Genomic DNA, 72,089 nt, shown 5'->3' on the forward strand with positions numbered 1-72,089 from the left:
TGAAATTTGGTGGTGAGGACAACTGGATAACAATGCTTTAAAGTGCTCATAATATATAAGGATTCCCCATACATTTGTCGACAACCACAAATATCCTTCCTGATGGAGGAAGTACGAGATGCTGGGAAATACTTTTCCAAAAACAACCTTTTCAGCTGGTCCCATGAAGTAATGAATCCAGGAGGTAAGCGAAGAAGCCAATTCTTTGCAGAACTTTCCAAAGAAAATGGGAAGGCACGCATCTTAATCTGATCCTCAGACACACCAGAAGGCTTCATAGCAGTACAGATCATATGAAAAGTCTTCAAGTGATTGTATAGATCCTCGCCTGCAAGACCATTAAATTTTGGAAGAAAGTGAATCAATCTAGACTTTAACTCAAAATCAGTGTCAATATCAGGATAATTAATGCACCAATTTTGAAAATGCAGATCAGGTGAAACCAATTCCTTGATAGTCCTAGCAGGATTAGCTATGCTACTGTCAGAATGAGAAGAGTCAGGAGAATTAGAGGAATCAGCAGTTAACTTAACAGAAGAATCACTTTCTATAAGATTGCTAGCTTGAGCCCTCCTTCTTTGATGAAAAGTCCTATCAATCTCAGGATCAAATTCAAACAATTCCTTGCTGGAGGATCTAGTCATGTACTAAGCAGTTATCACAAATCAAAGTAAAATGAAAAAAAAATTTGCACAAAAAATGCAGAGGAAATATGCAGAATCACCTAGAACTCAAACCTAAAGTCTAACCATTGCTCCTCGGCAACGGCGCCAAAATTGATGAAGCTTTTGTTGTTAAAGCACTCAATTAAATTAGGTCCCAATTAATTTGTAGTTCAAGATCGACCTAGGTCATTACTTCCGAGGAGCAATTTATGGGTTTCTTTAGGTAAAAATTCAGATGATAAAAAAAATGCAATAAATTGGACCTAAACTAAATTGCAAAATTCTAATTCTAAATGGAAAATGCAAATGTCCTAAAATCTATATGAAAATTAAATTAAACTAAATAAATGCAATGCAATTTTTGGGGGGTTTTTTTGAAGGAAAATAAAAATAATGAATAAAGAAAATTAATCAGGAAGCAGAGAGAATTAGCAAGTAAAAATTCAGAAATTTCTCTTCAGGTATAGTAGAGGGGACAACTTAGGATTTGCATGGATTTAACCTTCATAACCTTAATCAGTTAATTAGACCAAAGGGAAGTGATAAGAGAGTGGAATTAATAAACTTAATTACCTACTTGAAACAAAGGGAACCCTTAATTTCAAAAACCCTTAAACTATTAGAGAACTCATAACAGTATAAGGCTGGTTAATTAAGCTTATTAAAACCAATGAAAAATAACTCAATTAATTTTGGAAATTATGTTTGAAATTATCCAATTAAACAATTAGACAATTAACCAACTTAATCAAACAATTAAGAGGCAAAAGAACCCAAATTTTACAATTCAAACCACATTGATAATTAAACTCATAATGAAAACTCAATTATAAATTCAATTAACAATGCAAAGGTTCTAAACATAAATTCCAACAAGTGTCTCAACACAAATAAAATCCAAATATCAATCCAATCCAAGCATAAAGATGACAATCTAGAACTAAATTGTCTCAACAAAAATACAACTTAAAATTATTTAAAACTAAATAATCTCAAGTCCTTGAATTAAAAAGATAAATGGAACATCACTCCCTTGTGGTCTTCAAGTGCTAGCCCAAGGCTCTAGTCTTTTCCATGTTCCTCCCAAGTTGCCTCCCTAACAAGCTTAAGCCTCCATCAAATTGCCTTCTCCTCCAAAATTGTTTGATGCTACGGCCATAAATTGATGAAAGTTGATGATGATGTGGAGATGGAAATTGGATCAAGGAAGAGATGTGAATGATGATGATGAAAGTTGGGTGAGTCACAGAACGTGATGCCCCCCCTCTTTTGGTGACTATGGAATGAATGTAATGTATGGTATATGGCATGTCAGAATTCACGTTGAATCGTCCGCCTGGCCGAATGGAGAAGGATCGAAAAATATGCTCTCCCACGTGAATCCTTGCTCTCCAAATACGAGAAATAGCTTAATGAGGGAAAAGGAAATTTTTCTAGATCCAAAGCTCAAGCCCATTAGTAATTAATTGACCCACTTGATATTAGCCATTGGATTGTGCTTAGATTCCAAGAAACAATCTTGCACCATTGGATTTCCTATGTGCCCCTTTCTTGACCTACAAGAATTTGAGTGCATCCATTAATGTAGATTATATCCAAATATAATCAAAAATTAAATATTCAATCTGCACAAGAATTAGGCAAGAAAGTGCAAAACTTTCTAAAAATGATCTTTCTAAAAATATGAGACTTGTTTTCAAAGAAATAGGAAAAATTAATTCCAAGTCAAAATAGGAAATCACAAAATATCTCTATTTTAATCCTAAATCTCAATTTTTATACAAAATCCAAAAATCAACCAATTAATCCAATAATGCATAAAAAGTTCATTTAAGCTCAAAATTATCATTTAAATTCTGAATTAATGTGGGATAAAATATATAAAAACTGGGCTTTATTAGTAATCATAAGGGTTTCACCTTTATGTTGGAGTAAATAGCCAATAACTTGGTACTATTGATGCCTCAAATAAATTTCTAACTATGCTTTCAAAGCTCAAAATAATCTCGTTTCCTATTGTTTTACTCTATCGAGGACTCATTACTCCGTTAGCATATCAAAGCATAGGCTACTATTCCTCTTACCTGTTTCACTCTACTAATGCCATCTCTTTTTCAGGAAAATCTTTTGACTTTACTTATATCCTATTCAAGACTTTCAATTCAATCATTATTTTTCTAGGTGGAAGTTTCTCAAATCCTCTATTATTCCTTACTTCTTTTCTGTGTTTACTCCCCTGAAGTAGTCACCTTAACCTTTCAATCCTCATGGGACCCTATTCGGGCAATCCATCATTTTCAATTTCTACACTTTTCTTATAGTGCATCAACCAAATAGCCAAATATAAATCCAGTCACACAATACTCCATCATCAAACAGACACTATCTAATTCCCAAACCATAACAACAAACAATAACATTTGGTGCCATACAGCAATCAATATAGTGCAATTATGCAGAGCTATATTCGAGTTCATTTTTTGTCAATTGGAACCACGTTGGATGGCTTACAGTGCAAGAAAACAAATCCAAAATTTTTGCTTTCTCAGGTACTGTTCGTTTGGTAAATCTAGATCTTTCGGCCAACTTTAGAAATTCATAAGTAATTCTAAAAAATCAAAATGAGCCAATTCCAAGTCCTACTGAAAGCTTTCAAAGAGATCTACATGAGAAAAATACTTTCAGTGGCTAACTCACTGCGAAATAGTGCCAAAACTGTACAGAATTTACATTGTTCATATAGTTAAAACTGTTTTCTAGATTTAAAGCACTAGCTTTGAAAAATCACCATAATTTTCACACATCTCCAATTCTAGTAAATTATCTGTGGAATTAAAGGTCAAGATGTTTATTTTAAGCATACAAAATCTCATGGCTAAATTCATACAGAAACTACTTCAAAATGTTTATCAAAGTTTACAACTCCATAGGCAACAATTTCCAGCATCATTACATACATATATCAAGTTCATGCCATGGAATGTAAAACTATGAAGCTATTCTTCCATTATCCTCTTCCCTCTTTGAAGTGCCTCTGCCCCTACTTGAATCATGGTAAATTTGGAAGGAATGAGATTTCATAGAAATCCCAATAGCAAGATAAAATCAACTAAGCATTAACAAGCATCATTATCACACAACTTTACTAAAAGCCACTATTAGGGAACTAATACTAACTCATACCTTATAAAACTCTAACATGCAATAGCCAAGGCATAACATTGCAAGGAGCAACCACAAGTCATACGTAAACTTTCATATAGCTCAACCATCCAAAGGCAATAACATAAGTGTAACAACAATGCAACATTAACCACAAAGTTAATTAAATCTTGCTACCTCAAGTAGAGTAAGCCTTAACTCTCTTCTTGTTCTTGGCTCCTTCCTCCACAAATGTCAAAGCCTATCCAACAAGGGGCATAACCATTATATTCCATATCATAACAAAACTCAATGTTTAATTTGAGTAAAACCCTTAATCTCTTTCTCTTTAATTTTTGAGTTTTGTTTCCATCAATTTATAACTTATTCTCTTAGACTAATCCTACATAATTTTTTATGTAGAATCTAAATATGAGCTCAAAATTAGAAAATTCACCTTCCTTCCTCTTGAACCACTTAGGCCAAAACAGTTCCTCTTTTTCACCCAAATTTCCAACAACAACAATATCAACCATAATCACATAATACCACTTGATTCAAGTCATAAACAACCTCTTAAACTAATTCCCATCATCAAAAACATCCTCCACCAATCCTATATAATTTTGGCTAGCAAGAGGGGAAGGGAAAATCATGGATGTTCAACCATAAAACTCAAGATTTCTAAGCATCAAACCAACTAGGATTAATTACTAACCTTGGATCTAAGTTTGGTTGGTTGATTTCTTGCCTTGTTCTCCTCTTTAAGCTTCAAGTTCTCAATTCTCAAGAGTTTCCCCTATGAGAACCAAAATGTGAGGGAGGTGGGAGAGGAAGATGAGATTTTATAAAGGTCTTTGGACAATTTTGCCCTTAACCTTTTTCAAATTGCCAAAATTATGTGATTGGTTGATAATTGTTATATATGAGATCATAATTCCTAAGGGCTTACATCATGCACATCTAGAAACTTCTCTTTGCTTTTTTTATCTTCCAAGTGGCACCAAGAATAGCTTAGTCAAGAAGGAAGAAGATTTTTCACAATATATGCTATAACTTTCTACCAGCTTAAATAACTTTTGTACTGGCAGCACCATAATTGTCCTTGATATTTTTGACCACTTATCCTCCACTTTTACTATTTACTTTTGAGTCACCACCTTATACTTTTGAGTCATCACCCCTTATAATGGTTTTCAAAAGAATAGAAATCCTTAGTCAAAAATAGTGGCTAAAAGTATTACTTTTCTTTTCATAAATGCTTTCTAGAGTTCCAGGACTTAGAAAATTCCTCTATTAGTTTTAATATCTCTCTTTAATTCAAGGAAATTTCATGAATTTTTTGGAATTTAACTCCTCTCTAGATATTTCTTTTTGAATTTCCCAGATAAAAGCCCTAATTAGCTTAAATAAGCTTTAAATATTTTTAAAGCTAATCTGGGTGTAATTTGGGAATAAAATTGCCTCTACAATGTTCTAAAACTCTCAAAGTATTTTATCCATATTTTTCCCAATTTTTCTGAGGCCTTGGAGCACATGAAATAATTAAATTTGACTAATTTTTCTTAATTAGTCAAATACTACGAAAGTTACTAGAAAATTATCCAGCCATCACATAATACCTTCTTTTCCCATCTAACAATACACTTGTCTCCTCCATATTCCTTCATCATTATGGCATTAAAATAGGGAGGAAATTAATATAAAATTTATACAAAATACTACCCTTAGGCATTCCTCCACTTATCTTGCCATTCTGCACCGTATAGGGTACTTTTTGGGGTCCTGACCTGAGACCACTGGGACATATTATGGCAATATTTTCTCACCTCAAATAAATTCACATGGCATTATATAACATGCCCAAAGAGAGAGTGATGCTCTTTCCTTGTTCTTCCATTAAAATAATTAAAATAATTAATAATATTTATTTCGGAGTGATTTTGACTGAATTCTTTCTACCAGTCCATGACTCTAAGAATCTATCTCCGGGTACTAATACTATTTATTCATCACGGGGAATTCTTCTAATTTCTCTTAAGTCCAAAATCAACCTTTAGACCTTTGACTTTGACTTTTCTAGGATAGTGTATAAATAGACTTTAAATTTCATTAAAGCCAATCTCTTTGCTTTTTGGGGACGGAATTATTTTTAAAAATTGTAATAATTTGTTAAGTATTTTTTCCTGTTTTCTTCCAATTATATGAGGCCTTCCTATACTTTAATTAATTCATCTTTGAAAATATTCCAAATCAGTCAAAACTCTGAGAACTCCACAATTTCCTTCTAGGGGCATTTTCATCATTTTTAGCCTCATGCAGGCCTCTAAACCTTATTCCTATTTTTTTGGAATTTTTTTTTTGAAATGTTGAAGCCTTAACCTACCATTTTCTATTTTTTGGGATTTTCAGGCTTAATTTCCATTTTTGCCCTTACCAACCCAAAACTTTACAAAATTATGATTTTACCCCTGGTTTGGTTTAACCTCAAAATTCACCTCTTTGAGGCTTCCAACATAACTATCAGCCTACATTCATCTCTATTTCTCATTCCTGGACCCCGAGACTTCTTATAGGTCTCTAACTTCCTTTTTCCTCGGTCTCACAAAACTTTCTCTTTGCGATTTAGTCTCTAGGAATCCTGTTGTTCTTTCAAGGAATCTCTGGGACCTCTACTAAAAAGGGTCTGATAGCCTACCCATTTCAAACTAATTCCAGTGCTTCTAGGCCCAAAATTCGAGATGTGGCAAAACTAGAATTGAAATCATTATTAAAATTTTCCAAAACAAAAAATCCATCTAAAGTATAACTAAATCTAAAAAATTTGGTCCTATGTTTAATGTCAATAACATAATTATGAAAGTGAACACCAAAACAAAGCTTAATTAAAGACATGACAGACATAAGATTTTGCTGGATATCTAGAACGTAGAGCACATCCTTTAATACTAGGGTTCCTTCTCAGTGCAAAGTCAACTTGTCAGTGCCAATTGAAACATCCTTCTATTTTTCACCTTTAGTGTGTGTCATATCCCAAAAGTTGAACCCTTAAGGAAGTTGGACTAGTGATATTAGACTCTTAATGGTAAAACTGGAAATTTTACAAAAATTACTGTAAATTCCCCAAAAATGAGAAAAGGGCCAATTTAGAGGTTTTTTGAGGCATCTATGATGTTTTGGGAATGAAAATGGCCCAAAATAAATTGTGGTGAAATTTCCCAAAAATAATTATTTTTGGGGGAAATAGTGAAATTTGAGGAAATATAATTATTTTAATTGTGTAAGAGCCTCAATAATTCAAGAAAAAATATGGATAAATTCCTTAGGAATATATTTGAATTTATAAAATTATTTCCAAGCATAGGAAATGAAGGGAATAATTTATGGGGAATTTAATTCTGAAATTCTATTAGTAAAAGCCCAATTTCAGAGAAAAATGTGATATAAATAGTTAGAGGATGTGAAAAATCTCCAAAATTTCCAGATAATACTTCTAGAATAAATGAGGATTTATCATGAAAAGAAATGAATTTTTAGGAGCCCCGAGCTATTTTTCCTAATATAGGGCTATAAAGGGTAAGTTGGATGGAAGATTGTAATTGGATTTAAACCAAACCAACTCCATTACTTCCCAACTAAATTTGGGCATTTAGTTAGCCCATTTTGGTCAAAAAGGATGTGCTTCCTAAGGCCTAAAAGTCACATGTTGAATTGTTGGGACATTTTTTACCATTGGATTAAAGTTACTTGGTGGGCAAGTAATGATTATGTAGCCCTTATTTTTCTGCTAATTTGTTCAAAATTTTGAGAGTATTTTAGGCAGAAAAATAGCTAACCAAGGGCAAGTTTGGGTAGCTTATGGAGGTCTATATATACTGTAAGACCCTTAACCTCAAAACATTATAACCCGTCATAAACCCACTACTATGGTAGAAAAGGAAAGCTGTTAAAATGAGCTACCATAGTAGAAGGAAAATTTCATACTTTTAGAAATTGATTTTTAAACTCGGGTCAACCCGTAATCCATTGCATGCAACTGAAATCATTCATTTACATCTACTGGGCCTCTGAGCCTCCGGCCCGGGTAACAAAACACATCACATCAGCCCATCTAAAAGATTCCCAACAAAATAATCCAGAGTTTCATAAGACACTAACAATGGCCTTTGGCCAACCAAAATAAGGAGATACATTCTCTCTAGTTTACAACAAGGCCGTGTAATCAAATATTTCAAAAGCAATCCTAAATGTGGCAATATATACTAGCCATACATATATAAATGCTAAAGGCCTAAAGCTAACCAAGCTCAAGCCTCTGCGTCTCTTCCCGATGGCCCACGCCCGGAACCTTTACCTGAAAACATTGTAAACCACAGGGTGAGACAAAGTCCCAGTAACCAACCTTTCCAATACTAGGTACTACTAAATAGCTGCTCGTGAGGTGTCAAGTGGGGTAGTTCACAAATAATATATAATGATAGCCACAACAATTCATGCAAGTGCAATAATGCAATCCCATCAACCAAATGCCTCACTTTGGAGGATTTTCAGGAGCCGAAGCCGACCTATCCCTCACTATGGGGGACGTAAGGAGCCATAAAAGGCCTATCCCTCACTTTGGGGGACGTAGGGAGCTAAAAGGCCTATCCCTCACTATGGGGGACGTACTAAGCCAACCATCATGCATTAATAGAGGCCTTACCACGTGGTAGTAACTATCAAAAACTCTCACCAATTCCCAAATCATGCATCATGCTCAAATCATAATCAAATAGTAATTGAACATCTCATAAGTAACTTCATTCAGTGGCATATCCTTCACAATTTCAAGATTTCATTCATCATCAATCAAAACCCCACCAGACGGTTTTCCCTTTTTATATATAACATATAGTTTGAACACAATTACTACTTGGAGCAAAAAACACAAATCTACTCACAATACCACAGAAGCAAGTACTAAGGATTGGAAAGTGGTTACCTCTCGCCTGAGCAATGAACAACAAACCCACGGTGTGGCCCCGTGCACCACCAAGACTCACTACCGGTCTACACTAGCACACAAACACACAACCATCATATATTAGCTTTCAAACTAATAATGTGGCCAAAACAACACTTGGGGACACAAAATTCCTATCTCCCATCAAAACTCTACCCAACTCAAAGGGTATATCTATCAAGGCAACACTCTAAAGTCATACCAATCCATTAAAACCTTAATTCCTTTCTAAACATCAATTAAAATTTATAACCTCAAGGACCCACTATAGGAATTCTACACCCAAACATCTATTTTGAACAATTGAGGTTCTAACAACAATCTAAACCGATTAAACATCCAATTAAACCCTCCTTAACATAACCCAATTCACAAAACTCAAAATCAACCTCTACATTATCATCCTCAATCCCAAATCACCTATCTCCATAAACCCTAACTCCAAAAATTCAAGATTCTTTAAACCCAAGGAAACTACACCGATTAAATACTTAAACTAACCCAATGCAATCAATTAAACTCAAAACAATCGGTCAAAAACCTCAGCTCCATCACAACCTAGAAAATCCTAGGGTTCCACCAAAAATCTTCAGAAATTCCAAGAAAGAAAGTAGATTAGAGGTTAAAATCACTTACTTGAGGTAATGGATCCTTAGAAATGTCTTTCCCAAGCCAGAAATTCGAAACCCTAGCAGAGCTCCTCTCTCCTCCTTCAGATTTTCTAATTTTCGCACAACTAAACCCTCCAGCGACTATATAGATCGGCGAACTAATCCCAAGAGGGATTACTCGCCCGAAAACCCGAATTCACCGCGGCGAACTCCAATCTTCGCCGCAGCGAAAGCTTCCCGAGAGGAAACTCTCACTCGCCCAGAAAACTTCACCGCGGCATGCCCTTACCTTCGCCGCAGCGAAACCTTCCCGAAAGGGAAGTCTCGCTCACCTGAACAACTTTGCCACGGCGTCCCTAAGACTTTGCCGCAGCCAAGCCTACCTGGAACCCCCGGTGTTCTTTTCGCCGCGGCGAACATACCCTGAGAGGGGTACGTTCACCTATTCCTCCAACATACCTCAAATCCAACCCAAACACCAAGATCAAGATTAAATTGCTAATCTATCCTCAAAATCAACCGAAAGAGGCTATTAAAACCCGATAAGACTTAGGATGTTACATATACCCCCTCCATCACTTCACTTTTCAACCAAAATAGGGAGACCTTGGGGAAGTACTATCAAAATTTCTACTCACCTTTAATCACCTCCAAACCACTTCAAGCAAAAGCCAAGCTATCAAGTTTCCACCAAGGATTAATCAAGGTATGTGTAAGCTTGATTTTTATGCAATTGGAATGGTAAAATCATGTCTAATCCTAAGGGGAAACTATGTTGAAATTTTCGGCCAACATAAGGAAATGCTAGGGAAGAATAGGAACTTGGATTATAAGCTTGGGTTGGTATGTTTAGATGTTTTTGGATTGATTTATGGAAGAAAATCAAGCTAGGGATTATGATACTGAATTTGGCCAAGTCATATTCTTAGGGTTAAGAATTGTTTCAATGTGTTTTGATGATTCTAATGAGTTTAAAATGTGTTTTTGTGTAGGGAAACACCAAGGAAAAGTGTTTACAATCATTAGAATCAAAATGAGAATTTTGAAACACTAAACCCTATAATTCAGCCATAATGGGTTCTTAAACAAAGGATTAGATTTTGATGATTTTGATGCTTCCAATGAGTTCATATGATGATTTTGTGTAGGGTTATGTTGAGAGAATGAGGTTGGAAGCATTAGAATCAAAAATGAAATTTTGAACCCTAACCTATATACTATTCGGCCAACTCATGTTCATGGGGAAGAAATATGATTTTGTGAAATCTAATTGGATATTTGGATTCTACATGAAAAATCAAGTAGGAATAACCTAAGAGATTGATTAAAACAAAAGGGAAATAATTAGGTCAAAAATCCAAGGAAAAGAGGTTTAATGTTCAAGTATTATGTAATGTGTTTAAATGGTTGGTAAGTGATTGGCATTAATGCTGGTTTGCTAGATATTTTGTCAAGTCATCAAGGACACACCCTAAACCTCAAAAACAACAAGTCACTAAGTACATAAGGGGTAGCATTGAATTATGATTAAAGTGCTTTCTTGGTTACATTTATGTGTATATGTGTATGTGCTATGAATACGATGATGTGACTAAGGTGTGCTGCTGAATTATGATTGTAATATTTATATTAAGCATGCCTTGACATTATGTTATGTGAATATGTATGAACTGACTTATTTTTCATGGCATTTCATTATGCATGAACAGTAAAATTATGTGCACAAAGGCATATCACATTATTTTTGCATGATTGCATGATAATTATGATTCTTTGCTACTGGGATTTCTTTGAAATCTCATTCTCCTATGTTTAAACTAACCTTAGGAGGAGGATCAAGCAAGGGCAAGAACCAGGAAGTGGTGAATGAAGGCATGTAAATGCTTAGTGACAGTATTAAAGGATATTATGTTATGTTATGTAATATTTTGAATGTTTTGTGTTTGTTGGATAATAGCTCTTTTATGAAGATCAACATGTACGAATATGTCTAAGCATATTAGAATGTATGTACAAGCATTTCATAAGTCCTAAAAGGTTAAGGATGGAAGAAAAATAAAGAAAAGATAAAGTTAGACCTGATTAGGGGATAAAATGTCCCTAAAAATGGTCAACATTGGGACACATAAAATAATAAGCATTTCTTTGATTCTAAACCTAAAAATTGGCAAACTTATAGATCATATTGTTAGCTTTAAATCAGGTGGTAGAACATTGAAATCGGAGTTTTGTACAAGGAGTTATGCCCTTCCAAAATTAGGCTAAAATACTGGAAATTCAAACATTTTCCATATGAACAATGTAACTTGTTGAATTTTCTAGTGCTGTTTCAAATGGAATTAAGATCAATGGATATTTTTTCTTTAAGGAATTCATAGCAAGCTTCAAGTGAAAACTAGAACCACTCAATTTTGATTTTTCTACATTTAGTTATGAATTTTCAAATCTGACCCTAAATTCTGTGAATAGTGTACAGACTGTATCAAAATGAGAAATTTTGATCTTGAGTTTTCTCACTCTAAAGCTTTGAGAAATGCCTTGTAATGGTTCCAAATGGTCCTAAATGACATATAATAAGGTTTAAAAGGAAGGTGTGACATTTTTGGTATCAGAGCAAAGGTTCTAGCTCTATCTAAGTTGTATTTTATTAATTGAATTATGCTGGGATATATGGCTGGCTGTTGAATAATTGTTGTGAATTGTGACTCTTGATTGAATGGTATTGGGTGAGTTTATACTCTGTGGTGGATTGTGTATGTTATAAGTTAAGTATAGGAAAGGATATGGCCTGTTGTGAAAACAGTGGTTCCAGGGAAATAGTGAGCCAGAGGATGTTAGGGAGCTGTACCCGGAGTGATACCACCTACATATCTCTGACCCTAATGATCTTACTCTACCACCAAGGTACTATTAGTTCCTTAGGGAAGTAGAGAATATATGCTCAGAGTAAGGTTCCAATGATATCATGGAGCTGGTAGATGATGCACAAAGTGTAATGAGACCTATGCCCAACTTAGGGGAAGTGGGCCCTAGTATAAATCCAGGCAGTACCTATAAGCATGGTTAGGTCCAGTGAAATCAATGTCAAGGAATTCAAAGGATATGATGATATATAAAAAGAGTTGATGGATTTGAATAAAGATGTTGACCGGACACAGGATCAGTACTACTATACCTATTTGAACGAGGTTATTATATAAGTAAGTGATAAAAGAGGAACTGAATACAAATGAGGCCCTATGGAAGCAAGCATTATTAGATACACTCTCGAAGACTCGAGTGTAACAGGAGGAAGTACAAAGGATCCACAGCTGCTCCATAACTCATACCTTTTATCAGTTGTTGGAAGACTTAGAAGTTTTTATTGCTATCACTTTTCCTTTTTCTACTTCCATGGTGTGACCTTAGATTATTGTATAATATGTTTTATGGTTGTGATGGGTTGTATTAGGGTAAGGATAAATATGTTGCTAATGGTACCATAAGTACATCTATGAATAGAAAAGCAATATAAAGTATCATTTATATAAATAACGATTTTGTTCCTCTTGTAGTTAAGGAGAAACAATACAATGGTAAGGACAAGACAAAGAACAAAAGCAAGGGAACCACAAAGAAAAACTCCCATTGATTCAATTCAAGTAATTATGGATCAGTTAGAGGAGCAGTAGAAAATGATTCAAGAGACACAAGCGACACAAGCTTACGAAGAACAGGAGCATGATGCTGCTATAGCAGCCACAGTAACTGAAACAGTAGCACAGCTGCAGCAAACAGGGCCAAGGATAGCCGAGGCACCACAGACAACCCAATGTCAAAAGCTGGTAGCTAAGTAGGTACAATCGGCTGGGGATCTTGATTCACTAAGACAATAGATCATCTACTTTGGTAAGTAGAATCCCCCAACTTTTAAAGCGACACAAGATGTCTAAGTAGCCGAGGATTAGATTATCCGGCTGGAGAAAATCTTTAATATATTGGAGTGCTCCTTCGAGAGAAAGGCCTAGATGGCCATATACAAACTGGAAGGAGAGGCGGATTGTTGGTAGAGGAATACTGAAATCATCTTCCAGGTAAATGCAACCCCTATTAACTGGGAAATGTTCAAGGAACACTTCTACTTGAAGTATTTACCACAATCCGTGAGGGATGCAAAAGAAACGAAATTCCTAATGATTAAGTAGGGTCTGCAAGAATCATTTGATGAGTACCTAGATAGGTACATGAGACTGTCTCGCTACTCTAGCTATCTCTAATACCGTAATAATGAGCAGTGGAAGACGAAGAAGATAGTGAGGGGACTAGGGCAAGAGTTGAGGGAAAAAGTAGCTCCATAGCAGCTTGATAACTTCAACAAGGCAGTAGAAGTCTGCCCTATTACTAAGAGTAGCCTCAATCACCAGGAATTGGTCAAGGCAACTCCTAAGCAGGAAAGACCAGTAATAAGGGGTAGACCGGAAGGGACTTCTTATAACAGCAACAAAAAGAGACAAAAGCCTATGTTCTCTAAGAAGTCCAAGCGAGAGGAGGAATGAGGTGAGAAGGAAATAGTAATGCCTGTCAGGGCTGAGAATGTGAGGTCTGTGGAAAGAACCACAGAGACAGACCATGTCTGATGGGTCAAAATGTATGCTTCAGGTGTGGCAAGTTGGGACATTATGTACAGGAGTTCTTGATAGCTATTGACAGCTTGAGACTATAGGCTCAAGGAAGGGTGTTTACCCTTACAAGGGAAAGGGCAAGTAAGTCGCCTAAGATTATCCAAGGTACAATCTAAGTTAACGACTACTTTGTGCATGTTTTAATCGACTAGGGTACTAGCCACTTCTTTGTTTCGTATGAATGCACGACGTGCATAGGTCTCACTATTAATACATTGTTATGTGATTTATATGTTTCCACTCCCACTGGCATTAGAGTTTTCACGCCTGATGTTGGCCTGAACTGTATTGTCTGGTATGCATACTGTTGTACTACATTGACCTGATATGCATGCCTTTCTATGATCTTAATGTGGTACTTGGTCTAAACTTGTTATCCTTGCAAAACAAACTCCTCAACTCTAAGAATAAGAAATTAATCCTCCCTCCTCGAGAGCTAGCCCCTTGCACCAAAGTGAAGCTGAGTTTGGTCACGAAAGCTCAAGTAGGTGAACATAGCTGTCAAGAAATATATGGTACTCCTCTCTATGAAAGTAGAGATGGAAAAAGGAAGTAGAATGGCAATTGAATGATGCCAAGATAGGGAGTTATAGACTCTTATTGTATGAGCCCAATGCAATAATTGAGGGTGTAGTAGGCCCGACGAAGGTAGGAGCCTATACCCTAGTAGGGAAGTAAAATGATGATTTAACCCCAAGTAATCAATTTAACCTTGAAAGAGGCAAGGTAACAGGACAGAATGTTGAGGTTTATTAAATCCCTAAGTAGTGGTAGAGGAATTCCTAAGGGATAGAAAACCAAAATGGATAGAGAAACTAGATGTTATTGAATGAAGGACTAACGATGAGTTAGATGCCTGACTTAAACACAACACAGCTTGGTGATTAAATGTTAGTTGTGTGATATGATCAGGATATGGTAATCCGTCTCTAACCATAAGGATATGGCTCTCTACTACTAGGATTTCTTTGAAATTTCATTCCCCTATGTTTAAACTAACCTTAGGAGGAGGATCAAATAAGGGCAAGAACCAGGATGTGGTGAATGAAGGCATGTAAATGCTCAGTGATAGTATTAAAGGATATTATGTTATGTTATGTAATATTTTGAATGTTTTGTGTTTGTTGGATAATAGCTCTTTTATGAAGATCAACATGTACAAATATGTCTAAGCATATTAGAATGTATGTACAAGCATTTCATAAGTCCCAAAAGGTTAAGGATGGAAGAAAAATAAAGAAAAGATAAAGTTAGACCTGATTAGGGGATAAAATGTCCCTAAAAATGGTCAAAATTAGGACACATAAAATAATAAGCATTTCTTTGATTCTGAGCCTGAAACTTGGCATACTTATAGATCATATTTTTAGCTTTAAATCAAGTTGTACAACATTGAAATCGGATTTTTGTGCAAGGAGTTATGCCCTTCCAAAATTAGGCTAAAATACTGAAAATTAAAAAATTTTCCATATGAATAGTGCAACTTGTTGAATTTTCTGGTGCTGTTTCTGATGGAATTAAGGTCAGTGGATATTTTTTCTTTAAGGAATTCATAGCAAGCTTTAAGTGAAAACTAGAACCACTAGATTTTTATTTTTTTTACATTTAGTTATGAATTTTCAAATTTGACCCTAAATTTTATGAATAGTGTATAGACTATAGCAAAATGAGAAATTTTGATCTTGAATTTTCTCACTCTGAAGCTTTGAGGAATGCCTTGTAATGGTTCCAAATGGTCCTAAATGACACATATAATGAGGTTTAAATGAAAGGTGTGACAGAACCTATAATCTGAAATTTCTGCATGAACAGTACCTGAAGACGTTAATGAAAACTTCTAAAATTTTTGGGCTTACGTAATGATACTGTATATTCATTTCGCTTCTGAATGTGTACTATGAGAAGTAAAAGTAAGGACGTTTCATTTTCTCATCTTCTCACGATTAATTTGTTTGAACTATCCTCTTGTTTAGGCATTTGGATTTGAAAATCTGAAAGTTGCTCCCACTCAATTAAAACAATTAAAAGACAAAATATTATTGATCAAATAATTACAGTGAGGTTTACATTTTTAAAAGGTCTATTCAAAACATAACAACTCTCAACAACAACAAAAAAAACATTTAACAAGCACAATCATGATTTAGAGCTGGAAAGTAAGATTAACAAAAGTCTCTCTATATTCCACAGGAATGTTTTCTAGATGCATGCCAATGACAACCGATTTAAAAACTTGTGGTAAAATTACTGCCTTGTACGATCAGCGCCTTATGATATTAGATTATCATATCCACAAATAACATAGTATCACTATGGTTTGTGATACTTGGGGTATATCAGCATAGGGCATCATGCAGATTTTTCATATATTCGTAGTCATAAGCGTCCCTTTTTGGCTACTTTCTTGATCAACTCTTTGTCAGTTTCTCTGTCCACCTCTTCGTTGATAGCCTTGATGGACAAGGGTTCCTTCTCATCACCTTCTATATCCTTAGGAATATTGCAGCCTTGAGTGGATAAAGGCTTCTCCTTTTTGTCGGTACTCCATGGTTCTTTACTTTTAATGTTGTCAATCTTGTTCTCAAACAGCAAAGAATAAGAGAGGAAAGTTTAGGAGTCATGACTTGCCATGCCCTAATAGAACCTCCCATGCCCCCTCATGCGTCCCTATAAGTTCTAGGATTCAAAATTCTTGAAAAATAGAAAACCACGATAAAGCCCACTCTTAGAGAGAGGCACTTGACGTCCATGCACCATCTTCCAGGCTCATTCTGCCTCTGTGCAGCATCCTATTAGACTTCACATGCCATCACGAGTACAGTGGTGTTTTTGTTTTGACCGGCCAATGTGCTACCTAAGCGTGTAAACCCTTCTCCCTTTCTTCTTAAATTTTTTTATGTGATGGATGGTTAAACTAGGCTAGCCCAACTTGATTGGCTAGGTACAGGATGCTAGTTTCACTAAGTGAAATGTAGCACCCCAAGGGTAGGTTAAAAAGGTGTAGTTTTGGCCCCTCAAAGTCTTCTTCTACTTGGAGGTCTGCAAGTCATGACTCTCATCTGTTTCTTTCTCATCTAATGTTAGTTTGATGTGTTCTTGGTGTCATTAGAATTGTCTTTTTCACGAGCTACACGTTTAAACATTTTGTTCACACAAAGAGACTCAGTTTTGAAGACCTAAGATCTCACCTCCATGGATAACACACCATTGACTCAAATATGTAAGGGGCAATATTTGCTTACTTTGAAAAACATTATAAAAGGTTAACTCTTTTAGGTTTGAAAAAAAGCTTTATCCTCTTCTTTTGGGGGAAAAAAGCTCATTAAAGCTTTAACCTTGTATATGAAAACATTTGCATTTTGAAACAATACAAAGTCAAAGAAATAAAACTTTAGAAAGCATTATGCAAGCTTCAAAAACTTCTCCTTTTAAATTACTAACGAAGCCAAATGGGGGGGAAAATACAAGAACAAGCATAAGCACAAACACATGTTTGAGAAGAGGAAGGAAACTAGAGACAAAGCCCTCAGTCAAACTAACAAAGTGTTCAATTTTGGGGGGCGGAGAAGCATATGTGTAAAAAGAAAACCTTTTACTTTTAGAGGCAGTATGCATGGTGAAGAAAAAAATGCATATATATATATCACACATATAAATATGCATAGACAGTAGGAAAAAATAGATCATTGCAAAAGAATTACAGTCACAGGTACAAGCAGGCTCTAATGCCAATAAAGGAAATAATAAAAATAATTAGAGAGAGGAAAGAGAAGCATACTATGTGTAACACCTTATGTTTATACCAAATAACTTATCTTGCGGAAGCATTTGGAATCACTTTTGAAGGCTACAAATGATGAAAAATCAAGTTTGAAAATTTTCATTTACGGGTTACTATTCATTGTCACCTTAAAATGTGACAAACTTCGAAAATTCATAACTAATTGTAGAAAAATTAAAATTGAGTGATTCCAAGTTCTCCGGAAAATTCTTTGGATAAAATTTTGAGGAAAAATATTTTCTAGACTGATTTCCTTGGAGTTTGAGCCCAATTTTCTTTGAAAAAGTTACTGTTCATTTGGTCATTTACGGATTTTACTTGATTTTTGCCTAACTTTGGAAAGGCAAAACTTTCTGCTCGGTTATCGGAATCAGGCGAACTACCCCTCATTTTAAAGAGAAAAATAAGATCTCTTTGCTCACCAAATTTCAAAACCTAACTCACTCATTTACTCAAATGGTCATTGGTCAAATTTTAATCCCTTTTAGTTGACTTTTTACCCCCTTTGGAAGGGTAACTTAATTGACCACTTAACATCATAGCATACTCTCCTTAGCTATATTAGCTATTTCTAATTATGCTTGGACTATTCTACTCATGCTTGTATACCTCTAACCTTAATCATACTACTGGAAACAAAAAGCATGCTTCATATTACATTCCTCCAAAATAGAAAGGTTCAAAGCCATATAAAGTTACTATGGCTTACTACCTCTTCAAGTAAGAGCCAACTCCTTTCCTTTGCCCTTGGATGTTGAAGGCCCTAGGGTTTGTTTAAATATTGAGGTAAGATTCTTGGAGAATCTTAGTAGCAGTTGCATACATTATCAAGGTCACACAATACATTGTAAATCAAGCTACATGCATGCATACTTTAACTTTATGTTCATGCTATGGCAAGGACATATCATCATAAACATTCATGGTACTCAACATAGCATAAGCCAAGGCATAATTTGCATAGAGGCAACATCATATAACATAACATTCTCATCCACCTCATAGCATAACAGGTTAGCAAAACACATAGCCATAATCATACAAGGTAAGGTGACACTCTAATATAATGAATTGCAAAACTACTTGATTGCTTTCCTTCCTCTTGAATTCTTTCCTCTTGATTAGATCCTTGTCCCTTTGTTGTGTATAGCCTATTAGGCAACCAATGACACAACATTAAGTATTATTATAACTTCAGAACTCAACATAACCCCTTAAACCCCTTTTTCTTGATTTTTAGGGTTTATTTTTCTAGCTTTGATTCTTGAACTTTCTTGGGCTTTGCCTATATAATTTTTCATGTAGAATCCATTTATCATATTAGTTTTATGAAAATCCAATCCCTTCCCATTGACTTAGCTTGGCCGAACCATATATATATTTGTAGGGAAAAGGATTTTCAACCAAACTAACATGTAACCACTTAATCTTTAACCTTTAACCATGCTTAATCTTTATCTAAACCATTCCTTATCATTTTGATAAAATTTGGGCAGCACTTCCCCTTAGAAAAATGACTTTCTATCATCATTAAAATAGCCTAAAACTAACATACGATCATTATAACTTGAAATGGAAGAGTTTTAGAAGCTTACCTTGCTTCCAAATGACTTTCTCTCACTAGAATTCTTCTCTTTCTCTCGCTACATGAAAATTTGCAAGAGGTTTCCTACTTGAAAGGTCTTGCATGAAATGAACATGTGAGGGGGTATTTATAGGCTTCATATTTCACTAATTCCACGTAAGCCCTTCTTGCATAAGACTTAATCTTAGCCCTCCAATTTTTACCTCTTTCCACATGTACAAATCTTAGGCTATGTAGCTTAGTATGTTGACACTTGGATGATGAGTCATTAGGGCTTATGTCATCTCTTCTTATCCATTAAGATTAATTAGGCTCTAATCAAGGTTTACTCTCTTAATCCCTTGATTAACTTGGCTAATCACCCTTCTAGAAACTTTTGACTTTTTAAAAGTAGATGGTTGAATCCTAGCCATCCAATGAACCATGTTTGCCACATGTCACAATCCTACGGAAGATGACTTAACCCTAATCATCTTACTTAAACCTAATTAGGTTTTAACCTATCTTGATTTATTATTTTCTTTTTCTTTTTCTTTTTATTTTCTTTTTTCTTTTCTTGGCCAATTTAGGCGTGACATATGTCCTTGTCCATCTGTAGGAAATTTTATCACCCATGTTGTCCAGACAGTCCACTGAGTCTTAATATAGTACTGGTTTATTTTATCTAATAGCCGAAAAATTCTAGTATCTCAAAATTCTTATATTAGCTCACCATTAATTATGTCTCAGTAAAGGGGTATTTCCTGATTAATTTCATAATTTTTCTCCCTCTATAACTCCTTAAATTGTCATTTCTCTAAAAACAGAAAATCTACCAATATTAATTTAGCTTTAAATTCAATTAAAGCTAACCTCCTCATCATTTAGGGTTGGAAATAATTTTATAAATTTCCATAATTCCTAAATGAATTTCCTTTAATTTTTCATAATTTTTTGAGATGTCTAAGTATTTTTAAGAATTAATATTGGATAATTTTTTCTTAATTTAGCCAATATTAATAATTAAAATAATTTTTAATAAATTATTTTCAACCTGTATTTACTTTCTAGACCTCAAATACCATTCTACGGCATTAATTCTATTTTCCATGATTTACTAGAAATTTTTAGGATTTCCAAACACTAATTACAATAATGCCCTTTGTAGACCAATCATTTTAAAAATGACAATTTGGTCCTTTTTCAGTTCTCACTTCAATTGTTGTGCTGTTTATCTATCTTTTATCTCACCTAGCCTTGGTCAGCCCTAAATCTTTCATTAATCATACTAAAGATATCAGGGTATGACATATTTCCCTATTTCTAGGTTAGAAATTTTGGGATGTTACACTATGTCATAATACGGGTTGCTCATGCAGCACTTCGACTACTAGAGCATTGGTAAGAATGGTACAGTAGATGCACTAAAGAGAGGAGAAGAGATAATAAAAAAGCTCAACGGTTAGGGTGAAGAGAAATGACATGAGGCACCTCCTATTTATAGTGTAACATCTTAACTTTAAACAATATACGGAGCCAAAAACAAGTCAATTAGAACCACTTTGCATGGCATTAAGTTTGGGAAACCACATTTTGAAAAATCACTTTGTTGAGTTACTATTTATTTGGTAACCCTAAAAATACTGCTAACTTTGAAAATTCATAATTAGTTCTAAAAATATTGAAATCATGCTTCTAAGTTTTATTTGAAACTATTTCATTTCTCTATAGAGGAAAAATACTTATTGGTTAATTACTCCATCCATTCGGGCTCCATTTCATTCCCAAAAATTACTATTCATTTGGTCAATTTTTATTTTCCAACTTTTTGCCTTAATTTCAAAAATCTATATCTTTTCATACAAAACTCCAATTTAGGTGACCTACCACTTCATTTGAAGCTTAAATGTCAACTCTACATCTACCAAGTTTCATAGCTAGATTCCATCATTTGGTCAAAAAATACATGCCTCAAAGTTAGGGTTTTGTAAGCAATTTTATCTCATTTAGTTGTCCTAAGTTGTGAAATTTGATTCTTAACTCCCATTTTTACTAAAAACTATTCATATCATCATGGATAATATATTACAATACCTCCCCAGAAATCGGAGCAACCATCTATGCAATCATTTGACATAATATACACACATTAAATAATCTATTTAACTTATTATACAAAACACATTGAATTGCATAACAAGTTATGCAAATTCCTTCTCAAGCTTCCATATTCTTTCTTTTCTCCCTTGATAAGCCATCTCCTAGTAGTGTCAATTGTATACAAAAAGGGGTGAGATTTCAAATAAAACTCAGTAGTAAAGAACAACAATTATAATATTAACATTGCAAGGTTTATTCATGCCATATATAATCAATTTTTCTCACACATATTAACATTTTCATGCGATGGAAAGGGAGCATATAATCATCTCATTAACAACTCAACTGTACATATTGCCAAGACATAAATATAAGGAGTTATAATGCATTCCATGATACATAACTTAATCACATCATGGCATAACATACATAGCAAAAACAACCAATGCAATTTAATACTAAAATTGTAAGTTTTTGCTACCTCTTATCAAGCTTGGCCCTTCAATTTCCTTTGCTTTTTCTTGAGCCTTCTTTTACTCAAAACCAATGCCCATCAATCATACAACAATGGTATTCTACATTACTCAATCATTATCATACACTTAACTTAAAATCCCAACCCTTAATTCTTGATTTTAGAGTTTTTGCATCATCTTTCTAATATAATTCTCTTAGGCTTTTCATACATGATTTTTTTATGTAGAATCCATATTTAAATTTATTTTTGTCAAAATCCAATTCCTTCCCATCAAACTTCACTTGGGTGAAACATAGGTTAGAATTCCAAAAATTTCATTTTCAATTTTAATGCTTCCAAACACATTTTCTCCATATAGCCCTGCACAATTTCACCTTTTAAACTTGTTAGAAGCATCAAATTCTCAATAATCAAACTATAACCCCATAATCCTAGCTTGGCCGAGTGATATACAATAATGTCACAAGTTGGAATTCTTCCATAAACAAAGTTAAAACACCAATTTCAAACCATTTTCTATCTAGATCCATGTACCATTCTTGAATCATTCATATCTCATTAGGTAACATTTTGGGCAGCAAGTTTTTCCAAGGATTTTAGCCATTTTTCATCATCAAAATCAATTCCAAATCATGCACTAATCAAGGTAATTAAACCCTTAATGAATACTTTATTTACTTTAGATGATTGCTTGATGATAACTTAATCCTCTTATTCTCATTTTCCTCTTCCTTTTCAAAGTTCCAAGAATAAAATCTCCTCTCCCAAGCTTTCTAATTTTTTTGAATTAAATGAATCGAGGGAGTATTTATAGACAAATTTTTTACTTGGATTTTCATTTTTGCCCTTAGAGAAACCCTAGAATTCTATGGTTACTTGGCCTATGATCTAACCATTTATCACAAGACCATGCCATATGTCCCTCCAAGTTGCCAAGTGTCCTTCCACCTATTAACCATGTGATTTATAAAACAATATTTTATTAAATGTTGGATTTTTTGGGCTTGGATCTGCCCTTGATGGGTCGGACTATTTGACTGGATATTAAGAGAATATACCGATCAAATATCCAAGCAAGATTATGATACGTTTGACTTGGTCAAACATCCTGAATCAAATCCAATCGGTTACAATATAAATTTAATTGATTTATATTTTATATAAATTTAATTAATTTATATTGTATAGATTAAATATATATTAAGTATATATATTTAGAATTAATTGTGATTGATTCTGGATTTGAATTCAAATATCATGATATTATGAGATAAGGATATATTTATATATCCTAAATCAGATTTAACCTAATAGGTTCAGTAGATATTTTGGCTTCCCAAAATACCCCTGACAAAAGCTATAAATAGAGGCTTCTACCCATCAGTCCAACTCACTCCAGTAGTTGAGCTCCCCTACTATCTCTCTCTCTCTCTTATTCTTTCTTGCAAAGAGGTACTCTGCTGTGCATTCAAAGCTTAGACTTTTATAGACTTGCTTATAGCGTGAGCTCAGTAGATCTGACCGATCCGACCCGATACGTCCCCCGATCCGTTATCTATTTTTTTTCTATCATTGGTATCAGAGCTATACTGATCTTGAGGCTTTATATATGTGTGTGTGTGTATTGTACGGACTACCTTTTTTTTTGAATTCTTCCGCTACGCTGACCGTGCATTTTTTTTTTTTGCATTAATCAAATGCTTGAGTATTGAATTCCCAAACTCACTCTGATTTTATAAATGAAGCTCGAAAATACTATCTGTAGTGCTGTGAGGTTCAAAAACGCGATCAGAATCCATTTTCCATAAGCTTTAACGTCGGCTATACGAACCAATTTTTAGGTCTTTAAAAACTAGGTTTTTTAAAGAAAATGAACCCATGGAGTTGTAAAGCACAAAAATATGAGTTCATAGACACCTAAAACCCGTAAAACAGAGCTCGGAGGTAGAAGTTATGGAGGTTGGAAGTTGGCGGGTCACGACACCTAAACCCTGAACTTGGCTGGAGGTCAGGGATGACCTCCACAGCACAAAGCGATGTTGTTTTGGGTTGCCGTGAAACGCAGCGTTTCGGGTCAACTCGACCTGGATCCTTCATGGAGTCGGGTTAGTGCACTGACCCGACCCAAAAAAAATTTTTTAAAATTTTTTTAAATAAATATTCTCTTAAAAAAATATTTTTCTAAAAACACACCATGTGGGCATGTAGGGTCCACCCAGGGCCTCTTAAGTCACAAAAAGCACATAGTTAGACCCCTTAATATGTGAGGAATCAAAAGAAGTGGGTTTGGTGATAGAATAACACCGTTAAGACGGCACGTGAACGACACACGCTGAGCCCGAGAGTGAGCGATCCTCTCCCCCTAAAAAAATTTTTTTAGAAGCCTTCTTGGGGCATGTAAGGGCGCATGGAGGCTTATTTTTGGACCTTGTTTGGCCTAAAATATTCCTAAAATCATGGGCTATAAATTGATATATTATGTGCTTATTTTTCATGACTTTTTGGGTATGAAAAATAGTAAATAAATGTTTTATTTTTATTTTTCCCCTCTTAACTTAAACTTTATTTTTCTTTAGGTTTAGGAAATGGCAATCTCAAATTCTAACCACTCTTTTGAAATATATCCAAGTTATTCTCCTCTTTCTGATGCTCCAAAGTCTTCAAATAATTATGCTAACGAAAGTACAAATAAAAAAAAACGCCTCAATCACGAGTGAGTTCTAATGTACCTGAGGGGAGCAGTGGTAAAAGGAAATGTGTTTCTGACCAACAAGAGGAAGAAGTTTGCAGACCTAAGGACATAAATTTAATTAAACAAATAGCAAAAAAGCATGTTGGTCAATACAAGCATCAAATATGTCTATTTTCAAAACTGAGCTATTATGCTAAACAAATTATCAATGAGCAAGACACACTCTTTTTCTCAACCATTGTAATCCAATATAGAGAGGAATTGGCAAGGAGGGAACACATATTTAGTGAAGGATTTTTTAAACAAAGTCTTTGTAGATGCTGGAAAGACATTAAAGAGAGATTGAGAGAACCCATGATAAAATACATCATGAACGAATGAGTTTTTGTTCGTGTTTATTTTTCCTTTTTCATTTTATGTTTACTCTTTGAGACTTTATTTTTGGATTATCCAAATCTTTGTAAGCATTTATGCTTTGTTAATAAAAAATTTTTATTATTATAAATGCTTTATTTGAGTGGGAGTTTCATGAGGAAAACTCAAATTGGAGATATGTTAAGGAAAGTTAGAGATAAGAAAGGTAAGAGGCTAACCGGGAGTAATGGGATGGGAGCTAACCTAGTTGTCTCCTGATAATGAAAATGGCAAGACTCTCACCCAGACGATCTATGACCTACTTGAATAATGTGTATGTTGCATACCATACTAAAATGCATTGTTGTAGCGAAAGGTAACAACTTTGATGTATATTAATTCTTCTGTACATTGCTGAATCAATCGAACAAGTATATATACAAGGAGAGGGTGATCAGCCGATTATGATGGCTTGATTCTGTGCGATCATGTCACGTTCAAATCAGAAAATAAAATCAAATAAAATCTCCCTAAAAACTCTCAATCATATCTCATAATTTGATTTACAATTAATTTCCCCAAAATCTTATCTTATCTTATATTCTACACTCCCCCTCAAGTTAGAGCATAGATGTTAATCATACCCAACTTGCCTATGAGATACTTGAACTTATCACTAGTAAGACCCTTTGTGAGGGTGTCAACTGTCTGCTCTCTTAATGGTATGAACCTGAGATCAATTATACCATCATCAATCTTTTCCCTTATAAAAGGCCTGTCTATTTCTACATGCTTCATTTGATTATGTTAGACTGGATTATGAGAGATGTTGATTGCTACCATATTATCTAAGTAGAGTCTAATAGGAAGCTTTATCATCATTTTTAGCTCCTCTAATACTCACTTTACCCATATGCCTTCACAAATTCCAAGAGCGATAGCTCTAAATTCGGCTTCGGCACTGCTTCTTGCTACCACATTCTGCTTCTTACTATGTCAAGTGACCAAGTTACCCCAAACAAAGGTAAAGTATCCAGATGTGGACTTCTTATCATCTTAATCACCTGCCCAGTCAGCATCAGTAAAAATCTTAACATTTCTTCGGTCAGATTTCTTGAATAGGAGCCCTTGTCCTGGTGAACCTTTCAGGTACCTCAAAATCCTGTAAACTTCATTTAGATGCTTCTATTTTGGATCATAAGAGTGTTGGCTCACGACGCTTAGAGCAAAGGCAATGTAGGGTCTGGTGTGAGACAAGTATGTCAGTTTTCCCACCATTCGTTGATACCTTCCCATGTCAACAACCTATCCCAGGTCTTCATCATCCCTAATTTTATCAACCCGTATGGGAGTATCAATTGGTCTACAACCAAGCATTCCAGTTTCCTTTAGGAGGTCCAATATGTACTTTCTTTGTGAGATATAGATCCCTCTTTTTGACCTGGCCACCTCCATTCCTAGGAAATACTTCATTTCTCCAAGATCATTGACCTAGAATTCCTCGTTTAGGGCTCCTTTGATTCGTTCTATTTCAGTTAGGTCATCACTCGTGGGCACAATATCGTCTACGTATATAGCAAGAACTATGGTTTTCCCATTCATGTGTTTAAAGAACATAGTATGATCGCTTTGCCTCTGTATGTATCCTCGTCCCTTCAGAGCACGAGTGAACCTTTCAAACCATGCTCTGGGAGACTGCTTCAGCCCATACAATGGCTTTCTTAGCTTGCAAACTTGGTTTTTGCTACCCGGAAAAACCTGGGGTTAGCTTCATATATACTTCTTCTTTCAACTCACTATTCAGGAAGGCATTTTTTACATCCATCTAATATAGTGGCCAATCTAAGTTTACAGCTAAGGATAGAAGGATTCTGATGGTGTTCAGTTTCGCCACTAGACCAAAAGTCTCTGTGTAATCCATGCCATATACTTGAGAGAAACCCTAGGTCACGAGTCTTGCCTTGTACTTTTCAAGAGTGCCATCTGTATTGTATTTTAGGGTAAAAACCCACTTACATCCCATTGCCTTCTTTTCTTTAGGCAAGTCAACCACATCCTAAGTGTCATTGCCCTTTAGAGCTTTTATTTCTTCCATAAAAACTTGTCTCCAATCGGGGTGAGCTAATGCTTTATCTATGTTGTTTGGGATTCTGACATCATCTAGATGAGAGACAAATGTAGCATATTTAGATGTGAGGCCCTGATAGGAAATAAACCTTTCTATGGGATGCCTTGTACATGTTCTGGGAGGTTTTCTGATGGCGATTAGTAAGTCAAGTTCGTTTTGTATCTCCTTTGGAACTGCTTCCGGTTTTGATTCATGGCATTCTTCAGATGTTTGAGGAACATTACCTGTCTCGTGTCTCTATGTGTAGAATTGTATGTTCTTAAGAGTGTCTCCCCCTGAATTAGTGTTTTCCTCATTATCTTTAGGCACTTCCATCGGCACTTCCTCACTGGTGGGTTCCTCAAGGATTGGGGTTAGATCAAGTTCTGGGTCAGGTAAGAGTTTAGGTTCTGTTGAGATTTCTAGATTGGTGTCAGTCTGAGATTTACTCTAAGTCTCCCCCTGAATCAAGGACTGGGAATAAAAGGGAATGTTTTCATGGAAGGTGACATCGCAAGTGACATAGAGGTGTTTAAAAGTAGGGTCATAGCACTATACCCCTTTTGTGTGCCAAAATATCCCAAGAAGATGCAACAAACAGCTTTAGGATCAAGCTTGTGAGTATGGTATAGGTGGACATAGGTGGTGCAACCAAACACTCGTAGGGCTAGGGTATTTTCTAAATAGGGAATGTTGTAATGAGCATGAAGGATTTGCAATGGTGTTTTATAGGACAAGGGTTTGCTGGGCATACGATTGATGAGGAAAGTAGTGGTGAGAACAGCATCATCCCAATGATACTTCGGTACATTGCTGCTAAACATGAGTGCTCTAGCTGTGTCTAGAATGTGTCTATTTTTTCTTTCAGCGATACCGTTCTATTGAGGACTGTTGGGACAAGTACTCTTGTGTAGGATGCCATGTTCTTTGAGAAAAGTGGAAAGGTGCTGATTGAAGTATTCAGTGCCATTATCGGTATGTAAAATCTGAATGTGCGTTTCAAACTAAGTATGAATCATGTGATAAAAATCAATGAATGTTTGGTAAACATCTGTTTTTTCTTTTAGTAAAACACCCAGCTCACTTGTGTGTGATCGTCAATAAAGCTTATGAACCATTTTGAGTGTGTGCGATTTGAAACCCTTGTAAGGCCCCACAAGTTACTATGAATTGTTGTGAATGGTTTCGAAGCATGATAAGGAACACAAGGAAAAGAAGTACGATGGTGTTTTACACGTTCACAAGCATCATAAAAAAAAATCAGAGCAATCTTTATTTGAGCAAATAGATGGAAACAATTGAGTCATATAATGGAAATTAGGATGTCCTAACCATCTGTGCCATAACTCCAAGTCACTAGTCCTAGGGAGAGACACTGTATTACAAGAAATAGTACGGTGATCAACATAATCATCCAGGTAGTAGAGACCATCAAACTCTTTAGCAACGCCAATTGTCGTCCCTATCAACAGATCTTGAAAGACATAATGAGTAGCAAAGAAATCAGCATGGCATCGTTCTTCCTAAGCAAGTTGACTTACAAATAATAGATTATATCTCAAATTTGGAACATGAAGGACAGTATGTAAAGTAACCGTGGTGGATACTTTAATGCTCCCTATACTAGCAACCTGGGAGTCAGAGGCATCAACAATCTTAACAGGTGGCAAATTGGTAGTAGAGGTATATGAGGAGAATAGAGTAATATCATCAGTCATATGGTCAGATGCACTGGAATCAACAATCCAATATTTTCCAGAACTCATACCTTTGATAGTTCCCAATGCTTTGAAAAAATTACCTCGTTTAACCACAGTGGTTGTGGGTTACTTCTGAGACTGTTGACTGCTTTCTAATACAGCAAGTCGTTCAAGAATTTTGCTTAGTTGATCTTCCTGGTGTCCAGGATTCGAGGAGCCTATATACTCAACACATGCAACTTCTGCCGCATAACTATAGCCGCACCCCTTTTTTGGTTTCCAATCTGCAAGTTTCCCATGGAGGTCATAGCAGGTGTCCTTAGTGTGACCCTATTTGTGACAATGTTCACATTGGGGTTTGGGTCTTGTGTTACAAGGGCGCTGGTCATGGAACAAATAGCGAGTGCTGATGGCTCAACAGTGGGGGGCTGTGGTGCTTGGTCACCTTTTAACATGACCTTCTTCCTTGAGTCCTCACTACGAAGCATGGCAAAGGCACCACGAACAGTAGGAAAGGGTTCTTGACTCAAATTCCTGCCCTGAACATCATCAAATAAAGGATTGAGTCCTGCTAGAAGCTCAAACAGACGTTCTTTTTCAATCTTCTTTTATTGTTGGCCGTATGAGAGGCACAACACGAGCTATCATCACTGATAAGATCCAATTCTTGCTAAAGTGTTGTTTTGGCAAGGTAATAGTCACCTAAGGAGAGAGAGCCTTGTTTCAGGTCCCATAACTTAGTCTTGAGATCAAATACTTGAGATACATTTTCTCCATCGCCGTAAGCCTCCCGGATAGCGTCCCACATTTCACATGCTGGAGACAGGAACATGAAGCAGCGCTTGAGAGAGGGAGCCATCACGTTGGCGAGCTACTAGCAGACCATCGCATCTTCAGCCTTCCAAAGCTTCACGGCCTTAGCGTCAGACGATGATGGGGGCAGTGTATCACTGGTAACATGGCCTAGCTTGCCACGGCCTTCAAGGGCAAGTCTGATTGATTGAGCCCATTCCCGATAGTTCTCGCCAGAGAGCTTCTCAGGGACAATGAGGACGGCTAAAGTCTTGAGTGTGGTGGACAGAGGACGCGACGCGCCACTAACAGAGGAGCCACCAGTCACTCCCGACATCATGTGCGACTTAGGCAGGGAGGTTGACTCCTTCTCAGTACCAGAAGATTAGGTCATCATTGCTGTCACCGTTCGCTTATCATTGCTTTGATACCATGTAGCGAAAGGTAATAGCTTTGATGCATATTAATTCTTCTGTACATTGCTAAATCAATCAAACAAGTATATATACAAGGAGAGGGTAATCGGCCGATTATGATGGCCTAATTCTGTGCGATCACGATCACGTTCAAACTAAAAAATAAAATCAAATAAAATCTCATTAAAAACTCTCAATCATATCTCATAATCTGATTTATAATTAATTTCCCCAAAATCTTATCTTATCTTATATTCTACAATTGTTGTCTATGTGATAGCATGTTGTCTCAAAGAGGAATCAAGTCCATCGTAGCTGACCTTGTAGGAGGTGACAAGCTAGAAGTGAGGGGTAAAAAGTGTATCTTCATAAGATACTCTGAGAACTCTAAGGGGTATGTCTTCATTGGTGAAAATGATGACGGCTCAGTGATTGAGATAGAGTCAAGGGACGCAACATTCATAGAAATCGAATTTCCTAGCAAAGGGAGTATTGATCGAACAAGCTATCTTTATGCAGATGATAGCAATGAGGTACAACAAAGTGTTCCTCAATCTATTGATCCGAGTGGGAGGGTTGAACCATTTTCACAACAAGGTCTAACCCAGCCACAGGAAGAAAGTCCTTCAGCAACCCCGCTTAGGAGAAGTAACAAAGACAAAACTCCTAGGAGACGCTTCTCAATTGAAGGAGCAACCTTTATTGTTAGTCTAGAAAATGATGAAGAAGACCTCGTAAGTGTTAAAGAAGCACTAACAGGGCCTGCTAAGGAAAAATGGCAAAAGGCCTTATAAGAGGAAATAGATTCTATGAAGTCCAACCAAGTAAGGGAATTAGTTGATCTACCACCTGGCTGAAAGGCAATTAGGAGCAAGTGGGGTTCTCAAGTACAAATGTAAGGCTGATGGATCAATTGATAAACCCAAAGCAAGGTAGTTGCCAAAGGGTATACACAACGGGAAGGAGTGGATTATGGAGACACTTTTACATTTCAACTCGATACGACTGATACTGGCTCTAGTAGCAAGTTTAGACTCAGAGTTACATCAAATGGATGTAAAAACCGCTTTCCTAAATAGAGAACTAGATGAAGAAATCTATATGGAACAGCCTGAGAGCTTCATACAGAAAGGGAACAAATAAAAGGTTTGTAAATTCTTGAGATCCATTTATGGACTCAAGCAATCATCTAGGCAGTGGTACTTAAGGTTTCACAAAGATATAAACTCCTATGACTTCGAAATGATCAAAGAAGATCACTATGTTTATATCAAGCGGTTTGGAGACAACTTTGTCTCTATCCCTCTATGTCAATGACATATTCTTAGCTGGTACCAATCTTAAACTAATAAAGATGATCAAAGAGTGGTCATCCTTGAACTTCGAGATGAAAGACATGGGTAAAACAAAATATATCTTAGGCGTTAAGATAAGAAGAGATCATTCTAGAAAATTACTGTCATTGTCACAAAAGGCATACATAGCAAAGATTCTTGAGCATTTCAATATGAGAGACTGTAAGCCTATGGATACCTGTGTGGTTAAGGGACATAACCTAAGCAAGGAAATATGCCCTATAAAACAATACGATATAGAACACATGAAGAGAGTCCCATACTCGAGTGCTGTTGGCAGCCTAATGTACACTATGCTGTGTACTAGGCTAGACATATGCTTCACAGTTGGACTTGTGAGCCGATTCCAATCCAATCCAGAAGTAAAACACTGGGAAACTGTAAAGAGGATTGTGAGATATTTAAAAGGAACCATGGACTATAAGTTGTGCTATCAAGGAAACGGACTTTGTGCGGAGGGTTATTCTGATGCTGATTGGGTAGGAGACCTGGACGAGCGACACTTGACGTCAGGCTATGCTTTCCTACTGAACAACGGAGCAATCTCTTGGAGCAGCAAGAAACAAACGTGTGTGTCTTTTTCATATATGGAAGCAGAATATGTAGCATGTTCTGCAGTTGTCTAAGAAGCTGTATGGCTCAAAAGATTCTTAGTACAATTGGGAATCCATGGTGGCAGTGAGGGACCAACTATAATTCACTGCGATAGTCAAGCAGCGATAGCCTATATAAAGGACCCTAAGTACCACAATTGTACTAAGCATATAGACATAAAATATCACTTTGTAAGGGATATGATCGCTAAGAAACAAGTGATAATATAATACTTGTCCACTCATAAGATGTTGGTAGATTCCCTAACCAAGCCTATAGCTAGAGATCTTTTTGTCAAGCATGTAAAGGCCTTGGGTATGTGTAGAGCATGATGTATTGAACTCATTTTTCTTTTTTATCATTTTTCTTGTTCAATTACGTAGGCACAAGGCATGTTGTATTGACCTTTTCCGTTTCCTCTTACTTAGTAATTCAATGCATTTTATCTAGTTCAAAGAAATTTTCTTGTATATACATTTGTATATTTATACATACATAGGCACGAGGTGTGCAACACCAATATGTCGTACAGGTCACAAGGTTGGCTCACTCACATGAGCAACCGCCTCGCTGTGTTCTCATGGGACACAGAAGGTTTGATAGCAGATGATCACCATGAGATGGTAGAGAAGAATCACTACACAAATGTCACCTCAGCTGGACTGAGATGAGACCCATAAAGTCTGAGCCGAATCATGGATAATGTGTAATCCATGAGACCTGTAGCTAGATGAGGAACTCTTCACTTGTAAGACATCATATATAGTTGTGATAAAAGAGCTCCTGGTTCAAATGTTGGAGTGCATTTGAAACTTAAGTCTATACAGTACTACTAAAACCAAAAGCGACATACTCCACTTAGTGGATTGATCACCGTAGCATGCAATTCATACTGCATGAACTCACTCAAATCCTTAACATGGGGCGTAGATGGAAGATCCCTGATCCATTACGGTGTAAGTCCCAGAAAGGAAATAAACCTTTCATAATGCCCTTAAGACTTAGACAGCATCATAAGGATTTGGTTTAGTGACAGCTACTCTAGCCTAAACCCCATAATCAAGAATGATGCGATCTAACGGGTCAAGACTGGAAAAGCGACTATGCCAAGTCTAAATGATGAATAGTCGAAGGAAGATTTATCCTGAAGTACACATCTACGTTGGTGTCTGTGACATGTCCCTTGCAGGTTGAACAGAACAACTAAGCAAGTATGGATTCCATATGTATAGGAAGGCAATCTGAGTAAACAAAATAACTCGAGAGGGATTAGATATGTCACAAGTAAAGTGTATGGATAAAACTAGGGCATTTGAGGCAACAAGCATACAATTTGTAGGTACACCAAGGGTGTTCTTATGTTCTGGTCCTGTATAAAGGAATCCTAGTGCACAAGCACCCGAATCGATGATGTCATAACCACGCGGTCACGGCAGACACCTAGTATGAAGCAATAAAAGATTTAGCTATCACACGATGGACAGCCCATCAAGTATGAGTGGAAGATGTTGGATTTTTTGGGCTTGGATCTGCCCTTGATGGGCCGGACTATTTGACTGGATATTAAGAGAATATACCGGTCAAATATCCAAGCAAGATTATGATATGTTTGACTCAGTCAAACATCCTGAATCAAATCCAATCGGTTAGGATATAAATTTAATTGATTTATATTATATATAAATTTAATTAATTTATATTGTATAGATTAAATATATATTAAGTATATATATTTATAATTAATTGTGATTGATTCTGGATTTGAATTCAAATATCATGATATTATGAGATAAGGATATATTTATATATCCTAACTCAGATCAACCTAATGGGCTCAGTGGATGTTTTGGCTTCCCAAAATACCCCTGATAAAAGCTATAAATAGAGGCCTCTACCTATCAGTCCAACTCACTCCAGGAGTTGAGCTTTCCTACTATCTCTCTCTCTCTTATTCATTCTTGCAAAGAGGTGTTCTGCTGTGCACTCAAAGCTTAGACTTTTATAGTCTAGCTTATAGCGTGAGCTCAGTAGATCTGACCCGAGATTTGACCCGGTAAGTTCCCCGACCCATTATCTTTTTTTTTCCTATCATTAAATAATTTCATTCTTCCAAGCTTACCCATTAACAAATTGTCTTATTCCATCAATGTCCTCTCCCTCCATTTTGGTGCCAAACCATGCCAAAAAATTGGAAAAAATTTTGATCCACTAACCTTTAAATTATTCACTATATAATTTTTTAATATCGATTAAATTTTTCCTGGATCCAGTCTAATCCAATACTTCTAAAAATTTATTTATCTATACCAATAAATTCCTTTGATCAGGTTCTCCTATTTTTATCAGGTCAAAATTTGACATGTAACTCCTTCCATTTGATTTTTTCCAAAATCGGTCTTTTACCTGCATAATTTGGCTTTAAATATTTTAAAGCTAGCCTCTACACTGTTAGAGGGTAGGAAAACTTTTAAAATTTATAATAACCTCTCAAATAATTTTTTTTTCATTTTTATGTGAATTATTGAGACTTCTATATATTTAAAATAATTCATTTTGTCCAATTTCACCTTAATTAGCCAAAAATACTAATAATTACAGAAAATTCTAAAATAAATTATTTTTACTCTGTCATCTTTTAGACCTCAAATGCTATTCTAAACCCTTTATTATATTTTTCATGAATCTTTAGAAATTTTTAGGAATTTCAGGCATAATTTTTAGTTTTATCCATCCTTAACCGGAACTTTTGAAAATAACAGTCTAGTCCTTCCTTAGGTTTCACTACAAAAATTATTCTGTCTTTGTTTTTACTACACTACCTGGCCTTTGGTCAGTCCTAAGTCCCTTACCTTCTAGATGATAATTATGAAGATATGACTAATAGGGTCAGGACAACTCTTGTTTCAGAAAAGTGCAATCTCCCTCATTTATTGTGAGATAATATTCTTATTTCTCAATCAATAATTAATGTCTGATTGATTTTTTTCCAATCAGTTAAGTTCTTAATACTTGATTGAACATTTCCCAATCAGTTAATTGTTGCCTCTAATTTGTTACTGATTTACATGATCAAAGAGATTCTCCTATCTTGGATCAAACAGTCTAGTCCATCAAGGATTGACTTCGGCCCAATGTTTACCATCTAGATATATCTTATGTGTAATAATGCAAATTCCCATGGAAATGATGGCTAAAAAAAAAAAATTTCCCGTGGACATAAGATTTTGTCATTCTGCACCTGCGACAAACAAATGATTGTTTTGTTAATCTAAACTTTGAGGGTGTCAAGTTATGAAACACTGTCTCGGTGAAAATAATTCTAAAATTTTTTGGCAAAAATCCACAATTTAAAAACTATTAATATTGTTTAAATAAGAAATATTTGTTCCATGTGATATGTTTTGAATAAATTTATCATTAATTTCATAAAATTAAATTGATAGCAAATCACTATATAAACAATGCAATTTATTTGAAAAAATGAAAATCTTATACGTCTGAGACCAAGTGTTAGAAGAATGGAAAGTGAACACTGTTGTTAGAAAGAAAACTTGAATATATTAATTTTAGATTAGGATTGAAATCTGAAAAACAAAGCCTCCGACATTGTGTACAACGAGGACTTTTCTAATTTAAATAGTTTCATGTTAATGACAATTAATTTTGCTATCTTAAGTTATTATTGTAAATATGATTGATTTGTCTTAAAGCAATTAGTCGCACCACCCATTGTTAACTTCTTATTTTAGACTACTTTTGTCAGGGGTAATATGATCTTTAATCTTTTAAATTTGTTCTTATTTTGATTTTGATCCCTCAAATTTCAAATCATAAGTTCTAAGTCTCTCCAGGAGCAAAAGAATTCATGTATTTATTGAATTATAGAGACTAATACTTTAAATAAAAAAACAAGAGCAATCAAAACTTATAGTTTAAAATTTGAGGAACCAAAATCAAAATGAGGGCAAATTTAAAGAACTAAAAATTGTATTAACCCATTTTGTTAATATATATTGCATAAAATATAATAATATGTACAGCCCCCCAGTAACTTTAAGATATAAACACTAAGAAATACAAATTAATTGTTTAAAATAAGAAATACTTACGGGATATGGTAATTTCTAAATAAATATATTACTTATTTTATAAATAAATATAAAAATAAAATCAAAATAATACAATGTATAAAATCGCATGGGTCAACAATAGGCATGAAAAAAAATATGTTTACTTTCCTGTATATAAAAAAATTACTAAATTTTTTAAGTGCAGGGCCATAATTAAAAACTCTTAAAATTCTTAAAATAAGATATATTTACTATGTATGATATGTTCTGATTAAATTCATGATCAATTTCACCTCAATCTGAAAATAAAAATAGCAAACCAATATATATATATATATATATATATAATTTATTTAAAATAATTAAAATTGCATAAACTTAAAAACATGCACCACAACCAGACACGTGTTCACTTTTTCAATTAGTAAAATTAATTCTTAAAAAACTCTAAATATTCTCTATATGATGTTAAATTCGTTATAATTTCGTACTTAAAAATAAAAACTAAATCAATAGTAAGTCAATATATTAATAATACAATTTATTAAAAAATTGAAAATTGGAGGAGACTATAGTATACATAAAAAAGAGACATATATTCATTTTCACACTTATTGAAAAAATCCCTAAACTTTTTAAGCCTAGAGTCATAATAAAAAAATCTTAAAATTCTTAAAATAAGAAATAGTTGCTATGTACGATGTTTTGTGAATAAATTTATCATTATTTCATACATCAATATAAGAAAAACAATAGCATCACAAGATATAAATGAGGCAATTTATCTAATAAAGTGAAAATCTCACACGTCTAGAAGCAAGCACCACAACGGACACATGTTCTCTTTCCTACTTAGCGAAAAACAATTCCAAACTTAAAAAATTCTATGCTTTATTAAAATAAGAAATATTTGTTATATATGATATGTTTTGAATAGATTCATTATTCATTCATACCAAGGAATAAAAATGATATCAATAGCAAATAAATATATAAATAATACAATTTATTTATAAAAGTGAAAATCGCACAGTCGACAGCAAGCATAAAAAAGGACAAATATTTACTTTCTATTTTTGTAAAAACAATTCTTAAACTTTTCAAATGCAAACCCATAATTAAATTTTTTTTTAAATTCTTCAAATAAGAAGTAGTTGTCATATATAATATGTTCTAAATAAATTCATCTTTAATTTCATACATCCATATAAAAAATACAATCAATAGCAAGACAAAATATAAATGATGCAATTTATTTAAAAAAAGTAAAAATCGCATGGGTCTAAAAGTAAATATTATACTTAGTGAAAATAATTACAAAATTTTAAAGCGCAGACCTATAATTCAAAAAAAAAAAAAACTAAGTATTCATAAAATAAGAAATATTTGCTAAATTAGTGAAAATCGAGGGGTCGAAAACAAGCATAAAATGGGGCATATGTTTGGTTTCTTACATTATAAAAATAATTTCTAAACTTTTCAACTGCAGGCCTATAATTAAAAAAACCTTTAAAATTCTTAAAATAAGAAATATTTACCGTATATGATATGTTCTAAATAATTTCATCATTATTCATTAATTTTATACATTAGTATAAAAAAAAATCAAGAACAAATCAAAATAAGAAAACGTAATTTAAGTAAAAACATGAAAATCGCAAAAGAGACACATGTTTAGTTTCCCACTTCGTAAAAATAATACCTAAACTATTCGCACCCACATCTATACTTTCTTTATTTCATATATAAAAATAAAAATAAAATCAAAAGAAAGTCAACATAGAAATAATATAATCTAGAGTAAAATACTCCGACCATCCTTCTAGTTTGCATCAATTACATTGACCTCCTTTTTATTTTAAAAACATACAGTTTAGTCCAATAAGTTAACATTGTTAAGAATATTCTAAAAGATTCTAAAAAAGTATTATTTAACTGAAATTTATATTAAAATAAATTTTATTTACTATTTTACCTTTCATTCTAATAAATCCCTAAATTATATTTTTACAATAGCACAAATTTTATTTAGTTAAGGCAAACATAAAAGACTTGATTAAAAAGTTAACTAATTTTTCCAATAAATATATATAACTAACTAAATATGTTTATAAATTTTTATAACAAAGATGTGTTTAAAAGTTTTGAATCATAAATTTAAATAATTTATAAAATCTTTTAAACTTATGTCATTTAAACTTTATGATAAACAAAAACTATGTATTTGAAATATGTTTTTACAATATAAAAGAAATCAAAGTAAATAATTCTTAATGAATGTGATAAAACAATTAAAATGATGAGACTTTATTATTTAAATGAAATTAATAAATTCTATAACATATTATAAATTTTAAAAATATATGTATTAGAATTTTTTTTATTTTATAAAAAATATTTTTTGAAAAATATAAGTGTATAAACTTTACTGTCAACTAACAGTTTGAATGGATGGAAATGGAACCTTAAACATAGGAAGGAGGTTTTATAACATACATTTTAATTTTAAGGGAGGTTTGTATATGTTTTTAAAATAGAAGGGAGGTTTTTGTAATTGAGATAAACTAGAAAGGCGATTGATGTATTTTACTGTACAATCTATTAAATAGAGTAAATATCGCACTAGTCAACCGCAAGCATAAAAATTGGGCATATGTTCACTTTCTCATTTGGTAAAAACAAATCTTAAACTTGTCATGCGTAGACTCATAATTAAGAAAACTTTCAAAATTTCTAAAATAAAAAATATTAGCTATATACGATATGTTCTAAATAAATTCATCATTATTTTCATAAAACAATGTAAAAAATAAAATAAAATAACAAACCAAAATACAAATAATGCAGTTTATTTACAAAGGTGGTCCATAGCAGGCATAAAAGCATATATATGTTTACTTTTTCACTTCGTAAAAATAATTCCCAAATTTTTGAAGCGCAGACTCATGATTTAAAAAAGGCTTAAAATTATCAAAACAAGAAATATGCGCTATATTTAATAAGTTATGAACAAATTCATTTCAATACACTTTTCAAAGAACTTTTCTATCATACATGTATTAGATGATTTGCTCAGCAAAAACCTATGTTTAATTGTACTGCTTCTCTTGAACTTCCTTGTCTATATATGCTATGTACTTCGGCAACAATTTTCCAACATCTGCATTTCAGAGGAACAACCGGCGCATACTAGCTAAGAATAAAGAATACAATCAGTGCATATGATCGCTGTAATCCAACTTACACAGAACAAACAGTCTGAAAGATATGGTGACTCCAAACGTATGTTGCTTTTAATTTTCTTCACAATCAAATTCAGCAAACTGCCTTTCAAAATCCAAGAAGGCTATCATTTAATAAACATAGATAGACAATATCCCATCGTCTCAAGTGTCATGCATCCCCACAAAACTGAGATCCTTTCCAAGTATAAAGACCGCATAGACTGGGCCCAACTTGATGACTAGGTGAAGAATACCAAAATAAAAAGGAAAATGAACAGGGCCACCAAAGCCAGTATCATCATGATCTGGCCCTTCGCGCCAGCCTTCTTCATCACCATCGCTACTTTTTTCTGCAAGAATAATAAATAAAATGATTTCACTTCTTCGTAGTTCTCACATTCGTATCAAAATTTATACTTCAAGCGAGTTTCAAGTTTTCACGACAGCACTGTATAGTCAATATTTTCTACCACAGACGCGTAAACGTTTTTATCCAAGAATGAAAATAAAAGCAGAAACTCACCTGGACAAAGTCTAGACGATTTGACGTACTGTCCATTTCAGCACCCAGTTCATCCACAATCTTTTCCTGAAACACCACGATTGACGTTTTACCATGAGCGCATGAGGAACTTGTTACAGAAACAAAGCTAGCCTAAAACCAAAGCAGGGTAAAACCCAACAACCTGACTTTTTCATGAAGACGCTTGGAGCAAAGCAGGGTAAGAACCAATGTCATATTTCAAAGTCATTACCTGTGCAAGGAGTTCTTCATGTATTGTGAGCCCAACACCTCCAATTCTTTGTACACTGGCACTAAGCTCATCCAACTCCTCATCCTGTTGCCTATAAGAACCAGTGGATAGAATATCAAATCAAAAATAAAATAGCAATAGGTGGTAGGCTTTATTTTCCCACAAAAGATATGCATGCCGCATATATTTCATAAACTCTTGAGCACTTATTTTTTGTTTCCTCCCATGTCAAGATCACCTGCCAATGTCTATCGGAAAAAATTTTATAATGTCTTGAACTCTTTGTTTTCCTTTTCATCCACACAAAAGAAAACTTTCCAGCGGCAATTATTTAAAAACCTTGTCCAGACTGAAACAGTATATTGAAATAACAAAAAAAATAATAATAGAAATTTACAGGTAATTGATAGTGTTATATATAATGGGTTGGATCTACATCAATTTTGTTTTTGAATTCCAAATCAGGATAATTCAATGACAATAGCTGCACACGAAATGAGTGAACGTGCGTAATGGGCATAAGTTCATGCAGGTAATATGTAGCTCACTAGCGTCTTTGTAGAGCACACAGGGGATGAATGGTCATTAAGAGGAAAAGTAAACAAGGAAGATTTCTATAACTGGTGAAGGGGGAAATCAATTCAACTATCAATCAAGCTTGGTCTGATATTTGCTGGATAAGCATAGAAGTCAGCTAAAATATGAAGATAGTAAGCAAGGTTAGAGCACAGATAAATTTCTAATTCAACCTGTAAGCATACAAGAGCAAGAGAGGAATGAAGTACTTTATTAGAAGCAGCTGTCTATCTGATTCAGATGATATGAAATCGTCATTATCATGGGCAGCATACTGGTTAGATGTATCAACTTGATGGGAATTGGGGAGCCTCATCAATTCTCGATGCATTTCCACATTATCACGGGTCACCATATTTGATCCCTTTCCAGCCTCAACCGTTTCCTTTACTTTGCCCACCTAACAATATATTATAATCATTCAGCCAATCCCCACATATCAAGAAATACATGATGCATGCAAGAAAAAAGAAAAGAAAACAGATGTCTGCACTACAAAGTTGATAATGACACTCAATTAATCTTCCTCAATTGCATCTGGGGGGAAAATCTTCAATGCAAATGATGCTTCTAGACAGCAGATTGCTAACCCCCAAAGGCCAATGCCCCTACAATTTTTGTTGTATATCTCTTTGTTTAGCCCAAAAAAAAGTAGTAAAAATGTGAAGTTGGGTTAACCAGTACGACACAGCTTGCTGTACACAAAATTAACTAGATCTTACTTCCTCTTACCAAAAGCTAGGAATATACTTCATGTACCTTACTCCGAGCACTGCTGGTCCATCTTCTCCGATTTTCAAGCTCTGGTTCATCAATGCCATACCAAGATGGATCTCTAGCTGCCACAGCAATTGCTTTCTCCAATTCATCTACCTTTCTATCAAAATAACGGCCTTGAGCAATTGTTGGATAGGTTAGATTGTAGAGGAACAACCAAAAAAGGACAAAGAGAATAATAGGGGAAAAAGTTATGAGAGGTCAGAGGTCCTAAAGTGACTGATAATTCCAAAAAGAAGAAACTGACGAGCGAATGCATGAGAATGATCCTGATACAGGCTAGAATGCCATTGTTAACATTCATTTTATCACAATGAATTAAGTTAAATCATCTAGCCACAGACTCCGCATGTCAATGAATCTACCTGCCACTCAATGCTTTCACAACTGGCAAGCAGTTCCTTTGAAAGATTCAGTCGCTCGCCAGCACCAGAAGGAGCACTTTGCCATTGGTGAAAAGCAGATTGCAACTTATCAATCTACGGGGAAAATGAAACAAGCCACAAATTATTCAACGTAACTTCAATACCATCCAAAATACACCAACAAATCCCAATACCTAATATATTCCATTCAAGTCAGTGATTTCTGTTCCAACCCTCTCAAAATCGTTATAAATGCAGCAAAAATATACAGATAGGCTGTGGCATCTCTTAAATCTCCAAATTAACATTAAGAATAACATAACCAAATCGTGGCGCAAAAAAAAAAAGACTTAAACAAATCCATCACCCCGGAGCTTCAGATAGAAACTCCCGATGGTCAATAAAAACATCAAAAACAGATTCAATAATTAACATCGACGCATATTTATTATTGCCCAATGAAGCAATTAGGTTTCGGACACTCAATCGTGTCAACTAACTGATCTCAAGAAATTGGTTTCAACTTTCGACCTAATTTTAGACGAATATTCGCAACTAACTTTCCCAAATAAACATAGAGGAGAAGAGGCAATCTTTGGAGAATTGAGAAAGACACTTACAGATTCTTGAATCTCTTCCTTCACAACGTAGAATGGATCTTGGGCTAAGGGCATCTTCTAGACGAGACACGAAGCTAATCTAATGGAATTGAAAACCAAGGAATTCTTCAGAAATAAATTGGGAGGGAGACAAACCCAGAGAAATGACTGCAAGCTAATGAGCCGGACATGCTAGTAGTACGACCTCTCGATTCGATTTCCACAAATTCGCAAGGGCAATCACACTTATACCTGGCAATTTAACTGCGTCTAGCGATTAGGAGTTTATGCCCGGGGACTCCTAATTGTTAAAATTACATGTAAGGGTGGGCAAAAAAAAAGTTAAAATTACATATAAAGGACTGTAACTTTTCCAACAAAAATTATATAAAATACAATACTAACTCTCGTCCTTAATATAAGGAGTTATTTGAATTTTAATTTGGTGCTAAATATAAAATCTCAATCCACTTTGTTTTTTTATTTATTTATTTTTTCTAAAATAGTCTTTATAGTAGTTCACATATTTAAATGGTAATTCTAACTAATATACATGATGAGTAAGGGTATTCTAGGAAAAACAACACATATTCATAACAAATAATTAATTTAACTAATTTTTTTAATCTTTTCAAATTAGTCAATTAGGTCTTATATTAAAGATTAGAGGTAACACTTTATCATAAAATGTTTAATAAATTTCAAAGGGTAAAAGTGCATTTAACACTTAAACTATTTTTTAAAATGCATCCAACGTTATAAAATTTTTAGTGGTAAAATTTTATCTTTAATTAAGTATATTAAAGTAGAGCAATTGTCACTTTAAACTAACAAAACATCTTTCTTATCTTCTTTAATGTCGCACTTCGATCTCTTGCTATTGCTTTCTAGAGAAGGAGATGATGAAGACCTATAGCTTCCATGCTCAAAGCATTAGGCTGTTATCTCATGGGAAGAGCATTCCTTAAATATTGAATAAAGTGAAGCTAGGTTGAGTTTTCTCCAAGGTTTAGCAAGAGGGAAAATGACACTAGAGTCTTATAGAAAACAAAATACTACAAAAAAGTCCCTTAAAATTTGATAATTACTTAGGAGTTCGAGAAGAACTTGGATTGCAATAATTTAAAAAAAAAAAAAAAAAGTGAACAGACTCTAATACCCCAACTAATGAGAACACAAAAACACTGAAAAGGTGTAAATCCTATTCCCATTGTGAATGCCTCAACAACTTATCTCCCCATTTGAGTCAAATTCCACTCACAACCTACCTAAGATCTCCTATCATCTGATTCGACTGTTATTTAGCACACTTTAAATGTAGTAAACGACAAACTCGGGTTGATCTCTAGGGAGTCTTATTAAATGATTATCTAGGAAACTAAATGCCTAAAATGAAACTAAAAGCATGATTAAGGTTTTGAAAATCATTTTAATAAAATAAAAACAATGCAATGAAGTACATATTTTTGGAATTTTCGGAATGAAAACGAAATGGATCGAAAACCATAGGAAATCAATGGATTGAACAGTTCGCTTGGATTAGGCCTTCAATGGCAAAAGCTTTAGTTTCTTCAATGAGAGTTAATTTGAAAATGAGTAAATCCAAATGATTTGTTCCAAAACCAATCTATAACCTGTTAACAACTATTCCGGGGAGCCATATCCTGTTTCAGGTTAGTCATCGCTTCAAACCCAAAATCGTTGTTCATAAGTTGATGAAATCATGCATGGTATGATCACTTAATGGATTTTGGCTTACTATTAGCCATTCTAATTAAGGAGGTGGCTTTATTTGAGCCGTTACAGGTCTTCCGTCATCAAATTTTAAAAGCGTTATCACTGGTATAAATAGGATGTTATTTCATTCCTCCCAACAAGAGTGGAATCAATAAATTTTTGGCCTTTTAAGGAACTGTGGTTGTCTCATACAAGTGAAGCTACAGAGTAATGTATGTTGGTAATAATTGGTTTTGTTACATTTAATATATGACTATCTCATTTTGATTTCCACGGTTTTATATGATGAGAATCATTCTAACACCACCCGTTTATTTTCCATTTGCTAAATTTATATATCAACCAATTTGTACATAACATCTACTTTTGCCTCCTTCATTTAGCCTGTTCCTTTTAGATAGTTTGCTCACATGGAGTCTCTACAGAGGTTGTTCCTTTCTCAACCTAGATTTAGGGTGACCAACAAGAGGATCCACGTGAAGATTGATAAGGTATTTACAAGAGAAGTTGTTACACCTTACTTATATAATACCTTAGAATCCATTTCTAACCATTTTTAACCACATTGGATGACCTTATGCTCAAAATTTACATTCTGGACATTACTTTTCGTAAAATCATTGTTCACTATACAATTTCCAGATTACAGGTCCAAATTTCTAAAAAAAATCATATGAAGTTGCTTCAAAATTTTACAAAAAGCTCTTTCAATACTCTTTAAGGAAAAAATATCCAATTAGAATTATCTTGGGCCAATTCGTACAATTTAATCATTAAAAATTACTGTTTATTTAGTAAAATCTGGAACTTTGAGATTTTGTACCTCAACTTTGGAAATACATATCTCCTTGTGTATAGATCCAATTGAGGTGATATACCGCTCATTTGAAAGATTGGGATGTGTACTATAAGCTTGCCAAATTTCATGGCTTAATTCATTCATTTGATAGGTCAAACTGAAACTCGAAACCAATTGCTTCATGACCTACGTTTTATCCCTTTACTGTTGCTTGTTTTAATTCTTTTTATTTCTTTGGCATACATAACATGTGTTTACTCTTTCCCATTCATTTTCATACATTTTCATTCATGCCATAAATATTCTACATGCATAAATTGCATCAAAGCATACATAAACATAATTTATATCATAGGAGAATTATACATTGAACATAATCTCATTCATTAACATCAATAATTCTCCACTTCCTTCTCCTTGCTTCTCATGCTATTATTGCCCATCAATGATTGACCTAAATGGTTGGTTAGGAAGAGGTGAGATTTGGGAGAATCTTAACAGCAAACATTACCATATACATGCACAATGTGGATACTAATGTGTGGTATATAGTTTTCCATAAACTTAAGTTAACTAGTGACATGCCATCAAGCTTTATGCTTGGTGTAAAAATGCATGGCCATGGAAACATATTAAAAACAGTATTTTCAAAAACAATCATCATGTCACAACATCATTCAAACATCAACAAATACAAACCAACACATAAGCATACCACATCAAGCACATAAAAGGGTAAGTTCACTACCTTGTACTTCAAGCTTTCCTCTTGCTTTTCTTTTGATTCCCTTGACTTCCCAACCATAATAACTTGAAGGGGATTGATAAACGCACAATGGAAATAAATTTAAAAAAAAAATCAATCCCTTGTCCGGATCTACCGATCGCGTTTAAGTTAGGTAGTAAGAAGCATTACCTTCGATGTTCGATTTCCTCGTGGCTCGGTGATTCCGCCATTCAGGATGCCTTTGCTCGCCTCCTTTGTCATTTGAAGCCGACAACTCCGGTCGGCTTCCTCTACCGATATCCACACGAATAGCTCTTCAGTCACAAACAGCGTGCTAGCGTCCTTTTGTCCGTCTAGGATTTTCAGAGAATCCGTCCACTCTTATCTATCTTAGGCTGTCTCTTATCTGCTGGTGTTTTCACTCTCATGCTTAAAACCCTAGCTCCTCATATCAAATATATAGGATGCTATAGGTTTAATGAATAATATTTAATTTCGAAATTAATCCTAAATAATTCTGAAATTAACACAATATCAAATATTGCCTAATCAGATAAGAGAACAATTAAATAAATATGGTTTACATTAAATCCGTCTCACAGATTTAATTCACCTATTTATTTAATTCAAAATAAAGATATGACGGAATTAATTTATATAGATTTAATTTATCCTTATAAATTAAATCTAACAATTAATATCTCTTATATTTATATAATATATATACACGAATTTATATATATATATACACGTCCACCCTATATTATTCATTGAATCTGGACATATCTTAGATTCAATGAATCTGGACATCATAACTCATGTTGGGCTATTTTGTGTGCGACCCTGTAGGCCCATATGAAGTTGGCAGTGGGCCATTAACTATAATAACTCACAAGTCATAAGCGGTCTCTAGCAAGACATCACGACTACCCAAATCATATGAGGATCGTTGAACGATGTAACCTTTCATACAACCATATTGCGTCCCTTTTGTTACACGACATTTTGGTCATGGATAAGGCATGGAGAACGTCATCCTCCTATTTATGACCGTTACTTTCTCGATCCCTGAGTAGTCTGAGTATAGAAACGGAACTACCTTTCCATTATAGTATGGCCATACATTTCTCAGACTCACTCATCGAGGGGCCCAGTAATATCTCTCTACGAATGTGAGGGACAAATTCCATCTTGACCATTCACATTCCTCCATATGAAAAGCCACTAAGCCTGAACATAGTCTTTATGAACACTCGGTCAAAAGTGACTTTTGACTAGGTCAAAGCTAAGTGTTTCTCATGTAGGAATCCATGATGATCTTAGGTCAAAGGGCACAGTGACATGGTTTATATATAAGAGAAGCTCATGACTTAACCCATGCAGCTCTCTCATAGCGGGTCGGTCCAACACCTTGTACTCTTACAGGTGCCTATGACTTTAATTTATATCTCTATACATCTTTAAAGTCATACTGGTCTTATTTCATCTCTGCTCCCACATAGATGACCGACCAGGGACATTTAGGATAAACCATGAGTTATCCAAGGATAGTCATCACAGTAAACATGCAAATAATATGATAACATAATTAATAAATTCATAAATTAACAATGTTCATAGCAATATGATTGGCCCCTAAGGCACAATTTCCAACATCCTCCCACTTGCACTAGGTACAATCATTAATTTGTCTAATTCCCATTGACTTAACATGACGTTCATGCTTTGCTTGCACAAGCGGCTTTGTTAGAGGATCAGCAACATTGTCTTCTCCTGCTACTTTGCATATTTTTATATCACCTCTATCGTTGATTTCTCTGATGAGATGAAATCGCCTGAGTATATGCTTGGTCCTTTGATGTGACCTAGGCTCTTTGGCCTGTGCAATGGCACCGCTGTTGTCACAGAACAAAGTTATTGGATCTGAGATGGTAGGTATCACCCCAAGTTCAGTAATGAACTTCCTTATCCAAACAGCTTCCTTAGCTGTATCAGATGCTGCTATATACTCAGCTTCCATTGTAGAATCTGCTATAGTGCCCTGCTTAGAGTTCTTCCAGGTTACTGCTCCATTATTCAGGAGGAATATATATCCCGATTGCGATTTACTGTCGTCCTGGTCAGTTTGGAAACTTGCATCTGTGTAACCAGTTACACAGAGCTCATCATCCAATCCACCATAGACCAAGAATAAGTCCTTAGTCCTTCTTAAGTACTTAAGGATATTCTTGACAGCAGTCCAATGGCCCTCACCAGGGTCCTGTTGATATCTGCTAGTCATACTTAAGGCAAACGAGACATCTGGTCGAGTACATAACATGGCGTACATGATAGATCCTATGGCCGAGGCATATGGAACCTTACTCATGCGACCTCGCTGATCAGGTGTACTAGGACATAAATCCTTGCTGAGGTGAATACCATGAGACATGGGTATGAAACCCCTCTTTGATTCCTGCATACTGAACCTATGCAGTATTTTGTCTACGTATGTGCTCTGACTTAGTCCTAGAAGTCTTTTAGATCTATCTCTATAGATCCTAATTCCTTGGATGTAGGTGGCTTCACCCAAGTCTTTCATTGAGAAAGACTTTCCTAACCAAGACTTGACAATCTGCAAGGTAGGAATGTCATTCCCAATAAGTAGGATGTCATCGACTTAGAGTACCAAAAACACAATTGTGCTCCCACTAACCTTCTTGTACACACAAGGTTCATCAGCATTTTGAAGAAATCCAAACCCTTTGACTACTTCATCAAAACGATGATTCCAACTCCGAGATGCTTGCTTTAATCCATAAATGGACCTTTGAAGCTTGCACACCTTACCAGAGTCCTCGGAACGCACAAACCCTTCAGGTTGTGTCATGTACACATCCTCAAGTAGCTTTCCATTAAGGAATGCTATCTTGACGTCCATCTGCCATATTTCATAGTCATAATATGCTGTAATGGCAAGGAGGATTCTGATTGACTTGGCCATTGCAACCGGGGAAAAAGTCTCATCATAGTCCACACCATGAGTTTGAGTAAATCCTTTTGTAACCAGCCGTGCCTTGTAGATATTTACATTGTCATCCATGTCGGTTTTCTCCTTAAAAACCCACTTGCACCCGACGGTTTTTACACCTTCAGGCGGATCGACTAAGGTCCAAACCTGATTGTCGTACATGGATTGCATCTCAGACTTCATGGCATTAAGCCATTTTTCAGAGTTTGGTCCCACTATAGCCTCTTGATAGGTAGTCGGCTCATTATGCTCAATGAGCAACACATCATGATTGTCAGAAATTAGAAATCCATATCTCTGAGGCTGAAACCGTGCCCTATTAGATCTCCGTGGACCTTGCGTGACTTGAGGAGTCTCAACAACTTGTTGTGAGTTATCTCCGATTTCCACCTGTAGGTCTGTGGTGTCTTGTGGCTCTCGAACTTCTTCGAGCTGTACCTTGCTCCCACTGGTTCTTTTAGAGATAAATTCTCGTTCGAGAAAGATACCATTTCTGACAACAAACACTTTGTTATCGGTGGGGTTGTAGACATAGTATCCCTTGGTTTCCTTAGGATATCCCACAAAAAGGCACTTTGAGGATTTTGGCTCTAATTTATCTGAGGCTTGTTGCTTAACATAGACCTCACATCCCCAAATCTTGAGAAAAGACAAACTAGGTTTTCTCCCAGTCCATATTTCATAAGGAGTCTTTTCAACTGCCTTAGATGGAACACGATTCAGTGTGAATGCAGCTGTCTCTAGGGCATAGCCCCAAAAGGATGGTGGAAGATCTGTTCGACTCATCATGGATCGAACCATATCTAATAGTGTTCGATTCTTCCGTTCAGAAACACCATTCCATTGTGGTGTTCCTGGAGGAGTCAATTGTGAGACTATCCCACAACTCCTAAGATGATCAATGAACTCTTGGCTCAAATATTCACCACCCCGATCAGATCGAAGGGCTTTAATTGTTTTGCCAAGTTGGTTTTGTACTTCATTTTGAAATATCTTGAACATTTCAAAAGACTCGGATTTATGTTTCATCAGATAGATGTACCCATATGATTTAGCCCAATTATTCTATGTTATTTCATATCATTTTAAGGGTATTTATCATAGATTTTGGCTCCTTTTGATGATAATTGTGCTTAATTTAGATTAAGAGTCCTTGCTTTGAGTTAGTGTCTTTTTGAGGTTAAGATTGTCATAATTGGTTATTAATTGTATTCAGTTGATTTCTAGGACAATTGATGCTTCAAATTGTTGCTTTTTATTGTAGGACAATTGAGAATTGGAGCAAAGATCAAAGACCAAAGGATGACACAACACAAGATCAGAGTATCCGCACTAATAGAGTTCGCCGCAGCGAAGAGAATCTTCACCACGTTACCAAATTGAAATCTCACCAGTAATCTCTCGGGCAGAGTTCGCCGCGGCGAAATCACAAGATTAGGCAGAGCTCCTCTCGGGCATGCTTCGCCACGGCGAAGGATTTCATTCGCCGCGGTGAACTCTTCGTATCAGCAACGCCAGATCCGGATCAGAACGCGAAAATGGAGCTTCTAATCATATGATCCGACCCAGATGGACCCCTAAAACCCTTAGAAACCCTATTTTCGATCATACACTCCATTCCATCATCTACAACACCTCTATTCTCCCATCCTCTTGCCTCTCCACCTCCATCTTCTTCCCCATCCATTTCCTTCATCTTTCATTCACTCCATCTCAATTCCTTCCACTCCCAGCTACCATGGCCGACGGATTCACTTCAGTTAGAGCTTTTCTTGAAGCTATGGAGAGCTAGGGTTTATCAACTCTTGAAGAATGGTGGTGTGGCTTGAGTTCCTAAGCTTCAAAGGGGAGTTTAGTTTCAGTTTGCAATTTTTAGCTATGATTTATGGCTTTCTAGGTCTAGGAGTTGTAATTTCTTAGTTAGGAACTTGGGACTGATACTGTAATTATTGGTTAATGATTACATTTGTAATTTGGATTGATTGATGTTGAACTTTGTGCTTAAATATATGTAGTTGCATATATGCTTATTGTAACTCTCATGATTCTCTCTTATCTTGCATAGTTGTGTTTGGATACTGAGTTGATTGTGTGTTTCATTCAGCCAATTGCATGATCATTCCAAAATTACACATTAGGGAAGCTTAACAAAGTTTTCATTAATGAGTTCATTAATGTAAGCTTTGGACTCAATGAGTTATTGAGGTTGTTATTAAGAAAACCTAATGATTTGTGAAACTCCCAATATTTTAAGTGAACTATGATTGCCATCAAAGCCATTTTCAAGAGATTTCCTATCATTCATTTCCATTCCATCATTATTATCTTAAAACACCAAAAATATAGTATCTTAGGTTTATTTTCATTGCATTCAGTTTTGGATCAATTCATTTAAATCTTAAAAACCCAAAACCCCATTTCATTGCATTGCATGGCATTTAGTCTAGCTTAGGTAATTAATAAAGGCTCCCAAAAGTGAAACGACCTGAGTTTGCACTATACTGCATAGCTTGGATTTATTTTTGATTGAGAACCCCAAAGCGAACGACAAGAAAGGCTCTCTTTCAAATGGCGCCGTTGCCGGGGAGCCATTAAATTGGTTCCTTAGGCTAGTTAATTGTCAACTTTGGTTGATTGGGGTTTTGTGAGCCTCTTAGGTTACATTTTTGCATTGTGCATTATAGATTTTGCATTGCATAAAAATTTTGAGATATACAAACAAAGATCCTGATTTTGATTTCAATTTTTGCATATAGTTTCATACCCTTCATAGCATTCATTGCATTATTGAGTTTCTTCTTGTTTTTCATTCTCTGTGTTTTTGTTGTTGTGTTCTGGTTTTCTCACTGTCTGTGAGACTTCGCTGCGGCCAACTCCTTGTTTCGACGTGGCCAACTTATCAGATTTCTGTGAGAATCCTTCTCGGGACACATTCGCCGCGGCCAACTTTGTGTTTCGCCGCAGCGAAGTGTGTTGAACCAGACTCCATTCTCCCTCTCTGGACAGCTTTGCCGCGACAAACTCTTATTTTCGCCGCGGCGAAGGGTCCCCTTTCTTAAAAAAAAAAAATTCTTAAAAACTCTTTGGGAATTGATTGTTTAGTTTCTTATGGCTTGGTTTAATAATTATTTAGGTCCATCTGATCACCCTTCCTCTTTTATAGGTGACAATACTCTGATGGGTGATAATTCTTCTCAAAGGCTTGATGCCATACAAGAGGAATTGGATCTACTTCAGGCACATTTTGATCATGAAGAACATGGTGGGACTTATCAAGGGCATGATCCCTATCCTCACCATAACCATGGCTATGATTGGATGAATGACCCTCCACATTCCCCTTACCATACCTCTTCATTCCATTCATACAAAAACCAACATCCACCATTAGGACAACATTATGAGCTATCACCTCCACCATACAATCCATACTTTGAACACTTTCCTTCACATCATCCATATCATGAGCCAAGCATTCCATCACATGAACCCTACCACCAATACCCTTCCTCATCTTACCAACCATTTCATGAACCATCACCGTCATTCCATCCATGTCCCACTCCATATCTTGAACCATTCTCACCATATAATTCCCCCTTTGAACCATCTCCTTCGCCAAATGACTACCACCACCAGCCCTTGTCCCAATCTATGTACCAACCCCTTCCCCAATCTCATGAACATGAATTTAGTGAACCTGACCCATTTCTCACTATTCCTAAGAATGACCAGATACGATTTTTAAGAGAAGCTTATGACCGCTTGAATTCATACTACCATGGATTACTTGAAGAGGTAGAAATGTTTGGAATTTCTAAGGAATCAGAGGAAGAGTTAGAAGAATGTCAAAGTGCATTGGGAAAGTTCTTGAGTGATATAGCACAAATTGAATCTGGGATGGGGAAGGATGAATCAAAGTGTCCAAATTCACTCATGCAAGAGGCTGACATGAAGCAAGAATATCTACAAACTCACAAGGACTTGTGCCCTACATCAGGTAATATTGCTCCTCTTCTTGAGGAGATTGACCCTTGTGCTAGAACTACTATTCCTGTTGAAGTTATTGATGATGTGAGTGATGATGAGGTGGATGAGGAAATCATAGTTGAATCCCCTCATATGTTTCAAAATGAAATTCTCACTTGAACACTTCTAATAGTAGTTGTTTAGTTGATGATATTGCTTGCACTGTCACTGCTTCTTTGTGTGAAGAACATGCTTCTCTTTCTAGTGCTAGATTGGATGGTGAAACTAATTCTGATTTGAATGAACCTTTATCTTGTTCTTGCAATGCTCATACTATATGCATGGATTGCATTGATAACAAAAATGATATACTTGTTGAGTGGCAAAAGCAGAACTTTGGTAAAGTGTGTGCATTGCCTTCTAGTACTGAAAGTGCTGCAAATATAAAGCATGATATTGATGTGAATTGCTTGGATGATGATCTTGTAGAGAAATGTGAATTTAACCATAGCCTTGAAAATTTTCTTTCTAAAAATCCCATTGAGTTAGTAGCTTCTAATAATGTTGAGAAAGGCTTTAAAGTTTCAATTGATAAAATCATGAATATCAATAAGTCTTTCCAACAAGTTTTATCTTGTGATTTACCTCCTGATTTATCTTGCATTGTAAATAGTAGTTTGCATAAATCTTTTTGTTCTTTCTTTTCTTCCCCTGCAAACATTACCTCTTGTGAATGTGATAGTGATGTACTGTACTCCAACAACTGTCAGTTGGATTCTTCAGCTTCCACTTCACATGAGCTTGAGTGTTTCAAAAATTTAAATAAAAATTTGACTCCTACTGATGGGAGTACTATTGATTTCCTTGGTTGTGATAGTTACTTGGAGAGATTAACTTCTAAGTTGTCTTTATTTCATTTTTATCCTCTTCATGTTTCTATTTCTGGATGTGGTACTGCTGTTGGTTCTACTTGCTTGCAGGACTCCACACCACCTCTACTAAGGAAGATCAATAAAGGAGAAGTGAGCATATGGAAGAAATGCATGTTTCTCATCCGGGATGAGAACTTCTCCTACAAGAGTTTGAAGAGATTTCGTTCTCAAGGTTGTCCCTTTCCTTCCTTAACTCTTATCTTTTGAATTATTTGCTTGTTTTGTGAGATAAGTGTGGGGGAGGGACATAGCCAGTAGTAAAAGTAGTTTGTTTTCTTTTCTTTTCTTTTCCTCCCTTTTTGGTTTTGGTTTCTCTTGTTTAGGGTTACACTCGAGTTTTGCATTGGGGACAATGCAAAGTTCAAGTGTGGGGGAGAGATTAATATTCAGTGATTGTGTTGTGTTTTTCTATGTCTATTGGAAAATCTGGTTTTCTAAAAATTTTCAAAATTTTGATTGATTTTTGAACTTAATATGAAGATTTTTGAGTTAAAATTTTTGAAAATTTTTGCTTCAAGTAACTTACACTTGAATTTGTGTATTCTTGGACTTTGGTAAATGTATATGAACTTGTATTGATACTCATGAGAATTGCTATTTGTTCAAAGTTGATTGTTTTAGTTTCATTGGTCACAATTCTTCAAGCTTGCTTTTATATTGATTGAGTTAATGCATTGTGATTAATCTGGAGTACAATTAATCTTTGTGCATGAGCATTTGAGATTTAGCCTTGTTGGAAGATTCTTTGAGCCTAATTTTCATTCATAGTGAGTTGCATCCACTTACATTTTCCACTTTCTAGAACTTGTTCCAATTCTTAATCAAGACTTAGTTGTATTAATGTGATGAGCATGATAGAGGCATTCTTTTCTAAACCCTTACATTCCAAACACAAACCCACATGATTTTATCCATTGCTAACCATTTGAGCCTTCATCTTTTCTTAAGTGCCAAGAGATGCATTATACATTCAAGTTTCCAACATTTTTACCATTACATTCATGATGTGTTAAACTTTGTCTTCTTGGGTTTTGAATTGCAAAAAAAAAAAAAAAGAGAAAAGAGAAATAGAAAAAGGCAAAGAAATAGAAGAAAATGTTTAAGAAAAGCCAAAGAAAGAAAGATCAGAATAAATGGTACCAAAAGAACAAAAATTTTGAAATAAGGCAATTCATTGGTGGTTTGAAGAACAAAGTTGTGCTTTTAGAGAAATAGAGTAAATGGTAGTTGGAAACCTTTTCTAAAATGCTTGGTGCTTAATCATTTCATATCTGTTCACCTCATCTTATTTCATTTAACCCTTCCCATTATCATAACCTTAAAAGTCCTCTTGATCATTGCATTTGTGCATTAAAAGTGGAGAGGTAGGATTTTAACAAGCTTATGGCAAAGTGGTTGATTAAGTGGATTTGAGAGAAAATTACCCCAACTTGGTGAGTAGAGTGAAACAATTTATATCTTGAGTGTTTTCTCTTTTGCTCATTCCCATTGCATTGATTGTACTCTACTTTAATCCCTTCTCATTAACCTAGATCACTATGGATGCTTATTTGAAGAGTTGGATTAATGGCACTACTGCTTTCTTACTTTGAATTCATAGGGGTTCCCATTTGTATCAATACTATTCTCTTGCTTCAGTTTTGTATTGCCTTTGTCCAGGAGTACAAAGGTTTAAGTGTGGGGGATTTGATTTAGCCCAATTATTCTATGTTATTTCATATCATTTTAAGGGTATTTATCATAGATTTTGGCTCCTTTTGATGATAATTGTGCTTAATTTAGATTAAGAGTCCTTGCTTTGAGTTAGTGTCTTTTTGAGGTTAAGATTGTCATAATTGGTTATTAATTGTATTCAGTTGATTTCTAGGACAATTGATGCTTCAAATTGTTGCTTTTTATTGTAGGACAATTGAGAATTGGAGCAAAGATCAAAGACCAAAGGATGACACAACACAAGATCAGAGTATCAGCACTAATAGAGTTCGCCGCAGCGAAGAGAATCTTCACCGCGGCGCCAAATTGAAATCTCACCAGTAATCTCTCGGGCAGAGTTCGCCGCGGCCAACTTACAGCTTCGCCGCGGCAAAATCACAAGATTAGGCAGAGCTCCTCTCGGGCATGCTTCGCCGCGGCAAACTCTTCGTATCAGCAACGCCAGATCCGGATCAGAACGCGAAAATGGAGCTTCTAATCATATGATCCGACCCAGATGGACCCCTAAAACCCTTAGAAACCCTATTTTCGATCACACACTCCATTCCATCATCTACAACACCTCTATTCTCCCATCCTCTTGCCTCTCCACCTCCATCTTCTTCCCCATCCATTTCCTTCATCTTTCATTCACTCCATCTCAATTCCTTCCACTCCCAGCTACCATGGCCGACGGATTCACTTCAGTTAGAGCTTTTCTTGAAGCTATGGAGAGCTAGGGTTTATCAACTCTTGAAGAATGGTGGTGTGGCTTGAGTTCCTAAGCTTCAAAGGGGAGTTTAGTTTCAGTTTGCAATTTTTAGCTATGATTTATGGCTTTCTAGGTCTAGGAGTTGTAATTTCTTAGTTAGGAACTTGGGACTGATACTGTAATTATTGGTTAATGATTACATTTGTAATTTGGATTGATTGATGTTAAACTTTGTGCTTAAATATATGTAGTTGCATATATGCTTATTGTAACTCTCATGATTCTCTCTTATCTTGCATAGTTGTGTTTGGATACTGAGTTGATTGTGTGTTTCATTCAGCCAATTGCATGATCATTCCAAAATTACACATTAGGGAAGCTTAACAAAGTTTTCATTAATGAGTTCATTAATGTAAGCTTTGGACTCAATGAGTTATTGAGGTTGTTATTAAGAAAACCTAATGATTTGTGAAACTCCCAATATTTTAAGTGAACTATGATTGCCATCAAAGCCATTTTCAAGAGATTTCCTATCATTCATTTCCATTCCATCATTATTATCTTAAAACACCAAAAATATAGTATCTTAGGTTTGTTTTCATTGCATTCAGTTTTGGATCAATTCATTTAAATCTTAAAAACCCAAAACCCCATTTCATTGCATTGCATGGCATTTAGTCTAGCTTAGGTAATTAATAAAGGCTCCCAAAAGTGAAACGACCTGAGTTTGCACTATACTGCATAGCTTGGATTTATTTTTGATTGAGAACCCCAAAGCGAATGACAAGAAAGGCTCTCTTTCACCATATCTGCTAAAATCATCTATAAATGTGATGAAGTACGAATAACCTCCTCTAGCATTTCTATTCATCGGTCCACACACATCTGTATGTATGAGGCCCAACAAATCAGTGGCCCTCTCACTGTGCCCAGTGAAAGGTGATTTAGTCATCTTTCCTAACAAGCAAGACTCGCAAGTATCATATGATTCAAAATCAAATGAGTTGAGAAATCCATCTTGATGGAGTTTAGAAATGCGTTTCTCATTTATGTGGCCCAGACGACAGTGCCAGAGGTATGTCGGATTCAAATCGTTTGGTTTGACCCTTTTGGCGGTTATGTTATAGATATTTCCATGATTGAGTTGTTCTAAATTCAATATATAATGATTACCATGCAAATCACCATGAGCATAGAAAACATCATTACGATAAATAGAACATCTACCATTCCCAGCAATGGAAGTATAACCTTCCTTATCCAAATAAGAAAGAGAAACAATGTTACTACTCAAAGCAGGAACATAATAGCAATTGTTCAAAACTAACAAAAGCCCAGTGGGCAAAACTAATTCATAAGCGCCTACAGCTAAAGCAGCAACCCTTGCTCTGTTTCCAACTCGTAGGTCAACTTCGCCCTTCTTCAGCTTCCTACTGTCCTTTAAACCCTGCACATTTGTACAAATGTGAGAACCACATGCAGTATCTAATACCCATGTAGTGGAAGTAGAAAGATGAATGTCTATAACATAAATACCTGAAGTGATAGCCCCGCTATCCTTCTTGTTCTTTTTCAGATCTTCGAGGTAGAGCTTGCAATTCCTCTTCCAATGACCAGGTTCATTGCAGAAGAAGCAGACTCCTTCCTTTGGAGGCTTTGCCTTCTTTGGTGCAGGCTTGGTTTGAGGATTGCCTAACTCTTTGGTCTTACCAGATGAGCCATGACCTTTCCCTTTGCCCTTGCCTTTGCCTTTCTTCTTCATATCCTTTCCTTTCTGAACCATCAAAACAGAACTGGGCTTCTTCTTAACACTTGGCTCAGCAGTTTTAAGCATCCCATGCAGTTCAGAAATAGATTTCTCCATGTTGTTCATGTTATAGTTCATGACAAACTGGTCATAACTTTCGGGGAGTGAGTTCAAGATCAAATCTGTAGCTAACTCCTGGCTCATGGGAAATCCAAGCCTTTCAAGGTGATCAATGTACCCTTTCATCTTTAAGACATGAGCACTGACTGATATACCTTCAGCCATCTTGCAGGAATGTAAGGCCTTAGTGGTCTCATACCTCTCTTGCCTTGCCTGTTACTGGAACATTTCCTTGAGATGGACAATCATCTCATAAGCCTCCATGTGTTCCAGATCTCTTTGGAGCTCTGGAACCATGGTGGCAAGCATCAAGCATCCCACATCGATAGAGTCTTCCTTATGCTTTGCGTAAGCATCTCTCTGAGCTCTAGGAGCGTTGGCTGCAGGCTCTTCAGGAATGAGTTGATCTAGGACATGTGCCTTTCTTTCATGCTTGAGAACAATTCTCAAGTTCCTAAACCAGTCAAGAAAGTTTGTCCCATTGAGTTTGTCCTTCTCAAGGACAGATCGCAACGATAATGTAGCAGTATTACTAGTCGTCATGATTCTACAATTAAAATATGCAATTGTATTAGCAATCTCCCACTAAATATACAACCCTCAATGCATTAATTAGTGGGCTAAGATCCATATTTGGCTTAAACTTAAGTCCGCTTTGGCAGGATCCTTAAAATTAAGTTATTTAGGTAGGTAACACCTTTACCAATTACATCAAATGTAACTCTTAGATGTTCATGGGATTCTATCATCATATGATCCGGCATGTCTTAATCCCATCTAATACCTTGAGACCCAAAACCGTTTTGTTAGTCTCAATTAAGTCAAACAATAACAAACATATGTGAGTAGCACCATTACTCTTGCTTATCTCCCCAAGATAACTTAAATGCACCCACTTTGGTGGAGGCTACAAGTGAGTGATCGAGGTTTTGACAAGTGTTCATTAATTGACGGCATTATGACTTAAGATTTCATTTAGAGGGCTTAATTAACTATCTGGTTTGCTAGAATGCATGTATCGCGGTTGTATCTCATACAAGTAATATGCATATAAAACATACATAGAGTAACATAATCATAAGATGCATGATTTTAAACGTGACTCAATATGGCTCACCTACCCTAAGTCCCCTCAAGCCAATGAGAGGAGCTCTCTAATAAGAAAAAGAAAATTACATAAAGAAACCTCATTTTTAACATTGAGGGGAGTGAGATGAGAAGAGAATGTACATCGAGAGATAGTAGAGGAAGGCACGACACGCAGGCTGTATTTAGAAAAATTACAACACTTGTAATCTAGAGCCATATTGTTCCCCATACCCAAACAGTCAAGAATCAATATTCATATTATGTGAAGGGCAATAATGTTACAAAACTAAAACATTCATACATCAAGAAAGGCAGTATAGGTTTCAATTCGGATTCCCTATATGTCATACATAATCTCCTACGTTCACAACAATTATCTTCAACATTCATAACGATTATCTTCGCACAATGATTGTACAATAGGCACGTTCAATTCAAATTACAGATTATACAACTATGCACATTCAATTCGAATTACAAAAACAACTAGTCAGACATAACGCACATGATCGACCAAGAAATTCAACATACATCATATGTATCAAACAACCGAACCTAACTTAAACACAGAACGGCACGGCTCTGATACCACTGAAGGGGATTGATAAACGCACAACAGAAATAAATTTAAAAAAAAATCAATCCCTTGCCCGGATTTACCGATCACGTTTAAGTCAGGTAGTAAGAAGCATTACCTTTGGTGTTCGATTTCCTGGTGGCTCGGTGATTCCGCCGTTCAGGATGCCTCTGCTCGCCTCCTTTGTCGTTCGAAGTCGACAACTCCGATCGGCTTCCTCTACCGGTATCCACACGAATAGCTCTCTAGTCACAAACAGCGTACTAGCGCCCTTTTGTCCGTCTAGGGTTTTCAGAGAATCCGTCCACTCTTATCTATCTTAGGCCGTCTCTTATCTGCTGGTGTTTTCACTCTCACGCTTAAAACCCTAGCTCCTCATATCAAATATATAGGATGCTATAGGTTTAATGAATAATATTTAATTTCAAAATTAATCCTAAATTAATTCCGAAATTAATACAATATCAAATATTGCCTAATCAGATAAGAGAACAATTAAATAAATATGGTTTACATTAAATCCGTCTCACAGATTTAATTCACCTATTTATTTAATTCAAAATAAAGATATGACGGAATTAATTTATATAGATTTAATTTATCCTTATAAATTAAATCTAACAATTAATATCTCTTATATTTATATAATATACATATACACGAATTTATATATATATTATTCATTGAATCTGGACATATCTTAGATTCAATGAATCTGGACATCATAACTCATGTTGGGCTATTTTGTGTGCGACCCTGTAGGCCCATATGAAGTTGGCAGTGGGCCATTAACTATAATGACTCACAAGTCGTAAGCGGTCTCTAGCAAGACATCACGACTACCTAAATCATATGAGGATCGTTGAACGATGTAACCTTTCATACAACCATATCGCGTCCCTTTTGTCACACGACATTTTGGTCATGGATGAGGCATGGAGAACGTCATCCTCCTATTCATGACCGTTACTTTCTCGATCCCTGAGTAGTCTGAGTATAGAAACGGAACTACCTTTCCATTATAGTATGGCCATACATTTCTCAGACTCACTCATCGAGGGGCCCGGTAATATCTCTCTACGAATGTGAGGGACAAATTCCATCTTGACCATTCACATTCCTCCGCATGAAAAACCACTAAGCCTGAACATAGTCTTTATGAACACTCGGTCAAAAGTGACTTTTGACTAGGTCAAAGCTAAGTGTTTCTCATGTAGGAATCCATGATGATCTCAGGTCAAAGGGCACAGTGACATGGTTTATATATAAGAGAAGCTTATGACTTAACCCATGCAGCTCTCTCATAGCGGGTCGGTCCAACACCTTGTACTCTTACAGGTGCCTATGACTTTAATTTATATCTCTATACATCTTTAAAGTCATACTGGTCTTATTTCATCTCTACTCCCACATAGATGACCGACCAGGGACATTTAGGATAAACCATGAGTTATCCAAGGATAGTCATCACAGTAAACATGCAAATAATATGATAACGTAATTAATAAATTCATAAATTAACAATGTTCATAGCAATATGATTGGCCCCTAGGGCACAATTTCCAACATAACTTTCAAACAATATCAATAAACTTCCTCTTGAATGTTCCAAGGTCCTAAACATAACCATATTGATCACACAATCCATTAGGACCAAGAGATTACATAAAGTTCAAGACTAACTTTCTTGAACTTAACTATTTTCTCTTATTTTTCAGATTAATGTTTTAGCTTTGTAAAAATTGTTCTTTTAGGCCAATCCTACACAATTTTGTCCAAGGAATCCAAATATCCATTTAGATTTATGAAAATCCAACTCCTCTCCTTCCAATCTATTTTGGTTGAATAGGGGAGGTTGAAAACCAAAAATCCCAACTTTGATTCTAATACTTCTAACTTCACTTTCTTAACTTGTTTCCACATAATTTTTCATTTTAAATCCATTAGAAGCCTTAGAATTATCAAAAACACATCCTAAGGGGAAGATTCAGATTTTGCCGAATAGCATCAATGGTTACCAAAACACACAATCTTTCAATTATCATCACAAAACCATTTGAATCAAGCTATAACCAAAGCCTTTCAACGGGATTTAACACCAAAACTTCCTTCCCCTAACCCTATACATTTCAGCCAGCACCTCATCTTAGGGGGGACAACATTTTCCAACCATCCAAACTAAGAAAACTAAGCAAGAAACAAAATAGAACAACCTACTAACCTTAGATCCAAGCTTGGTTATCGAAGGTAGGTGTCTTCCTCTTAGTTGGAATTCAAGAATTGCAAGAGCTTCCCCTCTAATAGTCATCTTGGCCAAAAATGTGAAGGAGGGAGGTGTCTATTTATAGCCAAAATTTTGGCTTGAACAGACTAAAATGCCCTTTGTTGCTAATAAAAAGAGTATGGGCAAACTTAGAAGCTCAAGTGAATTTTTACATCATCATTGCATCATCCTTACATCATTCTTCTAAAAGTGCTAGGTGTCAACAATTTGGTGGAGGAGAAGGGAGATTAAATCCTAACCATTAGATCAAAACTTAGTCCTTAAGTTTCCTCCTAATTTACTTGGCTCAATTTCTCCGGCTTTCTTGATGGCTTTTCGGAGCTCAGAAAATTATTCTGTCTACTCCATAAATTCTCTTTAATTCTAGAGAATATCTATTAATTTTCTCAGCCATAACTTATCTTGTAGGCCCCATTTAAAAATTATTCTTTAAAATGCCCTTTTAACATCATAAATAGCTTTTTAATTTATTAAAGCCATTCCACTAGCTTTTTTACTGCAGGACTAATTTTATAAATTAGTAAAACCTTTCAACCATTTAACCTCATTTTTGAGGTCTCTTGTTGTTTTAAATAACTACCTCAAACAATATACTTTTTACTAACCATAACCTCATAAATTCCATTTAAGCTGCCTAAGAGGTGTTTTTGTCATTTATCTTCACAAAAGAGTCTTAGAATTTTATTTCCTAATTTTTGGGATTTTCTTAGAATTTTCTGTATACTTTCTATTTTTACTCCTAATGACCGTAACTTACTGAATTTATGGCTTTACCCCTGCTTAGGCTCAACCTCATAAAACCTTCTCTTTGAGGCTTCTAACTTAACCTTTGGCCTATATCTAGCTTCTTTTCTCTTCTTAGGCCCTTGACACTTTATCAGAGTCTCTAGCTTTGATTATAATTCAGCCCTTGAAAATTTTTATTTTGCAGTTTAGTCCTTGAAATTGCTTTAACTTTCTTTCTCATTCTTGGGACTTCTGCTCAAAAGGGCTTAGTAGCCTACCTTCTTTAGGCTACTTCTAGGACTCCTAGGCCTAAATTGAGATGTGACAAAAGTTACCCACTGCATTAGACCAGGTGATCATGTTATGAAGGAAGTTAACGCAACTGAGTTTGTGGTTTTCAACACAAAGGTTAGCATAATGATATTGGGGCCATATTATTCACTATTTATTTTTTTTAATTTTTAGAACATAATGCATTATATATGCAAGCAGGGAACTCGTATGCTCGTTTTGTTGAAGTTTGATGAAGTTGTTGAGCAGTTCAACTATAGACTATAACACCATCATTTTAGACCACAAGTGAAGCCAAAACATGTCCATTGAAACCACATTGGGTGGCCTTAAGCTTAGGAAATTCAACTTTGAAAAATTAGTTTCTCAGGTTACTATTTATTTGGTAATCCTAAAATTTTAGCCAACTTTGAAAAATCATAACTAATTCTTAAAAAAATCAAAATGAAGTGGTTCCAATTTTTGTTTGAAGCTCTATCAACTATCTACATAAATAAAATATAAATTTGGATTCAAAGGATCTCAATTTGTATAGTTAATTCACCAAAATTTACTGTTTATTTGGTCAAAACTGTACTTTTCAAATTTCTACTATAACTTCGAAAATTCATAACTTTTAGCTCACAACTCCAAATTTAGTGATCTACCATTCTATTTAGAGCTTAAAATATGAAATTTAACCTTACCAAGTTTCACTGCTAGATTTAAATATTTGGGTAGAAAAGTCACGTGGGCAAATTTGTGATTTTTCAAGTATTTTTATCCCTTTTAATGCTTTATTTTCACTTCCTTCGACCATGATGCAACTTTACCCTTTTTCCTATCATACCAATCCATAATCTTACATGACATAACTTCTTAAGTGATGGGAGCGTAGGTCCTTACAAGAAATCCACTAAGTTATACAAACTCCTAATATTATCCAAAAGGCAATAATTACATGACATAATCATCAGCCTAATATAACAATTATTCCTTTCTAATGTCATCTTATCTTCCCTTTTCTCTCTTGATGATCCAACACCTATGGTTGTTATTGTATAAAAGAATGAGATTTTAAAGAAATCCCAATAGTATAAAACAAACAATAAAAATGTTAAATATACATGGTATATCATGCTACATGCATATCATTTTCATGCTTTCATTCATGCCATTATTATGCCAAGAAAAAGAGAGCTCATAATCATTTCATTCAATAACTCAAATATGCATAAACCAAGGCATAATATGCAAGGAGTTAAACATCTCATTACATAGCTAGCTTAACCATATCATGGCATAGAAACACATAGCAAACAAACAATACAAGTTAATGTTAAAATTGTAACTTCACGCTACCTTAATCCAAGTCTTGTCTTATGCCTTCCTTCCACTGATCTTGGAATCTTCTTGGCCTTAGAACAAAGCTTATTAATCATACAATAAAGGTATTCTGAATCCCAACTCAAACAACATTAGTGCCTTAACCTAACATAAACCTTAACTCTTATATTTGGTTTTAGGGTTTTTGTTCCATCTTTCTTAACCTAACTTCCATATGCCTTTCCTACGTGATTTCCCATGTAGAATCAATATTTAAACTTAGATTTGTCAAAATCTAATTCCTTCCCCTAGTTCTTGATTTGGCCAATTGGTATGATTAATCATGGTGGCTTGGAATTCCTTCATAATTCATGCAATACCACATGTTTCCAATAATTTTTCATCTTCTCATCCTTAAGCCATTCTCTAATCATGCCTATCAAGCCATATAATAATTAAGGTAACTGAAAATCACCTTGACTTGTCTTACTTACACCTTGGGGCCAATTTCAAAATTAATCCAAGGATTGTACTATAGGTACAAACCTCGGGTCGTTTCACTTGTGGAGTCGAAATTATGATCCTAGATTAACTAAATGCCATGGTAATGCAAATTGAGCTAGAAAAGGTTGGGGGTTTTCATTGAGACTTGCAATTAAGATAAAATGCAATAGAATGTAAATGTATTTTTGAATTTTTGGAAGATTAAGATGAAATGGATGGAAATCAAGTGCTGAATCAATTGGTAAAACCTCTTGAAAATGGATTCTTCGCAATCATAGTTCTCTTAAGGTGTGGGAGTTTTATAAATTCATTAGGTTTTCTTGATAACAACCTCAATAACTCATTGAGTCCAATGCTTACATTAATGAACTCATTAATAAAAACATTGTTAAGCTTCCCTAATGTGTAATTAAGAATGATTAATGCAAATGGTTCAATGCAACAGAAAATCAACTCATCATCAAAACATAACCATGCAAGATGAAGAGAATCAAGAAAGCTACAAAGAACATATATGTAACTACATATATTGAAGCATGAAATTCAACATTAACTAATCCAACTACAAATGTAAATCATCAACTAATGATTACAGATCAATCAAAGTCTTTCACTAAGAATTTACAAATCCTAAACCTAGGAATTCATAAATACGTAGCTAAAACTAAGATGAAACTGAAACTCCCCTTTTTAAGCTCTTAGAACTCATGCCAATCATCCATCTTCAAGAGCTGGAGGAAGCCTAGCCACTCATGGTGTGCAGAAACATCTCTATTGAAATTGACTCAGTGTTGCCCATGGATGAAAATGACAGTGGAAGGTGAAGGATTAGGGTTTTGGTGGGAGAGATGAGAGAAGATGAAGAGAAAACGTGGATGGTGGCTAGATGTCAGTGTGTGACCTCATTCATACCGAAAATAGGGTTTCTAACCCGAATATGACGTGTCTGGGTCGGTTAATAGAAGTGGGCAAGTCAATTTTTCCCAAAATGGTCGGGTCTGAATGTGCTGATACGAGGAGTTCGCCGCGGCGAAGGTTGGGTTCGCCGGGGTAAACCATGGCAGAGGCTCCTCTTTTGCTCTGTCTGCCTTGAATCTTCAACCCTGGCTCCAATCTTAGATGTCCTACACTGAAAAGCAACAATTTAAGGCATCAATTGTCCTAGAAATTAATTGACTACAATTAATAACTAATTATGATGATTTTACCCTAAAAAAGACACTAACTCAATGCATGGACTCTTAATCTAAAATAAGCTCAATTATAGCCAAAAGAGCCAGAAAATGCAACAAAACCATGGATGATGTAATCAAAAGATAAGAATAATTTGAGCTCAATCAAATTTCCCCACACTTAGACCTTTGTACTCCTGGACATAGCTCAAAAATAATTCAAAGAGATACTAGCACAAAGAGAAACACCACCATGCTTAAAGATGAAAGCAGAAGATTAGTAAGAAATTCTCACAAGAGTTGACAACAGTAAAACAAGGATATGCTAAGAAAATGGGCACAATGGATAATTAACCCAATAGATTGATCAAAAGAGATCTATCTCACGGATAAGTGTTTTGCTCTTAACTCACTTGTTTTGGGATTATTTCACTCTAAGTCTACTCAATCCAATTTCTACCATAGGCTTGTAATAATTCTACCTCTCCACCACGGGAAGCAAACTTTGCAAATCAAGAGGACTTTTAGGGGTCATAATTTGAATGAAGGCCAAATGAAATGAATAAAATGAGAATGAAAACGGAAACGAGTACAAGCATATAAATTATTAAAACAGAATTGACCTAAACAAAAATAAGGAGAGAAGCTACTTATTTTTATTTTTATTATTTTTATATCTCTATCTTTTCTTTTCTTTGCTTTTTCTCTTTTTCTTTTTCTTTTTCTTTTTCTTTTTCTTTCTCTTTTTTTTTTGCAGGATACAATGATGACAAAATAATTGCATGCATGTACTCAAGATGAAGGTGCAAAGGGGTTTACAATGGTAAAATGATTGGGTTTGTGTTTGGGAAGTGAGGGTTTGAAATCGAATGCCTCTATCATCTTTACAAAAATTGATTCACTAAGCTTTGATTAAGAATTAAAACAAGTTCTAGAGAAATATGAAATAAGCATATTCACTCAATTTAATAACTTTAGGCCCAAAAATCCTTCCAACAAGGCTAAAATCTCAATTAATCAATCTCAAGAGTTAAAAACCACATAGTCCTAATTTCAAAGCATATCATCATTTACTATCTGTCAAAAACATGAGAATAACTAGTCCAAGTTCAAACCTCATTTAAAAGCATGGAAAGTTTTCTAAAAGCACAAGTACAATTTGAACTTTCCATCAATTTCAAAAGGATGCAGGAGCATAAAGAATCTAAGTCAGGAAAAATTTCTGAAAAGCAACTGAAATTGCAAAGCATTTATTATTTTTTATTATTATTATATTTTTTTCTTTTTTTTTTTTTTTTTTTGGGGTTCGCTGCGGCGAAATCTCACAGAGAGCAAAATCTGGACATAGGGCTTGCTTTGCCGCGGTGAAACATAAGTTGGCCGTGACGAAGTATGGCCGAGAGCTAAATTAACGCTGACAAAAGGGGCTTCGCCGCAGCGAAATCAGATGTTTGCCGGGGCGAAAGGTGACAGAGAGCAGTATTCAGTGCAATTTTCAACTCTTCAGAAAACTAAGTTCAAAATATTCACAATTCAACCAATTTATCAGTTAAAAAACACCTCAAAATCAAATAGATGCATGGATGCATGAGAATTATTTGCTAGAATCCACAATAGGTCCCTCCCCCACACTTAAACACAACATTGTCCTCAATGTTTAAATCACTACAGGCAAACCAATCACAAAGTGAATCGGAAGTTGTGAAGCCCAATTGAAATTGAAGCACAACAGATCGAATTCACAAAAAGAAGGGAGAAGGTGATAGGTTGCATGCAAAACAAAGAGGAAAAGGAAAATAGCAGTGGGGACCAATGTAAGAGTAACAGCAAAATGAAAAGGCCATCAGTGGCTAAACAGTTAAACAACATCCAATGTGTCACAGAAATGCAAATACCAAAAAGCTTAACAAGTAACCAGCTACACCAACTCAAAAGAAACAAAAAGAACAAGAAACAAGATAAAACACAAAGAAAGAGCTACTGCTGTGTCCCAGTATCATCTGCCCCAGACCCAGATGGTCCTGCACTAGAAGTGACCGCTCCAGATGTCCCAGCTCTGCTCTGAGGGTCTTCTTCTTCAAGAGGTAGGATGAAGTTCAACCGGTCAGCAATCAGAGCATCTACACGACGGCGGTAACATCGGTCTCGATCATAAAGAGCATCGCGGTCCTTCTGCCTCTTCATTTCTCAGAAGAGGGTGACTCGCAACTGGTGGACATGGTCTGCCAGCTCATCGATATCATCAGCCAAGGTGTCTAAGGTGACAGGTTTAGGAGCTTCTGGATCTTCCTGTTCTTCTTGAGCTTCAGGAGCTGGTACACCGGCTACATGCACTGCGCCAACATCATAAATAGGGTAGATAGGTGGAGGTGGTCCAATGACAGCCTGTTTAAGGCAGTCATATCGAAACAAAGGGGCTGGCTCAAAGTAGCTATCATTGTTGTACTCAGGGACATTGGCAGCGCGGAAAAGGTCAGTGACTAGGTGGGGAAAAATGATGCTGTTGGTGAGTTTGGGGGTGTTGATGGCATCATGGAGGGCTGAGTAAATGGTGTCGGCTACATCAAAGGATCGGCTAGTCATGAGAAGGTAGACGTAAAGGGCTTGGAGCTTAGGAACATTGGCTAGGTGGGTGGTGGGTACTAGGTTGTTGCAGACAAAATGCAGCCAAGGGCGAGCCTTAGGTCGGAACTCGGATCGCTTAAGGTATTGCTCAAAAGTGCGGGGGCAATGCCAAGTGGCTCCGTCATGACACAAGGTTTGGACCACATCATCAAAAGGGTAGTTGTCTTTGTAAGCTGAATAACCCGAATGGCGACAAGGGGGAAGGCGGTAATGGAAACGGATGTTGTCAGCAGTAAAGGAATGGCGGACAAGGACATTGCGGAAGTCGACGACCATGGAGCCATGGAATCAGGCATAGGTGTAAAAATGGCGAACAAAAGCGTCATTGCCCATAGAACGCTCTTGGACCAAACCGGTCAATTAAGAGGCACGGAGCTGTCGGACAAAAGGGTGATCAGGGGGTCTAAAGGAAAAGGTCACTCCTTGAGGAGAGGTCTCTGGTCAATCTTTCGATATAACTCCTCAAAGGTATACTCATCCCTTGAATCAGATTCAGACACAGGCGCAAGGTTCTTAGTACAAGGCATACTCTGAACACAAGAAACAAAATACACTAAACAAAGACCAAACAAACAGCAATGAACACTACCCCAGAAAAACCAAAATCACAACCTAGACAGTAGCAAATGGCTATGTAATGATTCATAGGTTTTCAGTTTATCAAAAACTTTCAGAATTAAGTAAAGAGATTAAAGAAATACAAAATACACCATGAATCATTAGATAGCCTAAGAGCTACGTAACCACAAACTGATATTAAAAATAACCTAACCCAACAACACAATAGCAGAACAAATCAACAGACCAACAACTAAATAGAATTAAAACAAAAGAAAGAACAAAGGAAAAGAGGAATCATACCATAAGGTTAGCGCTGAATGATGAAATGCAGAGGAAGAGAAGGAGTGGCGACTAAAAACTGAAGAGGGAAGAGATAAAGGGAGAAGAGGAAAGAGGGAGAGTGGCGCTGGAGAGGAGCGGGAGGTGAGGTGTCATGAGGAGAGGAGATGAAACTGAAAGAATATAGAGAGAGGGGGTGACGGTTTCTAAATGATTGAAGGCGAAAAGGGGAGTTGGAATTCTTGGGTCGACATATTAGGAGAGATGAGGATCAGCAAGACCCGAACATTTACCTAAAATACCTTCAGGGGGTAAAGGTGTTACATCAGACTCAAGAACTGGGTAACCCTTATCTAGACACCAAGGACTGGATCTATACGATGACAGACATGCTTCCATATTTACCCTTCTGGGTATTTGAGTTCTATCACTTGAATCAGATGGTGGATTTAGGTGTTGAGGATTACATCCAACACCTTGAAAACTTTGTTAGGATTCACTATTTTTTTAGATAGTCATATCCTCGTAAAACTGAGGTAGGACTTGTTTTGATACAGCTAACCTGAGTAGGTTAGTCTGGCATGTTTGATGGCTATGTATGTTAAACTATATTGCTGTGACTAATGACTAATGCTTGAATGATGTATTATGAATGCATATGTTGTTAAATGAAATCCAAGCATGTTGTTTATTTTCTTGTTCCTCTATTATGCTATCTATTAAGTTAGCACGATGGTTCGAACCCGAAGAAAAGCTTTGCTAGAGAGACCCTTATGACACGATGTAAGGGTCCATCCTGATCCAATACGATTAATTTTGGAATGCTTAGAACCACAATAAAGGGCTATTAAAGGGTTGAGGGCAGTACAAGCTAGCCAGGAACAAGAAAAAGACGTCGTAATAGTAGCAGCAGTAGCAGTGGCAGTGGCTAACCTCCATAGGAGGCAGCCAGAGGAAGAAAGCTCAGCAACACAAGCAACAAAACAATTGCCTAGACCAGTAATGCCGGCAATAGACCCTGACAACATCGAGCAGTGGATGACTAGCTTTTGCAAGCACAATCTACCATCCTTCGATAGAGTGATTGACATCCAAGTAGTAGAGGACTAGATTAATTGCTTGGAAAAGATTTTCAAAGTTATGGACTATCCAACTAAGCAAAAAGCCCAAATGGCTATTTACCAGCTAGAAAAGGACGCCGATCATTGGTGGAAGAATATCAAGATTCTTCTAGATGCTTGAAACACGAGAGTGACATGGGAAGTATTCCTGGAGCAATTCCATGAGAAATATTTTTCGAGGTCAGTCAAGGATGAAAAGGAAGCAGAATTCCTAACCCTGAAGTAGAAGGATAACGAGTCATTTGATGAGTACTTAGCTAAGTTTAGATGTCTTTCTCACTACTCCAATTACCTGCGTTACTGAGATGATGAGGGGGATGACCAAAAAGATGGTCAGAGGACTAAAGCAGTCCTTAAAGGAGATGATTGCTCCCGGGCAGTTCGAGTACTTCAACAAGGCAGTTGAGGCCTGCCGAATTATAGAGAACAGCATGAACTATCATTTGATGATTGAGCCTACTTCCAAGTTAGAGAAGAGAAATTAGGGTGGCATCTCTTATAATGCCAACATGAAGAGGAAGAGGCCATGGCATAACCAAAAGAGTAAAAAGGGAGGCAAGCCCCTAAATAGCAAGAAATGCCCAATTGCCACAAAAGTCACAGTAATAGAACGTATATGGTCGAGCAAAACATTTGCTGCACTTGTGGCAAGTCTAGACACTTCTCAAGAGAATGCCCACAGAATACAGAGAAGCCAAGGTCACACACCCAAAGATGAGTATTTGTCATCACAGGGGAAGAAGCCTGGAAGTCTCCGGAAATGATCCAAGGAATGATCATTCTTAACAACTCCCCAGTGATTGCAATGTTTAATTAGGGTGCTAGTCATTCTTTTATTTTGTATGCCTAAGCTAAAAGACTTGGCTTGATTATGAATACGTTTCCTTATGACATGCATGTGTCCACACCAACACAAAAGAGGACAATTACATCCGATGGATGCTTAAACTGTATAATTGGTTATGAGCATTGTTAAGCTACCTTAGACTTGATATATATGCCTTCTATGAAGTTGATGTGGTGATGGCATTGAATTGGTTGTCTTTCCATAATGGCAAGAACAAGACCTTGATCCTACCCTCAAGAGAAATGGAGTTAAATCCGAAAGTTAAGTTAAACTTCGTAATAGATGCTCAGACAGGCAAGGTACAATGAATAAAGCTATGTAAGACTAGCAGAGGTTAAGAGAAACGTGTGTTTCGTCCTGATAAACCAAGAAAATTAATGGCGATAGATAGATACAAAGTAATTACCAAAGGAGGTGGTAACTTCCATCACTACAAACAAGGATTCTAGTCATGACAAACAAACACAATAACTCTCAGATGTTGAGGTGATATCTCAACGAGACATAACGACTTTTAGAGGTCATAGAGAGTAAGATAAGTAGAAGTCAGGAAGAGAGCAGTATCCACTATTTAGAGTTACCAGATTCCCCCTCAAAAAGAAAAGTAATGATAAAGAGTTAAATAAGACAGTTAGGGGTTGAGTCTTTACACCAGTAAGAAGGTGTAAGTGGCAACCTAAGTTAGATAAACTCTTACAGCCTCGTTATGGCTAGGGCACTATGGTAGAGTAGCTATCTCAAGTCCTGGAATAGATGAATAGGAACTTTGAGATAGTGAAGTTAAGATAGAGAGCCGTAGTGAAATGTCTTAAGAATCAAGAAGAAGAGGATGAGACAGAAAGATGTGCAGGAAACTAGCTTGGAGGTTGGAATGTTCCCTTTAA

General features: G+C 35.6%; 2 protein-coding genes across 2 annotated transcripts in view; both read right to left on the reverse strand.

The window, feature by feature from the left end:
* Positions 1 to 644, reverse strand: part of LOC114733173 (uncharacterized) — a 1,955-nt gene extending 1,311 nt beyond the window's left edge. The window contains exon 1 of the mRNA XM_028920577.1: positions 116 to 644. Coding sequence (XP_028776410.1) covers positions 116 to 644 — 529 coding nt within the window. The remainder of the gene's footprint in view (positions 1 to 115) is intronic.
* Positions 645 to 39,150: 38,506 nt separating this feature from the next.
* Positions 39,151 to 42,608, reverse strand: LOC114733171 (syntaxin-61-like). Its single transcript, XM_028920576.1, has 7 exons — positions 42,401 to 42,608; positions 41,781 to 41,894; positions 41,398 to 41,511; positions 40,848 to 41,038; positions 40,063 to 40,153; positions 39,831 to 39,896; positions 39,151 to 39,657 (listed from the first exon to the last, which is right to left on the reverse strand). Exons 1-7 carry the CDS (start codon positions 42,452 to 42,454, stop codon positions 39,547 to 39,549), a joined length of 741 nt encoding a protein of 246 aa, XP_028776409.1. The 5' UTR covers positions 42,455 to 42,608; the 3' UTR covers positions 39,151 to 39,546.
* Positions 42,609 to 72,089: the final 29,481 nt, after the last annotated feature.

This window comes from Neltuma alba, unplaced genomic scaffold (assembly GCF_004799145.2).
Source record: "Neltuma alba isolate B1F8T4 unplaced genomic scaffold, ASM479914v2 tig00012976_pilon, whole genome shotgun sequence".
Classification (NCBI taxonomy): domain Eukaryota; kingdom Viridiplantae; phylum Streptophyta; class Magnoliopsida; order Fabales; family Fabaceae; genus Neltuma; species Neltuma alba.

Coding starts and splice junctions, on each gene's coding strand:
- LOC114733171 (XM_028920576.1), bottom strand. CDS start 42,454: ATGCCCTTAGCCCAAGATCCATTCTACGTTGTGAAGGAAGAGATTCAA. Junction 41,895..42,400: donor AGGAAGAGATTCAAGAATCT/GTAAGTGTCTTT, acceptor TTTTCCCCGTAG/ATTGATAAGTTGCAATCTGC. Junction 41,039..41,397: donor CCAGCAGTGCTCGGAGTAAG/GTACATGAAGTA, acceptor ATATATTGTTAG/GTGGGCAAAGTAAAGGAAAC.